General features: G+C 43.4%; 1 protein-coding gene across 1 annotated transcript; it reads left to right on the top strand.

Moving 5' to 3' along the window:
• The first annotated feature begins 12,913 nt into the window (after positions 1-12,913).
• CAPN8 (calpain 8) lies at positions 12,914-53,516 on the top strand. Its single transcript, XM_081904586.1, has 21 exons — positions 12,914-13,199; positions 18,511-18,580; positions 19,514-19,632; positions 20,012-20,145; positions 20,462-20,630; positions 21,463-21,546; positions 22,929-23,014; positions 26,010-26,084; positions 27,094-27,254; positions 30,231-30,406; positions 31,179-31,190; positions 34,295-34,506; positions 35,808-35,844; positions 36,252-36,317; positions 38,048-38,105; positions 38,766-38,830; positions 43,721-43,789; positions 45,698-45,776; positions 48,496-48,612; positions 49,684-49,742; positions 53,326-53,516. The coding sequence occupies exons 1-21, from the start codon at positions 12,963-12,965 to the stop codon at positions 53,347-53,349; spliced, it is 2,109 nt and encodes a 702-aa protein (XP_081760712.1). The 5' UTR covers positions 12,914-12,962; the 3' UTR covers positions 53,350-53,516.
• The last annotated feature ends 13,649 nt before the right edge of the window (positions 53,517-67,165 follow it).

Below are 67,165 nucleotides of genomic sequence, written 5' to 3'. Positions count from 1 at the left end.
TTCCCTCTGCCTCTCTCCTACCCTCGCCAATTGCTGGATCCTTGCGAAAATTATTATGACTGAATAATTGCCTAGGAAATCCTGAAACCTGAAGCGTGCTTGCTTGACAGTTAGGTCCATTGGGGAGGCAAAGCAAGTAGTTCTGACTTCAACAGAGAGAGAAAGTTTGGAATGGAATTCTTCTCATTCTGAAGTTTAACTCATGGGACCAAGTTTGCCCTTCAGGCGGAAATCCAGTTTTCCCCTTCTGTGTTCATACAGAGACATAATGTGCTGCCACTGGTCTTTAATTATTTATTTCCCCAGTATTTGGCATGTCAATTTTCAGGACTGAGACCTCCCTAGACAACTCACAGAAACAAGACAATTCCACCGTGATTACAATTTTAAAAAACACAATTTAAAAACTGTAGAACAGCTTCGCCATTCCACACTATTTCTTTGTTAATTTATCTTAGCACTGCAAACCTATCAGAAGTAAATCCCACTAAGTTCAATGGGACTTACTCCTACTATGTGGCAAGTACACACAAGAGCCTCATAACACCTCCAGAGGGCTACTGAGGTCAACATGGCACTGGATATTTACTGGATAATGCAGAGGACTCTTGTTTAAAGAGACTTATTCAATCTTAACTGGACCTCTGGATCCAGGATTCTTGGGCAGGAAAGATATAGGTACTTTAAATGCATGGTGTGTATGCGTGTTCAGTCTTTGATGAGAGACTTCATCAAAAGGTTTTTAGAAGTTCAAGGATCCCAAGGAATGATTTGAAGGCACACAAGACCATCACCTTGTTGAAGCTAAGCAGATCTGCTTAGTACAAGCCTGGTGACTGCCTAGGAACCATATATATGCACAATAAAAGAAATACGGGACATAAATGTAAATAAACAAATAAATAATGAAATTAGAAGGAGATCAACCCTATTTGGTCACTCTCAGATGACTCCAAAGTGTTGGTGAGGCAAGGCCTCCTCAGCAAGATTTATTCATTCTGTGTTTAATAGTTATTACTTTAATTATGCTTTCCAGAGAGGCAGTTGCAAAAGCGTTTGTTACCCCCTCTCCCCACTTCCTATTATTATTATTTATTAAATTTATATACCACAATTCACCTGAAGATCACAGGGTGGGCTACAATATAAAAACACAAAAATGCATAACATAGTAACAAACAAAAATAAATATCACCGCCCCACAGTTTAAAAGGCCATAGATTGTTTAATTAGCCAAAGGCCTGGGAGAAGAGGCATGTTTTTGCCTGGTGCCTAAAGATATGTAATGAAGGCACCAGGCGAGCCTCTCTGGGGACAGCATTTCATATTAAAAAAACCAAAAACTCCATATTTAAAAAATTCGAATAAGTATCTACATAACTACTGTGGTAGCCTCCTATGAGAGGTCTGTACCACCTCTGCTTAGCCTGCTAATGTTTGAACTGGCTTTAAATATTAAAATTGGGAGCTTCGGGAAAGGGCTGGAGGGGAGGGAAGTTTTAAAACAATTTACCCTAACCTCTTCCCCTTCACTTTTCTGAGTGACATCCATTTTTCCCTGCATAAAAGCTGTCATGCACAGGCCCAGTTTTGAAGCATGGTATGTAGGCTAATTACTGGCGAACTCAATATAACACATCAGAATGTCAAACCTTGTAAATAAAAAAGCATAACTAAACAAACAAAATGTAAAATATTTTCTAAAACCAGGAATGTAGGAAATTGCCTGAGAGCATACCTACCATTTACTTTTTCTCAGGCACACAAATTCCCACCAAGCCTAATTATTTTGTTTTCTTTTCTTTCTTCTCACTTCCTTTGATTTCAGCTGTTCCAAGTGTCCCTGCATACCAGCAAAAATCCCTATGTTAATCACCGTCCCAGTGCTGTCCCATGGAAATGTTAGGGTTATCTTGTTAATGGTTTGTTGTTGTGAGTTGCTGGAGCTGTCATTCTGCAGGTTTCTGCCTACTCCCTCAGATCTCTAAAGGTTAAATATTTGAGACTGCAATCCTAGGCCCCATGGGTAGCAGATATGGTGCCCTCCATGATCTCCTTTGCTGGACTATCATTCTCTTAACTCCTGACTCTTAATCTCCTAACCTGGAGAGTGCTACATTACCTAGCTCTGCTATACCTGGTAGTAAGCGTTCCTGAACTCAATATGGGGCATATTTCTGCGTGGACATGTACAGGATTGCATTATGGGTGAGCGCATGAAGAGTGTCATCATATGCCTCAATCATTAGGTTGCGCTGGACCGAGTTGCATTTGGTGGGGTCAGGAACTTCCCTTTGCTGTTTTGTTATTAAGGAAAACAATAACATTATTGTCTAGCTTCCTGACCGGAATATCCTCTAAGTCTAAGCAAACTGAGGGCAATCTGTGACCTGCATGCAGTCCTCAAAAGCTTTTTGTGTGTCTCACACAGGTGCCCATCGCCCTCTACTGACAAATCCCATTCCTGCCAAATCTTGCTGTCTCCCCAACATGTGAAGTCTTCTGCTCCAGCCTTGCCCAGAAGCTGCTTGACAGACTAGGAGGAATGAAACTGTGATGGGGAGGATGATGTAAGGGGAGCAGTTAACCAACCACATGCATGCATGAATACCCCCAACTCACCACTAGCTTCAACCACACTCAGTGGGCACACAGCACCCAATTGCTTGCCCACCCACAGTGACATGTGCTCCTTGAGGGCAAAAAGATTGCTTGCCCCTACTTTGAGCTTTGGAGGCTGAGTATATTGTGACTCTATAATGCATGTGTGCAAATCCACCTTTTGCAGACATTAATGTTTCATGGGATTCACCACCTGCCATTTCATACACCGCAGAAGGTGAGGTTTGTCTAATTTTTAAAGCCTTCTAAGTTGGTGGCCATCACTGCCTCTTGTGGGAGTTCCCTAGATGAACAGCATTTAATGAAGGAGTACTTTATGTCTGTCCTGAGTTTTCCAACATTCAGCTTCATAGTATGTCTCTGAGTTCTAATGTTATGCCATACATAATTTTATAAACTTCTGTTGTGACACCTCTTGCTTGCCTTTTCTCTAAACTAAAAAACCTCAAACACTGCAATCTTTCCCCACAGAGGAGTGGCTCAATCATCACGATCATTTTGGTTGCCCTTTTCCGAACCCTTTCCCACTCTACTATAACCTTTTTGAGGTGAGGCAACCAGAACTGCACAGAGTATTCTAAGTGCAGTCACTGCATAGATTTTTATAATGGCATTATGATATCAGCAGTTTTACTTTTGTTTCCAAATGTGTTTTATTTTCAAGCCCTTTCCAAATCATTGGTCCATCTACTGTACCTCAGTTCTGTCTGGGTGTCCTCCAGGTTTTTGGACCATAACCATTCTTGATTATTGGTTACTCTGGCTGGAGCTGATGGGAGTTGTAGTCCAAAGGCCTATGAAGGGGACCTCTTCTTCTCACTCCCACCAGAATCTTCCACCAGACATTTCCATATAATGTTTAAGGAAGTTTAAGAAGGTTGTACAGGCCAGGTTGTTTGTTTTGCATCTAAATCCTGTTCAGCTTTCCTAGACTAGAGCCTTTTCTGACATTAGAAAGAAGGCAGAAGTGTTTGTGCAGGAAAGTGACAGTGCTTGTTTGTGATGTCCAAAGCTTTTCTGTGACTTCGCCCAGCTAGCCTTTTCCGCTCATTTGCAGAATTAGGATTTCTCAAACCAGCAATTCCAAAGGAAATACAGTCCAGAGTTACGATGCTGGGCTTTTATTTGATGACAACTCACTCTGTGAAGCCACGAGAATCAGATCTCTTTTTCATTATTTCAGTCCCCCACTCTCCTCTTCATAAAAACTGCAGTTTCTCATCTGCCTGTAGTGCTATTCTGCAGCTTCTTTCTGCTGCTCTGGAACAGCCAGGCCCACTGTTCGGGTAAAACCTGGCAGCTGAAATTGCCAGGAATGTTGCAATCACATGGAAAAAATGACTTGGAAGAACCTCATGAGCACAAAAAATAACACTGGAATTCTGTGACCCCTCCCGTCTCTCCCACTTCACCGAGTTTGGCTCAAACTGCCAGAGGGTGTGGGCAACGCTTATGTGCTTGCTCCTCCACAGCTGCAGGGTTCAGTCTTGTTAGTAAAGCTGCAAAGCAGTTCTGCAAACACATTAAGAGAATCGGGCAAGCACTACAAACAGAGCTCTCTCTCTTTCTCTCTGTAAAACCTGGTAGTAATATCAGGGATGAATTTCAAATCCCTCCAGACCTTCTCCCCCAAATCTAACAGAAGCGGATCCGAAAAGTCGCTGCTGGGTGATTTATTTCTTTCCATCTATGAATCACTCCCTGTGAAACACCTCAAAGTTATTTAACAATAACAACATCGACAATGAAAACAATGTCATATATAAGGAATACAATTTCATACTTGAAAATGATTTCAAACTCTTGGAACTGTAGATCTGTGAGGGGAGAAGGGATCTTCTAACAAATCTCAGCATCCTTTACAAACGACAGTTCCCAGGATTTGGGGGGGGGGGGGGAGAAGCCATGATTGTTTTAAACAGTAAAATAGTGCTTTAACCAGTGCTTTTTTCTGGGGGGAATCAGGGCTACGCATACCCCTGAACATTTTGTGGATCTTTGTGTTTTTGTCCATTTACTGTATTCATTTTTCCTCATTTGAACTATAAAATGGTGATTTTCTCGAGTCAAAATGAGAGTACTCCTAAACATTTTTTAAAGGGGAGAAAAGCACTGGCCTTGACTATGGTAAAGGTAAAGGTACCCCTGACTGTTAGGTCTAGTTGCGAACGACTCTGGGGTTGCGGTGCTTATTGGCTTTACTGGCTGAAGGAGCTGGCGTTTGTCCGCAGACAGCTTTCGGGTCATGTGGCCAGCATGACTAAGCCGCTTCTGGCGAACCAAAGCAGCACATGGAAACACTGTTTACCTTCCCGCTGCAGCGGTACCTATTTATCTACTCGCACTTTGATGTGCTTTCAAACTTCTAGGTTGGCAGGAGCCGGGACTGAACAACAGGAGCTCACCCCGTTGCGGGTATTCAAACTGCTGACCTTCTGATCGGCAAGCCCTAGGCTCAGTGGTTTAGACCACAGCGCCACCCGTGTCCCTATTAACTGTATGGCAGGGAAGACTAAAGCATAATTTACCAATACAGCCAGCCCTATTATGTGCAGGGTAAGGTGACTTGTTTCAGGTGATACCATGAGGGGAGCAGGTGAACATAAAGGTAGGAAATGGTTGTTGGCATCCGTCTGTCTCTAGAGACAATGGGGTAGACCTCCAGAGAATCACAGCGCCTGCTGTGGCTGCAGAGCCCAGTAACTCATAACTGCCACTTCCCACAGTGTGTTTGCTGTGTTAGTAGCGCCGAACTGCCTCTCTGGGGTGCAAGCCTGGGCAGTGTGTATGGACGTCCTGAGCTGACCAGACAAGTTTGGCCTCACTAATATGGTCAAAAGGACAGCAGAGCAATGCATTTGGCACGAGATTGGCTGCAGGAGTTTCTGGAAGGAGGCATACAAGATGCCATCCAATCATCTATTTGTGTAGTGTTTACTTCTTAGCCTTCTCTTCTCCTGCAAATGTCCCACAAGGCAGCGGGCACAGATCTTTCCTCAGGGTTTACTCCTGAAGCCTTTCTCATGAATAAGTATATAATGCATTCAAAAATACATACACTGGGGAAACATTTGCATGAAAATGTTGATATTACTGAAAATAACATACAAAAATGTATTAGGGAAAATTTCCTATGAGCGTGTATAATAAGAGAGTTTTGCATTAAAATGCTGACAAATTTTCAATAGGACTTAAAATAAATATGCAGTCAGGTGTATGTGGGTGGGGGAGATATACAACACAATGAAACAAAACTACTAGAATATAATTAAATGAAAGAACAGAAATACCCAAGGTCAAAGAGAGAGAGTTACAAAATACCTTTTTCCTGTAATAGCCCTTTACTATCCATTATGCAAGTACTTTTTTTGATTTACAATTTGCTTTGGGCTGAGAATGAATACATACAACTGGTGTTCGTGATTGCAATGAAACACGTACAGGCAACTCCCAATTTACGCGTGTCCGATTGATGTGCGATTGCACTCACATGCATGGCGCAGAACCCAGAAGTGGCCTGAAAATGTCAATAAAATGTCACTAAAAGGGCGGAACGGGGCAGAACGCTTTACGTATGCCCCACCAAAGCACGTGGGCTTAGGCAGTGTAACTCCCGCACAAAATGAGGATTGCCTGTATAGCTGCTCTAAGTTAAGATTAGCATCTTCGTTGGTTTCCCATAACCCCTCATCCTTCTACTTTTCACCATTCCTCGTGTTTCTGCATTGAAACCAAAAGGAAACAGTTGATTTGAATGCAAGCCAGATTTCAGCCAGGCCTATTTTCTCCCATATCTAATGCCTCATGTTTTTGCAAAACTCTTTCCTTATTTTGATCATTTCCTAAAGCATCGTTTCTGTCCGCTCTTGTCATGTTGCACAGCCAGACTCCTGAGTGCTGCAAGCAAAGTGCAGAAGAGATGCTCTTGAAGCCTGGACATGCTAATCCGTTTGCTCCAGTCCCCTTTGTTCATCCTTAAACCGCAATCTGCTAATTTGCTGCCATCTCGCTTCTCAGTGTGCCTGCCCTGCTGAAGACACTTCCTTCAGTTCTGTGATGTTCTGCTCCCAGAAACTGCTGAAGCACAACTGCTGCCAATTTAATATTATGTTGCACTGACAGGAAATTTAAACCAATTGTTTGCATAGTTGTTGCTGAGTCGGGAAGTCCTTGGAGCCAACCTTGGCTCCTTCTCCTGCACAGAGTGCTTTTGAATATTCCATGCTGCATAAACAAATGTTTAAGAGCCATCTGTCCTTCATTTATACAGGGTGTGCCCATATGGCTCAGTCTGATATCAGCAGCGTGCTGGTGAATAGCTGCCCCCACCTAGCCATCCATACTGTTGTGCAATTGGTTATCCACTGTCCCTGGTCTTCTAGGGAAGGGGTAGAGAATCTGTGGCCCTCCAGATGTTGTTGGACGCCAGCTCGCATCAGCCTCAGCCATCACAGCCAATTATTGGGAATGATGGGATTTGTAGTTCAACTAATAGAACAGCCTTTCTCAGCTTTGGTTCCCCAGATGTTATTGGACTACAACACCCATCATACCTAGATAGCAGGACCAGTGATAATAGATAATGGGGGTTCTAGCCTAACAACATATGGGGACCCAAAGCTGAGAAAGACTGTTTTCTACAGGGTCACAGGTTTGCCACTCGTTTTCTAGGGGGCATAGCTGAAGCATTGCACCCGGATCCCTTATAGCTTTGAATCACATTGCACAAAAGGCCTATCAAGTGCTACTATTATAAATCAAAATTCTTGTTTAGAAAGGCCCTGGGAAGAAAAGAATCAGGAGGCTGCTGTGGATTACCCTGTTGGGTTATTGTGATGGCCTGGGATTCCGATTCAGAGGCTGAACCAGAGGAATCCCAGCCTGCACAGGAGTCCCCGCCTCCAGGGCCGGCTGAACTGGGGCAAGGCCTAGATTCTGAGGAGCCGACACCTGTGTCAGATCCTCAGGAGCAGGCACCAGGTGAAACCATTCTGGCCCCAGAGGTGCTTGAGGACTTAGTGTCTACAGGTGAGCCTCCTCCGGGGCCCACCTGAAAATAATTTTAAAAAGGGTGGTATTATTACAGTATTATTAAAAATGTTGTTGTTTTAAATTTTCGGTCCTGACCTTCCTTCTAAAAACAGTGGCAGATAGCAAAATGGTAAAAATGCAATTAAAATAAAGTAAAAGGGTGGCATTCAACTAAGATTTGCTTAGAGTAGACCATTGACATTAATGGCATGTTCATTACTTTCAGTGCATCCGTTCTGAGTAAAATGCAGTTGAATACCACCCAAAATGTCTAAACAGAGTCCCACACCCTGTCAGTTAATAATGTCAAGGCTGAAGTAGAACCCAGATTAAAACTGAGCTGAAGGTTCAGTCGATACACATTTAAGCCTTTGTCATGGGAGGAGTTACAGCTCATAGCTCTGGCTGGCAATTAGTTTTGATAGCAAGTCAGCTTGAGTAGGATGCTGCAGGATTGGCCAAGCTCTCCCCAAATTGCATTCTGGCCAATTCAGCCAGTACTCTCATCCCCACCCCTCATTTTCCTCTCTGCCTTCTGCATTGCTTGGAGTGCTTTCAGGGGGGAGAGCGAGAGACAGGAAGATGCAAGCAGGTGATGGAGGAAGCCTGACCCACCTCATGACTTGAAAGGTTAAACCTGACAGTCATTAACTGAGCCTTAATTCCCCTGACAACTCTTAATGAACATGAAAATTTCAATCCCTTGTCACAGATACCAAGCAGATCATCCACCCTTGATTGGGAATTAATTATCTCCTTCAAGCACTCCCTGTTGCCTCTAGGTGGTGCTTGTGCATCAATTTTCGTTTTTAATTGTTACTATTAGCAACAGTCCTTGAGAATACAGGTCAGAAGCAGGGAAGCTAAGGATCACGTCACATATGAACATTGGGCTTGCACACAGAAAAAACTCCATGTATGGGAAATTGTGTACACCGCCACTTGTGAATAGAATTTTGAGTATATAACTAGCTACAAATAATGGCCAGGAGGCCACTGTGTGCATTTGAGAAGCATTGTGCCTTTAGAGGCCTTCCAAATAACAGCTTTCTTTCTCAAAACGAAATAACACAAAGAGAAAATTCAGTTAAAAACTCTTTTCTGAATGTATTGATCTAGGCAGGATGTTCTGACCTGCAGGGGGAAATGAAAGCAAGGACTTAAACGAGAGCCTAGAGGAAAGTAAACACTGAGTGCTGGACTATGACTTGGATTCAAATCCCCACTCAGACATAAAGCTTTCTGGGTAATCTTGGATGATTCACTCTCTCAAGATGGAGCAGCCCAAGACATTTTGGCACCTGAGGTAAACCGCAAAGCGGTATCCCCACACACTATGGAAGAAGGAATGAGTGAAGATCGACACCAGGAACAAGTGTGGAATAAAGATCTACATCAAGAACAACCATGGGTGGGCTGAAGTGGTAATTAAAGACTGTTGTAGGGCAGAAAGGGGCCTGCTCTGAATCATGCTGAGAAGGTGCAGAGCCCAGGAGACCCCAGAGGGCAGCACCTGCCATTTCCTCCCTAGGACTGGGAGGAGACCAGCAGTGCCTCCTATTTGACAAGAGGCCACTGTAGAGGCAACATTGTGGGTGCTGCTTGAAGAAAAAGCAGCTTCTGGCCTCCAAGGAGCTCACCACAGTTGTTGTAGCCACCGCTGTAGCCCTGTGAATTCTGCCGCCTGAGGCGGTTGCCTCACCTTGCCTCACAGGTGGGCCAGCCCTGCTCTCAAACTAATACCACAGGGTGGTTGTAAGGAGAAGGATGGAGGACCTTTGGTCCTCCAGATGTTGTGGTTGGACTACAGTTCCCATCCTCTGGAGCGGATAGAAGTTGACAACGTACAGAGGGCCACAGTTTCCTCATCTCTGCTGCAATGTTAATCTTGGGTGGAGGGTATAGAGAGGAAGCCTTGCACAATGCCCTAAACAAACTGAAAAGACAGCTGGTTAAGACATGTTGAGAGGTACCCTGGCTGATAAAGTATGTTGAAAAGATAAGATCTCTGTCATTCCAACCCACATGGAGGTGAAAAATGCACCTCTTTCAGAAGCCTTTTTCCTTGGAAGCAGCTCCTTGGTGCAGTATTTACACTTCTTTACAGCCTATGTTCTTACAGCCTGCTTAAACTTCATTGGAAATGACAAATCTCCCTGCTTTCGACCAGTAACAGGCCTGTGATTTGCAGAGGATTTGATCACTGTGCTCGTATTTTGAGCCTGTAGGTGTGGGGAGAGAAAATGAGCTTTTAATGGTGGGAAACATCCCCATGAGATAAGGAAACACGGCAAAATCCAATAAAGCTCACAGAGACTATAAAAGCAATATGAACAGCAAGGAGTGGGCGTATGGTTTGGAGTGGGTATTCCGCTTAGGCACTGCTCAGAGTAATAATGTCTTTGTGCTCATAATGACAGAAACCATAACAAATTGGGATTATTAGGATCCCTTCAGAGGTTATGGAAAACACATGGGGGAGGGGAACCATGAACTCAGTGCTCCTGGTTGCTGGTCAAGTAGGAGGAAAATAAGCACTGAGGAAACCTCTAATGCTGCAGTCCTACACCTCATGGTGTAAGGTTGTTGAACTCCAGCTTCTGTTATCTTCAAACATTGGCCATGCTGCCTGGAGCTTATGGGAGCTAGGATTCCTCCAAAGTGGTGTTTCATTTTTGCAGGTGCATTTAGTGGTGGTTTTATACTGGACTGTCCATTCATCACCATTTTATTAGTTGTTCTGCAATGCTTCCCCAATTACGAGGTGGAGGGGCATGTTTGTGCTAGAGTGCATCAAAAGCATGATGAGTGTGTGTTTGTGTGTGTGCGCGCACACACACACACACATTTGTATTATGGAAAGTTAGAGGATTTAAGTAGCAAACTACAGGTTATGCACTGATTGAAAATGAAGCAGCCTGTCTGCCCTGAATCTTTTACAGGCACAAACAGCATTGCAAGCTGGATTGTGTATACCATCGTGAGCACAAATCAGCATGCATGCACAATACAAAGGATATATGGAGGGGTCCTTGTTGTCCAACATTGGGTGGGTCACAGGTGCCCCATCTCTGCTGAGTAAGTCCCATTGAACTCAATGGAGTTAACAGGCATGTACAGGATGGCACTGTATGGAATTAAGTAACTAAGATCCTTCCCCCAACCACCACCATCAACAAGGCCACCACAACATCTTCTTGCAACTGCCACTTTCATCAGTCTCTGGGCTGCTCAAAGGCAGATTTTTCCCAGAAGGCTGCTCTGTCTACTGAAGGCCACATGCATGCTTTTAAAGAAATCTGGACTTTCTTTTCTTTTTTTAAAGGTAAAGGTCCATTTGCAATTGAGTGCCCATACCAAAGACCTTGTTTTTAGAGCACTTCCTTCGAAAACTGAGGTTTGGGGCTTTGATAGTTCTATTGTTCTGTATGTTGTATAACTGGCAACGGTAGCAATTCAACAAATTGCTGGGAAAAGCTAATTGTGTGAATCATTTCTCAAGAGCATTATAGGATCATAATGCCAAGGTTGACTGTCTGAGAATTCAATTTCACAGACTTATTTCCTGCTTTTAACTTCAATCGTTAAGTGTGTTTTCCTCACAATACAGGATTTTGTTGAAGGTGAGTCTGAACAAGGTACATTTGGGCGTTTCAACAAGAGACTCAACCTTTGCAGGTTATTTGCTTCTCTCTGAGATGCAGTCCTGGAGATAAATATCCCAAGTCTTTGGGAGTGGGAGAGATTGTATCTGTGCCCATAAGGGCTGGGTGGAAAACTTAGACCAGGGTAGCCAACGTGGTGTCCTCCAGATGCAGCTAGTCTTCAACTCCCAGCTAGGCTAGGGGTCACAGATCTGAAAGGTGCTATGTTGACTATCCCTTAGATCTTCTCCTTTAGACAATGATCATCTAAAACCCTTAATGATTTAGGTTATCCAAAGGACAGCCTTTATCCATGCCAGCCTACCAATATTTTGAGTTCAGCTCTGGTTGTGTGCTGCCCACTGGTGTGATCAATTAGGTTGGCAAGTATGAATGACAGGGCCTTCTTAGCACTGACTCCACACTTGTAGAATTCTGTTCCAACTGAGGTATATGCAGCCTCATCACTACAGGCCTTCAGACAGACTCTAAATGCACATCTGTTTATAACCATGTTTTTTTTTTAAAAAGAAGTTATTGTGTTGCTGATCTGAATTGGTGCTAAAATAGTTCAAACTATCTGATTTAATTCTACTATTTCAGATTCCCTGAATGGGTGGACAAACTACCCCAAAGGAGCATGACATGTCCCCCACCAGAGGTACTACCTCTCCCTTAACACCCCTAACGCCCCAAGGATGTGTCAGACATGACTAAACCAGGTGAGGGTAGCCTATGGGTCTCAAACCCTTGGAGGGTTAGGGACTTCCCCTGCATGCAAAGACAGGCTCTGGCAGATGAAGCCAGTAGTAGGCTGAATGGTAAAGAAGGCGGTTTCTGCACGTGCTGTAGAGGGAAGTGAGGGGCAGGTGGGGCTCATCAGCCTGGGAAGGTAGCCCATGATCTAGGAGAAGGAAAACTCTGATCCTAAACCTCTGCTGCTTTGCAGGATATCTTTGGGAGAATAGAAGGCTAAGGAGTAAACCCTACACAGATCCAGCATGGAGTTCCTAAGATGGTTGAATGGTGTCTTGTGTGCCTCCTTCTGGCAACTCCTGCAGCTAAACTGGTGCGAAACATATTGCTCTGCTTTCCTTTGGACCACATCAGCAAGGCAGATGGGGGCGGGTCTTGTCATTTGGGCAGCCCATACACACTGCCCAGGCTTGCACCTTATTCTCCATGAATTGGTCTGATCTTCTTCTAAAGCCACCCAGGTTTGCCACCGTAACTCCTTCTTTGAGTGAGAACATTCCACAGTTTAACTATGTGCTTTGTGAAGGAGCACTTTCTATGGGCTGTCCTGAATCGTCCAGCAAGCTTTACTCCCCTTCACCTTGTCTGGCTTGTTTCCCTACCTGCAAAAGTTTCAGTTCTCCTATACTCATCTTAAAATTCAACACTTGACTAGAAAGCTAGTATCTGCTTCTCATACAAAGGGAGGATACTGAATAAATGCTACAGCCACTGGAATATTCCCTTTTTCTGCCTTTCGCTTCCATCGCCGTGACCCTTTCCCTCTTGTGTACATATTTACCTTTGAATGTTTCCTCCTTCTTCGAGGGTGTTGCACGGCGTAATGTGCTTGCTCATTCCACCCTCACCTGGCCACACTTCCCACCTTGCATTTAGGCTTTAAGACCTGCTGTGTCCTTCTGCCTCGCTATGGCAAATGTGGCGATTAAATTGGCCAGGGAGAAGGAAGCCCTGAAAGGCCTGGGCTCCAACCAGAATGCCGTGAAATACTTAAAACAGGATTTTGAAGCTCTGAAGAGGCAGTGCTTACAGTCTGGCACTCTCTTCAAAGACGAGGAATTCCCCGCCTGCCCTTCTGTTCTTGGCTATAGGGATCTGGGGCCTTATTCACCCAAAACTCAGGGCATTATCTGGAAACGACCTCCGGTAAGATTTTTACATTGTGTTCATAATCAGTCAGGTTCAGATAACATTTCATTCATCCAAGTGTCATCTTCAGACTCACAAGGATTGTAATAGTATGCAAAAAAGCAAAGCTACCGGCCTGCAAGAAGAAATCCAAATTATTATATAGTCATTTTACTTTGAACCCTAGATAGAGTTTGTTTTAATGTTTCTCTAGTGGCCATCACCTTGATCTTGCAGATGTAAACAAGAATAGAAATGCTGAAGTTTCTTCTCCAATGGTTTGTCCTTTCGGGACTGATAAGGTTGTCAACCAGAGCATCTAAACTCAGGGATGCTTTTGGAGTGGCAATATCTGGATTAAGGGACATTTAACATATTGCATGGAAATATAGTGGGTGAAAATTAGAGCCATTTATTATGTTCTTGAGATTGTGGTGGTCTGGAATAAGGGACATCTGGCAACATTCAGTGTTGAGAATGCCTGGAAACATATTCTTTGGGGATTTCCTTCTGCCAATTTCTGAGGTTTTAATAAGCTTAAACTTCGCTGTGCTATTAGAGATACTGTTTCAAAGGCACATTGATGGCACATTAACTGTCAAAACGGGGAGGGAAAACCTTTCTCTGTGTGTATCATTTTTGCAGGTTGTTAGATGTAATTCCATTCTGCTCTGTTTCTGCATTAGTCTTCAAATCCTCTGAAAATACTGTTTAAATATGTATTTAATGCATTTCCTCCTTGTTAAATTAGTATTTTCTCTCAAAATATTTATCCCCATTTTCTTTCAAAACATGTATTTAGACTGCAATCCTTTACCTATTTTATTGAGAGTAAGTCCCATTGAACTCATTGAGGCATCTTTCTGAGTGGTCTTATCATCTTGTCCCGCTGATTTCTCCCACCACCAGGGAAAGCCATACATTAGCACTCAGAGCAAATGACAATCGGGTTTTTTTGTGGATTGCCATTTGTTAAAGAGCTGGTTTTCCCCGGGAAAGGAGTGGCGCAAGGGGGCAACAGCTCAGACCCGAACTTTCTAGGCACGGGGCAAGCTTAAGTGTGGACAAGCCCTGTATCACAACTACTGAGAACTGCACCCCAACATTGGGAGGAATGCAAAATCTGGTGGACAGCAAAGTTCTGATCCCATTAGTCCACGAGCTGCAGATCAGGCCATTTTGTTTGCACATTTGCAAGACCGCATACTATTCCTATTTCAAAGCCAAATTGCAAAAGAAATGAAAGTAGCTTAAAAAACCAAACTCTCTTTAATAATACAGTGGTACCTCGGGTTACATACGCTTCAGGTTACATATGCTTCAGGTTACAGACTCCGCTAACCCAGAAATAGTGCTTCAGGTTAAGAACTTTGCTTCAGGATGAGAACAGAAATCGTGCTCTGGCGGCTTAAACGCAGCAGCAGCAGGAGGCCCCATTAGCTAAAGTGGTGCTTCGGTTAAGAACAGTTTCAGGTTACGTATGGACCTCTGGAACGAATTAAGTACTTAACCTGAGGTACCACTGTATTTACCTTTTTTTTTTTGCCAAGTACACCCCCCCCAATGTTCTTTTCAATCGCTTTCCTTTGACTTCAATTTCATTGTCTTTTCCTTCTCTTGACTCTCTCGCACAGTTTCATAGATCACATAAACATAGGAAGCTGCCTTTTACTGAGTCAGACCATCGATCCATCTTGCTCAGTATATACTAACTGGCAGTACTACATTTCAGATGAAGGAGAGTCACTGTTCTTCCTGGACCAATGCTGAGAATTGGGCCTGGGAACTTTTGCATGCAAAGCCACTGAGCCCTTCTTCTAAGTTTCCTTATGTGTGCACGGCAATGTGAAATGTCATGAGGTCTGGCTGAAAGCCATTCCTAATCTTCTCTTTCGTTTTGGAAGCATTTTCAGATAGTGCAGAGGTCTCTTGTCAACAGCAGGGTGGATGGAATGGGGCGCGTGTCTTCAGTTGCCTTCATAAAGTTTACTGTTCAGTGAAATTGCATATGCAGTTTTTACTACATTTTTTAATGAAACAATCAAGGAACAAACACCTCCTTAGAAAGGCTTTTACTCTCCAGGCACTTAAGAAAGATTTGAATGCAATGTGAATGAAGAACAACAGAACAATAAAAAACATGCGACTGTTTCTCAGGAAAGCAGTTGCAGCTTATTTTCAGTATTGTTGTGCGCCTCCCCAATCTCTGAGCTGTATGGGTTTCCAAGCATTTATCCAGACTTTGTGATTCCTTCTGGAAATGAGGCACAGTGGAAATGGGGGTGTCTTTGTGATACATAGGTTATTTACACATATATACAACCTGAGCCTACGATGGAGGGGTTCATGGCATGAACACCCCAAGACGGTCTTGTTTTTCTCACAGCTGCAGCCCTGCAGATGATGCTGACCACTGGGCTGTTATCAGCGTAATCAGTATTCTAATGCTGGTTCTTACTGTGTTATGTTGTATTTTAACTATAGTGGTACCTACAGTTACATACGCTTCAGGTTACAGACGCTTCAGGTTACAGACTCCGCTAACCCAGAAATATTGCTTCAGGTTAAGAACTTTGCTTCAGGATAAGAACAGAATTTGGGCTCCAGCAGCGTGGCAGCAGCAGGAGGCCCCTTTAGCTAAAGTGGTGCTTCAGGTTAAGAACAGCTTCAGGTTAAGAACGGACGTACGGAACGAATTAAGTACTTAACCTGAGGTACCACTGTACTATTGTTCTTAACTGCTTTGTTCTTACTACTTTGTATTTTATAACATTTTTTTTTTAATCACAAGCTGCCTTGAACCCCAACTTGGGATATAAATACATTAAAATAAACGAAAAAGAGCTGGGTGCTGTTACCCCGTGCTTCTGGGCTGCTTCCTCAGGTGTAAGGTCACAAATATAAGCCACACTTTAACTTTTCATGATTGGAATTTGGAAAAAAGAACTGCGGCTTATATTTGGGCCAATACAGTGGTACCTCAGGTTACAGACACTTCAGGTTACAGATGCTTCAGGTTACAGACTCCGCTAACCCAGAAAAAGTACCTCAGGTTAAGAACTTTGCTCCAGGATGAGAACAGAAATCATGCAACAGCGGCGTGGTGGCAGCAGGAGGCCCCATTAGCTAAAGTGGTGCTTCAGGTTAAGAACAGTTTCAGGTTCCGGAACGAATTAAGTTCTTAACCCGAGGTACCACTGTACAGTATTATTAAAATTTATGTACCACCCTTCATCTGAAGATCACAGGCTGGTTTACAGCATAAAGATACAAAATGAAAACACAAAATACCTCTCATAATAATAACAGCAACTCATCTCAAGATCTGATAGTGTGACTCAGAGAGTCTTCCAGTTACAGCTACATGGGAAATGAAAACTTCTCTCTCAAAAGCTGTGACACCTTGGCTTCTCCCTATTCCCAGAACAATCTACCACCTGCCGTCTTTCACCTACTTTTAGAACAGCATGCCATATGCCTGGATCAGAGCCAGTGTGGTGTAGTGGTTAAGATTACAAGATTAGTCTTGTAATCTGGGGAACCGGGTTCGCTTCCCCGCTCCTCCACATGCAGCTGCTGGGTGACCTTGGGCCAGTCACACTTCTTTGAGGTCTCTCAGCCCCACTCACCTCACAGAGTGTTTGTTGTGGGGGAGGAAGGGAAAGGAGATTGTTAGCCGCTTTGAGACTCCTGAAGGGGAGTGATAAAGCGGGATATCAAATCCAAACTCCTCTTCTTCTTCATCAAGAGGAAGTTTCTTTCTTTTCCTTTTCCTTTTAACAAACTCCTTTGGAGTGTCTGTGTGGATTTGACAGGAATTTCAACAGGTTGTTCGTGTTTGATTTTAGACCTGCTACTTTATATCCGCTCCTAAACATTTAGGTTTTTATGCAGCTTTTAGTGGTGCTGTTGGTAGTTTGTTTAATGGATTGCATTTTTATCAATTGTTTTGTGTTTTTAATTTTGTACATTGCTTCAAACTATTCCAGAAAAGAGAATACAGTGGTACCTCGGGTTAAGTACTTAATTCGTTCCGGAGGTCTGTTCTTAACCTGAAACTGTTCTTAACCTGAAGCACCACTTTAGCTAATGGGGCCTCCTGCTGCTGCCGTGCCGCCGGAGCACAATTTCTGTTCTCATCCTAAAGCAAAGTTCTTAACCCGAGGTACTCTTTCTGGGTTAGCGGAGTCTGTAACCTGAAGCGTATGTAACCCGAGGTACTACTGTAGTGGTGGTGACAGTCCTGGGAGCGAGGACCTTCAGAATTGTTGTGCAGAGAAATAGTCATTATTTTGCAACACTGCTGAGGATTCCAAATTTCAGTTTTGATATCATTTTTTAGAATAAGACAGAATGGCACATCGAAAGAAATATTTTCATGAGCCCTTTTTTCTTAAAAGTAAAATAATGAGAACTTGCGCACCTGCCTACAATTATGTGAACCATTATGCTGAATAGACAAAGAATGCAAGCTTATGCATGTTTCCTCAAATGTAATACCCCCTGTGTACAGTGGAGCTGACTCCTAGGTAAGTATGCATAGAATTGCAATTTTAAGAATGTGTGCTGATCATTATTTTTAACCTCAACAAATCAACCAGAGCTTAATTTTTCAATTATCTTGATGTTTTAAGCGGTGTCATCAATGATGCTCTGGTCTTTTTGTTAGAGTGGCTCAGCTGAATTCCTGATCTGGAACTTACGTAGAAATAATTGAGCTTTCCACCCCAATAATGAATCTGAAAGCATTACTGCAGAACAGTCTTAAAACTACTGTAGTTACAATTAAATATTACAAAGTAACAAAGTAACACATTGCACTCAAGTAGCACTCAATGCAGTTCAGTCCAATAACTTCTGTCTTTGAATCCAGATTCCATTAGGTTGGAAGCTCCTTCTCCCAACCAACATGCTATAGAAGCCAACTTCTAGGGGCTGTGGGGACTTCAGCCCCCACAATAAAATATTTGAGGGGGCCAGGTTGATGTGCATTGCCATTCAAATAGTGTGTGTGTCATGTGATTGCTTATGCAGAGCGGGGCTTACCTGGGCCCCCACAATATTTTATTCCAGTTGGTACCCCTGCAACACGCTGATTAGGTAGGTTCACATTTAAATGCAAAACCAGAATGGAATTTCTCCCCCAATCTTAGCAGAGGTAATTGTGATAACCATTTAGTGCATTTGAGCAGCACTGAATTTGTAGGAAGAGTTCAGTTTCAGTGGAAATCTGCAGGTGACGAAGATGCTAAAACATCACAAGTTAGGTACAGGATTTTGAGAAATGGTGTGCATGCAAATGTAATATTTAATTCATTTTTGTTTTCAGGAGCTGGTCCCCAACCCTCAGTTCATTGTGGGAGGAGCCACTCGTACAGATATTTGTCAAGGGGAACTGGGTAAGTAACTGAATAGCACTCCCCCTTGCTGTCTTCTGTGGTGTTAGGGGAAGGAGGGAACCATCACAAACACCAAACCATACATGTTTTAATTAGATGTACAAAGGTGAGTGCAAAGAAGAAGCTCCAGATAAGTCGAGCAAATAAATATCAAAGAAGCAATATGAATCCCGGATGTAAAACATGTCACTTGAACCCGAACTTTATTGCTTCTTTTGCACATGCCCCCCAATGACTAGTCTAGGAAGCTGAGGCATGTTTCACCCTCATTTTCATCTTCTGTGTCAGGTTTTTTCTTTTTTCATTCATTCAAAACTAGCACGCCCTGTCTAATTTAGAGGAATAAGAGACAGGCTGTCTCTAAGGGTTTCTTTCATTAAACTTTGTCTCTTTGTCAATAACAAAAATTAGTGGAAATATCAGCCTGGCAACTCTCAAGAGAACTTGAAAGACTCAGGATGCTTTCCATATATTGTACAAACAACCTGCTTTTTATTATAATAATAATAATAAAAAAAAAACAGAACACACCAGGAAAAGAAAAGCTTAGCCTTAAAAGCTTTGCCTTAAATGCAGAATCACATCCATAATCTTTCAGAATAACATGGTTTAAAGTGGATCTTCAAAGGCTGTTTGCCTCTGTACACATAGGTTAATACTCCTGCTAAAGCTTTCAAATGCCAAGGGCCCTTTTAAAAAACATTGTTTTACAGCGCATGCCATTTAAAACAAGTTTAAATTTCTGTATCCTTGCCACATGTACTTGTTGAATGCCTTAAAGTGTAACAAATCAGCAAGCCCATTTGAAACACAGGGCAAGTTCCTTATGGCAGTGACAGAAATGAGACGTTTCCATAATTTGACAGCAACGAAAGCATTAATAGGTTCATATGCTGCAATGTCCAATTCTCCCATTGAATCTGATTCTTCCAGGAGACTGCTGGCTTTTGGCAGCTATCGCATCTCTCACATTGGATCAAGAAATTTTAAACCGAGTTGTTCCCAAAGATCAGAGCTTCCAGAAGAACTACGCTGGGATTTTTCACTTCCAGGTATCTCTTCCATATTATTTATAGAGTAGGAGACACTTAAGCAAAAGTAGTCAACAATGTAAAACCAGAATCATGTCCTGGAAAAGGCAGAAGGACTTTGCCCATCATGTGGTTGCATACTTTTCTGTGTGTATAGTATAGGCAAGATATAAACCAAGCAGAAACTGTTTCTTCTCTCCAACCTCAGCCAGATATTCCAGCTCTCTGTATGACTTCACTCAGCAAACTTAAACGTTATTTGTACAAGGAAAGATAAAGCATTGTGTAAAAAGTGGTTAGCTATGCCTCATGATTTTATATGTTGAATCCAGCTTGAAGTGCCTTTGATGGCCTGATATTCAATACGTGAGCTTTCCCTCTCCCCCCCCTTTTTTGTCAGTTCTGGCAGTACGGAGAGTGGGTGGACGTTGTTGTGGATGACCGGCTCCCCACCAAAAACGGGCAGCTCCTTTTCCTGCACTCTGAAGAAGGCAGTGAGTTCTGGAGTGCCCTGTTGGAGAAGGCCTATGCCAAGTAAGCAAATGATTCTCAGATTTTGCTCAATGGAGGCAGCTGCCATGAGGCCTATCAGTCATAGTCTACCTTCTGTACAGTGTCTAATGCTACCAGTGAATTTTTCACTGGGTGAAATATAGGGCTGTAGCTCAGCTGATGGTAAGGTTTTAATCACTTGAATGTCAGTTTGCATTTCTTCATTTCCCCCCACTAATGTGCACATTCTTGTACACATATTTTGATTAGAGAGCCGCATTTCAAAATTTAGAGAAGTGCAAAGTTTCAAAAACAGAGAAGTGTGGATAGACAAATTTCTTCACCATCCATACTGCAGGCTGAATGGCTCATATGAGGCTCTTGCTGGAGGATCTACTGTAGAAGGTTTTGAAGATTTCACTGGTGGCATCTCTGAATCATATGATCTGAGAAAAGCTCCATCCGACCTGTATCAAATCATCCAGAAGGCCCTGCAAGCCGGTTCACTGCTGGGTTGCTCCATTGATGTGAGTTATTGGCATCATCATCATCGTTTTTCTGTGCTCCAACCTATGTTGTGGTGAAGTGACAGAACGCTAGCAGCAGATATTTGTGTTAGGAACTTGGAACAGCAATTGTCCCACTTTAGGGAAGCAGCATCGAGTCCTACAGCTAGAAAAATGCACTTGGTGTTTTGATAAAAAGTTGCATCCACACTTGGTCTTTAGTCAGGGGTTTGGAAAACAAGTCCCATGAGGAGAGAATGTTTAGCATGGAGATGACTGATGGGCTCACATAGAAGAGGACAAAGACTTGTTCTCTCTGTTGCTGGGTTGGTGAGGGGGCAGCAATCAGGACTAGATCTAAAGAGTTTAAGTTATAGGATGGTAGAGCCTGGCTGAATATGAGAAGAAATCTATCGATGGAAATAGAAGTTTGATAATGGAACCAATTATCTAAAGGGGCAGTGGGTTTTCCCTCGCTGGAGGCATTCAAGCAAAGGCCAGACAGACATCTGTTGTAGATGTTCCAGTATGTATATTTGATTTCCTGCACTGAGCAGGAAGTGGGACTAGATAGCCTACAAGGCCCCTTACAACTCTATGATTCAGAAGGAGCTCCAGGTGGAGTCAGTGTGCTAGCTTCCTGGCTGGTGTTGCTTACTGGGAAAGGCAAGTGCACTAGTGGGGCAGGTGTGTTTGCACTGTGCAAACCTCCACAGCTCCTTGCCCCTCCTGGTAAGCAGCAGAGACCCACCTCCTGGGAAGTTAGCAAAGTAGCTCTGCCCCACCCCAGCGAATCACTTCTAGGATTTTAAAGCACTGTGTTGTGTTTTTACAATAATTTTATACACCCTAGATAACCAGTGCAGCTGAAACAGAAGCAATCACAAGTCTGAAGCTGGTCAAAGGTCATGCTTACTCTCTTACTGGAGCGGAAGAGGTAAAAATATAGTGTCTGTGTGTGTGTGTGTGTGTGTGTGTGTGTGTCTGGCTCTGTGTGTGAGCTTTAACAAACTGAACTGTCATGAAATTAATACTGTTGCACAGCACCCCAAGTGTCTGAGCAGTGCGAGGTTCCAGGGTATTTGTTTTCTTTTGGAAAATGAGGCACAGTGGAGACTGAGGCATCTTTATGATATATGGTTTATTTACCTTTACCTTTACAACCTGAGTCTATGATGGAGGAGTTCACTCCGAGGTCTTGCTCCTTCCATAGATCCAAACAGACACCAGCTATGGCTCTCTGCCTGCCTGCAGCTTTTCTCCAGCTCTGGCTCATATAACTCCTCACTCTAACCTTTCTAAGCTCTGGGCTTATCTTCCAACTAACTCTGAGGAGTCTTAATTGCTCATCCCCTAGGCTATAACCTCATGAGGAATTTAGCTTTGCTTAATTAGCTTTCAACACTTGTTGATTCCAGGGGATTAGCATTGTCTAGCACACAGTTGAAGCCACACACAGATTGGGCTTAATCTGGCACCCAAATCTTAACATGCCAATAACTGATTAATTCTAACCTTTGGTTGATCTGGAGGTTATAGTGGTCTGGCACTCACAAACTCCTAACAATACTAAATGGCAGAAGTAGTTTGTGAAAGTTCACTCCTTTTAACCCTCCCTCTAAAAAACTTACAGCACACTTTAAGACTGAAGGTTGCAAAGCGGTTTCAAAAACAGAACATAACAATAAAACCCATAACTTATCAGTAGAAATGCAATGAAGGAGGAAAACCAGCATTTTAGGGCAGATCTTCTGGACAAAAGTTCCATCCACCCAGTGGATGAGCTGGCTACATTTAAGAACGGCCAGTTAATGGAACAGGTTTCTGGGGACTGTGTGGAAGTCCCTGGAGGTTTTTCAGAAAATTTGTGTCCGGGGAAAACTTGCTGTTTCAGGGATTGTACAGCGTGTCCCATAAAATCCAATTCATGAGTCCTTGAGTTTTGTGGTAGCATTAACAAACTTGCAATAAGCTGTGGCTTTTGCTTGCATTGCTTTTGTTCTGAATGAATTTATTCGTTTATTTATTATATTTATATACCACCTTTTCCTCCAAGTCACTTAAGCTGGGGCACACATGGATCTCCTCCCTCTCTCGATTTTATCCTCACAACAACCCTGTGAGGTAGGTGGGGCTGAGAGGTGATGACTGTGAGCTTCAGGGGCTGAGGAGAGATTTTAATCTAAGGTTCCACACTCTAACCATTACACCACCCTGGCTCTCAAAGGAGGTTTTCTAAACAGGACTGTCATCTAACAGGATGGCAACACTGAGGGGGATTATAAAGTCCTGATGTTCTGTTTGTGGTGCTTCCCACAGGTTAACTACCGTGGCCGTCCGGAGAAATTAGTCAGGTTGAGAAATCCATGGGGCGAAGTGGAGTGGACTGGGGCCTGGAGTGATAAGTACGGTATATTATTATCAGTATATATCAGTATTCACTGTTGCTATCAGTATGCAAATGATATGCAATTGATTCTGTTTCCCCCATTTGCATTATGCATCCTTTGCACTGAATGGGGTAGAATAATGTAAATGCCATGTTTCTTGTCTGGTTTTGCCACAGCAGACAGTGAGATGAATAATGTATTTTGGGGCAGAAGATGAACTGCAGCAGAATGGAAACAGCGCTGGTTGAGACAAACACAGGATGGGATGGAAAGCAATGCTTTCTTACATCCTTAGTCCCGGGTCATCTTCAGATTGTCACACCCCCACCCCACCCCCAATGCTTGTATAGTAACTCCTGAAATGCCATTTATTCATCTACATCAGTTATGGGGAATCTGTGGTTGTCCAGATCTTGCTGGATTCAAATCCCCATCAGTCCCAGACATCATGGCTAGTTCTGCTGGATGATAGGAGTTTTGGTCTGGAGGGCCACACGTCCCCTGTCCTTGATTTATTTATTTTTTGAATATGTAGCCCATCCTTCTCCAAGGAGTTCAGGAGATAATCCCATGTTAGTTCCATAGCAGCTCCATGAGGTAAATTAGAATGAGATATGGTGGTTGATCCAAAGTCACTCAGAGGGCTTCAAGGCAGGGAATTAAAACCCAAGTCTTCTTAGCACAATTACCACACACTAGCTGAATACTGCCCTCCACCTGTAAGATTCACACATTCTATAAGCATTTGTAGTGTGGGCATCTGACTGGGAAGATGTTCGTGTTGATTTTTTGAACGTTGCCCTGGAAATGAGTTGAAAAAAAAGGAGCCATCAATCTCTTTTACATTGTCACTGGCTCTGCTGTATAACATATGAAGTTCCTCTAAAATTACATCTGGCAAAGTTAATATATCAAATGACAGCCGAAAGGAAGAAAGTAATATTAATAAGTTAGGAGGGCTATCTATTAACTCACACCCATGGCTTTTCATGCCTGGATAGTAGAGCAGAAACATAGGAAAAAGAGTACTTCTAAGAGGATTATTAAGCCCGGCTGAACATGGGGCCGAGCTAGACACAACGGCTAGCTACACCTTTGCATTTTACGCCCATACTGAAATCATAGCTGTCAACTTTTACCTTTTCTTGCGAGGAATCCTATTCGGAATAAGGGAATTTCCCTAAAAAAAAAGAGGAAAAGTTGACAGCTATGACTGAAATAAATGTAAGCACCAGGTAAAGTGTGTGTGGGGGGGGTGGGGGGCTGATAATTATCAGGATTATTGGAAGAGTTTAACCCTTGCAGTGATCCCAATGACAATTGTTCCCCTGGAGCCACTTGTGTTGAGAGGTCACCCTATTTTGTATTCTAAAAAAATCTGCACATTAAATGCAGTTCTATACATGTGCAATTCTATATATGTATACTCAGAAGTTAGCCCCATTGAATTCAATAGGGTTTTCTTCCTGGTAGGCATGTACAGTATAGGATTGCACTCTTAACACCATATGCTTATTTATTTGAATGACTGATTGATTGATTTGTATACTGCTCTTGCTCCCATCCTTCATCGTTACAAAATATTTCATACCACCATTAAAAATCTAAACACAAACTTCCAGAGCTGCAGTCTTCGCATTTCCATCTGTTGGGTCCCTGGGGACTTAACTCCCAAAGGCCTGGGCAGATCAATAGGTCTTTAACTGGCATCTAAAGGCCAGCAGTGAGCAGGAGGAGACTTATTTCCCCAGGGAGAGACTTCCAGAGGTCAGCTCACCTGGCAAAGAAACAGTTCCTACTCTGAAACAGAATTAACTGTACGTTAAACCATCTCTGGAAGTTTATTTTCATTATTTACAGAAATGTAAAATGTTTTCCTTTGAGAGGCATGTGATCAGGATCTCCCTGGAGCAGTGGAGATTCCAAGAATATTTCTTTTCTTTTCAGCAGAGCGTTCCTTCTATCCCCAGAGTAAATAAGGAATTGTTTCTGCTTTATCCCCAACTCCAGATTTAATTTACTACTGTATCTCATGAATAATGCCATATCAGTAGATAAATAATCATATAAAAAACAGCCAAACAGCAGGCACATAAACAAGGATTAGATTTCAGGTATTAAACTCACATCAAAAAAGGCTCGGTTTTAAAAATAAATCGTACAATAAAAATGATTTAAGTCAGAAATTATAAAACGTTTAACACTTCTTTTCTATCACTTTATGTGACTTTTAATCCAGCAGCGTGGAACCTGTGGTTCCCTAGATGTTGTGAGATTCTAACTCCCATCAGCTCCAGCCAGCATGGTCGATGGCGAGGACCAATGGGAGTTGTAGCCAGTGCTTTTTTCCTGGCAGGTGATCACTCGTAGCCGAGTAAGATTGTCTTCCATGAACATGGTCTTAACAGTGAGTCCATAAGAGACTGTGGAGGCCATTTCTGAGCACGTCCTTCCACAGTGGGGACACAGGTTTCTGGGTGGGAGCTGTTGATGGTGAGGGTTTGCCAAACGTGCCTTCCTCTTAGCAGGTTTCTCCCTTTCGTCCTGAGTTCGAGTGTCTTCAAAGCCCATGACCCCTTTGGTAAAAGCTGTTCTCCAATTGGAGCGCTCTCAGGCCAGTTGTCAGTATTTATACTACAATTTATTTAGATTTGCCTTGAGAGAGTCTTTAAACCTCTTTTGTTGACCACCAGCATTATGCTTTCCATTTTCCATTTTCTGGCAGTACTCACTGGTATGCAGTACTGGCATCCCCCCGTTTCCACGGCTACAACGGGCCCTGTCTGGCCTTCTCACAGCCGTGGCAGCCCTCCTAGCCTCCTCTGGTTGCGTGACGTCATGCGTGCGCACCCCCACCTCTGAGTTGGGCAGAACCCAGCACCTGTAGTGGTGGCACCCTTGAGGTCCCTCAGGGCTCAGATAGGACTGCGTTCGTACACATATGCAACTATTTTATGCTTAATTTGTAGTGGCAAAATGTTTGGTTTGTAATGCTCTCCTATCCCTGCAGTGCTCCACAATGGAATTATATTGACCCCAAGCAGAAAGCAGCTCTGGATAAGCAGGCAGATGATGGTGAATTTTGGTAAGAACCTTTCAATCAATAGCAGAATGCAGATAAACATGCTGCAGTGCATGGGTGACACTAGATGTGGTGTTAAATGCATCACTTGTGCTGTGTCATTTGCCTTCTAAATGCTAACAGCGGATGAAGGAAGGCCAAATTTTTATCAGGACTTTGGCACATAAGGAGAGAGGTTTTCATGTTTTCCCTCCTCGCATAGTCCTGATGAAAATCTCCCCCTTGCAATAATAATTTATAATAATAATTTATTATTTATCCCCTGCCCATCTGGCTGGGCTTCCCCAGCCACTCTGGGCGGCTTCCAACAAAATATTAAAATGCCATAATACATCAATGATGCCTTGCGGCGACAATTGGCTAATAGCAGTTGTGGTGGTGAAGATTTTTGTTGGACTTGCATCGGGGGAAAAATGGGATGAACACCCACAACACACTCCTGGCAAAAAAACCTCATAGGAGCATAAGAAGCTGAGTCAGACAACTGCAGCTTAGCGGTAAAATAAAAACACTCTGCATGTGTTCAGAGACTGCTATGCAACATCTTCCTTCACTGGCAGCACAAATATATGTGTGGAGTAGACCAGGCTATTAGGCTGCTGTTCTTTACAGTCATTTGGCAGTGCAGTTGGCTCTTCTCTGTCATGACAACTGTTGGTAAGAGAGGGACTTTTATCATTTATTGCCCTGGGATCCCCAGCAACTTGGACCTGCCCCTTGAAATGTAATATGGGAAGCAGTTCCCAGTGTGGGAATGGCAAGTCCTAGACTCTAATTTGGTATGAGCTAAGGATAGCATGGCTGACTGGACTCAAGAAGACTAATCACTGAGAATTTGTAGGCCTTCCATTATTGATGGGGATTCCTAGAAGTTTCAGAGCTTTGTAACGCCAAATAATTCCCTCGTGCTATTGCTGCCTGCTGTCTCGGTAGAAGATAAATCAATGGCAAGTGGATAATGGCTTTCTTCCAGACTCACTAAGCACTCTCGTATGCTCTGCTCCTATGGCAGGATGTCCTTCTCAGATTTTCAAAGGAACTTCACAAGGCTTGAGATCTGCAACTTGACTCCTGACACCCTGACAAGCAGCCATGTCCACAAATGGGGTATGACTTTGTTCAACGGAAACTGGAGACGGGGCTCCACAGCCGGTGGGTGCCAAAATTACCCAGGTAATGTCACCGTGGAGAAACCAATCACTAGCCATAGCTATTGTTGATAGGGGAAGTTTTTGTACTGTAGGACTGCCTGCAGATTATTTCAGTGGTCTCACTATTTGAGCCAATGGGGGCAATTGTAGATCAGGCTCTTTCCCAAGTGCCTGTTGGAAGTGCAATAGCAGGGATCATTCAGTTTGCAACTTAAGAGTTATTTCTGTTGTTGGTGAGTCAGCTAACCGAGGTGATGGTGGTGGAGGAGGTGTTGCGTAGCAACCAGGCAGATTAGCATGATCTCTAGTGAGGTAGCACCTGCTGTGTAGTTCTGAGGGAGCTTTCCTCTGTATGTTTAGTTGTATGTCTCCCTGCTATGTACAAGGCCTGATGGGAGAAAGACAAAAGCTCTCTGATCTTGTCATCTCAAATTATACACTGTTTTCGTTCAGTTTCCCTCAGCAAAATGCTGTCTGGGTTTCTTGCATTGTGGCGGATATAGGTTAGATTCAAACCGAGCATGTGATAAATGATGCGCACATTTCCATCTGGTCAAAGTACAAGAGGTGGGACATTGCTGCTGTGCCGTCCTACATTCTGTGGCAGTGCGGCTGTTTGCGAAGATTGGGATGGAGCATGGCAGAGCATCTGCAAGGGTGGGGGCTGCACCCAGGTGGCGGCAGGCACACCTGTACCTGCCACTGCTGACTTCCTGCTCCCCACTGCTCACTGCCGCTCTGCTCCACTCCATCCTACTCCTGCTGAGATCCAATATTGCTGCTGCTGGGAAAACAGCATGGCAAGCACATCAAAATTCAAGTGTTAAACTCTGCTTTGCAGTGTTCATGTTATTATTTTCATTGCTTTTCATTTTTGTTTTCATACATTATTGTTGTGTGTGTGTGTGTGTGTTTTAAGTTCTAGTTATACATCTCATTCATTTTTCAGTATGGCACTGAAACTGTGATAAAAAGGACCAAACTGCAATATTTACCATAAAATTGCATATATTAATAGTCTAGAAATAACTGTTTTGTTTTTATGTGTCGAATGCTAAATTAATTCCTAAACCCATTGCTGTTTGGGGCTCCAGCCTGAATATGTAATTACAACGAATAGCAGTATGGCGTGCGTTAATTAAGCATTTAAAAAAATGTCTTCAAGTGGGAAAACATTTTTCTGCAGAATTAAAAAAACACGTGGTTTTACTTGTAAGAGCCATTCCTTGGTAGGTTCAGTGCTGTAATCTGGGTATAATAATGAAAGCATTCAAACTCAAACATTACAGATCACGGACAGTTGTTTGAATAGAAGCGATAACACATTTCACTGTGGGCTGGTGTCAGTGGAATGCCGCTTGGAAATGGTTTGGGAAAGAGCTGAAGAGAAGAGAAAAATATCAGCATGTTATAAAATCTCTCTTAACTGGGAAATTAATGGCTGCAGACATACTCAGACACCAACCATAACACAAACATGCCATAGTGGGCCTTAGGATCACCACTCCCCCCACTTCACATTATTTTGAAGCTGCTTTTTCTCCTTTCATTTTTGGAAACAAAACATCTTTTTCTGTTTTGTCTAAATGCAGGAAATGATTTGTGCAGACCATAATTAAGAAACTGGGATACCCTGGTTTGATACCCTGTTTCGTTACCTAACAATGGTTTGCACAAACCACCATCTTCTCCATGTGGACAAGACAGGAAACAGGTTTGTTTTAAACTGTGAGTGAAGGTTTCACCTCATATGTGTGTGATCAGGAAATAACGCTTGTTGGATTCCAAGAAGCTCTGTGAAAAAATAGACTGGAATGTCGCTTAAAAGAGAAGATAAAATAAGGATTGTTAAAGTGCAACATAAATTTAGGAAATGTGAGAAGTTGTGATAAATATGAAAATTGTCAGATAGGCTGATGGAAGTCTAAAAGAATGTATAAGTTAAATTGGATGTTTAATTATAAATGGAATGGTTATTGGAAATTTGAATAAAAATTAATTGAAAAAAGAAAGAAAGAAAGAAACTGGGATACCCTGGTTTGATACCCTGTTTCGTTACCTAACAATGGTTTGCACAAACCACAATCTTCTCCATGTGGACAAGACAGGAAACAGGTTTGTTTTAAACTGTGAGTGAAGGTTTCACCTCATATGTGAAGAAGGAAAGGCTGCACAATCCCAAGCCCCACCACGGTGTGTTTTCTTATCACAACAAGGTTATGGTTTGCTGTTATGTCTGAATGCAGTCTGTTCTCATTATATCACAGGGTATGTGTCATTCCGAGTTTTTGGGTCACCAGTCAAACCCAGTCATTTCTCAGTCTCAGTTATTTCTAGAGACGCTGAGGTTTTAGAGAAGAAAGTGAGAAAGAAAGGTGGCCACCTTAAAAAGTGGGAGTGAAAGAGACCCAGGATGCAATTTTGGGATAATTTTATTGATAGGATACATCTTCCTTAACATTTTGGTCTAAGATACGGGGAAGGGCCATAACTCATTAGAATTAAGCTTAGTACCTTTTAAGTCATTGTGTACTTAAAAGTAGTATGGGACCATGCAGAAGCATCAATGTAATGGCCTGAATATACTTGCAACTGAATAACTCATAACTGGGTTTTTAAATTTTAAAATATTCATTTTCAAGCCAAACCTGAGAGTTGTATCTTATATGAAATGGCCCAGTAACAGTCTCCTGAGGATAAATAACGGGTTTGTGTTAATGACTGCAGTCTCTTTGAGCTGGTCACCGCTCCCCCGAGGGAATGTCTCTTAGTAGCTTGATTCATTATAACTGCAATAAATATATAGCATACTTGGGCAGGGGTGGCAAAAGAAGCATAGAATATATAAATATAATGGGAAAGCCAGGCTGGAAGCCAAAGTACAGTTCATTCTTAAGGTCAATTCCCTGCAGCTCAACCTGGTTGCATTAGCAGCAAAGAAACCCCTCTCTCATTTCTCTGGCGATTCTTACATATATTTCTACCTTTGCCTTTACAGCAACATACTGGACCAACCCCCAGTTTAAAATTAGGCTGGATGAGCCAGATGACGACCACACAGGAAGTGGGAGTGAACCATGTTGCAGCATCCTGGTGGGCTTGATGCAGAAGAACCGTAGGAGGCAGAAGCGGATGGGGGAAGGGCTGCTCAGTATTGGCTACTCCCTTTATCAGGTATATTACTCATTGCTCCTTGATACTTTCTGCCCTGCTCCACTTTCCATCAACCTCAGACAGCATGGCCTGTGACTAGGTGAATGGGAGATGGAGTCCATCAACAGCTGGTGTGCCATCAGTTCTCCACACCTGCCTGAGTGCTGATCAATAACAGCATTGCTTCTCTCTGTGCATTTATTCTGTGGTGCCACAAAATAGCGGTGGAACACATGCTGTGCTCAAACAAGGTTCCAGATTCAACCCGCAGTAGCTGGTTGGAAATACTGCTCCTGGTCTGAATAAATAGCATTCAGCTACCTGGATAGATGCCTTGCCATAAAGCAGCTTTCTGCATTCAGCAAGATTCTTCAGAGTTCTGTCCTGAAAGCTCAGCTGTGAAATACCTTGAGAAGGCTCAAATCTTGTGAATGCAAAGCCAAAGCAGGCTGATGTACATGAATCCATCCCTGGTGGGGGAGACTAGTGCAGTGCACAGCCAGATTGTATAACAAAAATTCTCTTAAGATGCTCTGAAATTGGCATTGGCCTCAGATTACCAAACCAGGCAAAAATGACGGAATGTTTAAGTTGGAGCAGAGATATTGCTGAGAAAGGTTCATCTTTGGCTGAGTGTGCAGGAAAGAGTGGTCACCAGGCATAACAGACCAAGCTGTTCAAATCCATTAAATATTCTTTTGGTTGACTTTTCATCCAGCTGCTTGTGAAAAATATAGAGCCACCATCTTTCACCAGGCCTTTATGTCTCTTCCCCTTTATATGTCTCTTGCAGGTGCCAAAAGAGGTACATAAACTGTGCTGGAAATATGCATTCTCCAAAATAAAAAGATCATCTACTGCTTCTTGAAGGCTGATGTGCCCCAAATTGACAATTGCCCTGCTGACATATGAGGGACATTTGGTTTCTAAGGGTGTATGCTGACTATTTTTGGAAGGAAGGAAAGAAAACTTTTAACTTAAGGGCTTATTTGCGGGGAAAGTGGTCCTAAGATGGCAGTTCAGAGGTGTTTAATGTGGTTATCATCTCCCATTACATTGCTTCTTTGAAAGGAGGCTTTCCTGAATGTCAGATTTGTTGGTTCAGCACACCACACCTCAAGCATATGTGGACTGACCACGGGGGAGGGTTATATGTAACCCAAATAATTGCTCATAAAGGATTTATTTATTTAAGTTTGCTGGGTGTGGGGCAGGGGGAGAAAAGAACACTAAAGTTTAAAAACAAATAAATCGTGTGGTACAGAAATAGGGATTGGGAGAGAATTTCCACATTTTATCAGAATATTAGATGTCAAGGTCACTCAATTAAATTGGCTTGTCCTAGATCCAGGATGGATAAAAGAAGTACTTCCCAAACACACTTATGATGCTTAACTGCTGCAAGTGATGGCTATGAGTTTAGACCAGGCATAGGCAAACTCGGCCCTTCAGATGTTTTGGGACTACAGATCCCATCATTTCTGACCACTGGTCCTGTTAGCTAGGGATGATGGGAGTTGTAGTCCCAAAACATCTGGAGGGCCGAGTTTGCCTATGCCTGGTTTAGACAAAGAAAATAAAAAAGGAGGAGGCCTATCAGTGGCTATTAGCCATGGTGGTTGAATAGAACCCCCCCGCCGCCATTTTCCCTATGTCAGTATACCTCCAGATACCAGTTGCTGGAGGCAACCCCCCCCCCCGCCAGAGGGCTATTGCTTTTATTTTCTGTGCTTGTGGGTTTCTTGAAGGCACCTGGTTGGCCATTGTCAGAAACAGGATGGTAGGCTAGGTAGACATTTGGTCTGGTCCAGCAAGGAACTTCTTTTGGAGTGGTGGTTGTATAAAACCATGCATGCCACGCTGCTGCTGCTGCTGCTACGTGTGTGTGTGTGTGTGTGTGTGTGTGTGTGTGAGAGAGAGAGAGAGAGAGAGAGAGAGAGAGAGAGAGAGAGAGAGTTTAGAAGTAGTATTGCTTCCCCACACTTCCAGTTTGCTACTGTATTGCACAAACCACATCGCAGGAAGAGAAGCTTAGAGCTAAGTGAGCAAGTTAAGGGAAAGGTGACAGCCTCCTGCTGGAACCCAGATGCTCTAAACAAATTAAGCTGTTGCTTTCCACAACAATGCCTAAGAGTCACAGCAATGCATATTGTAAAGATATTCTAGGCTATAATTCTGCATCAGACCAGCATGGGAAGTTGCACCTGATTCCAGTTGCTAATGTATGTTTGCTGTTTGACATTTCTAGTTAAGAGATATATGCTATCAGTAGACAATGGAGTACACCCTGTTTCAAACAAACTCCACCTTGCCTTAATGAGTCACATTTTGAAATGCAAGCTCACGCTGCAAAGGCACTGTTTAAACATTTATTGTTTTGCTTTTGTGCTTTTGTTCAATTTAAGGCACCCAATTTCCTCTTATAACTCATGCAGAGCTTTGGAGCAGATTTGTATTATCAGTTATAATATAAAGATGCTTGTGTGTTGCAAGCTCAGATAGTAGATTAGCATTTGGTGGAAGGTGCAGAAGAAAATGAGCTGTGGAAAAGCTGCTTTCTTGAGATTTATACAAGCTGAAGGTACGTCTACACTCTGTGGAAAGCACCTCATATTTTTGATAAACTTAATATGCCAACTCATCAGTTTGTAGGGAAAACGTTGTAGGAAGAAGATTACGGAGATGGCAGGAGGATGGCAAGAGACTGGTGAAGCAGAGATTAAATCTCATTTAGAGAGCAACTGTGTGCCACATGCTAGTTATGGCTGTCTCAAAACAGCAGACCCAGTTATTTGAAACACTTAACTTTGTTCTGTGTGCACACCATAAATGAAAAGTGTATTTAAAGCACACAGCTTCCTTCAAAGAATCCTGGGTGTAGTTTAACCCTCATAGAGCTACAATTCCCAGCACCCTCAACAAACAACAGTTCCAAGGATTATTTGGGGGAAGCCTCATGCTGTAAAGGGACGCAGGTGGCGCTGTGGGTTAAAACACAGAGCCTAGGACTTGCCGATCAGAAGGTCGGTGGTTCGAATCCCTGCGAGGGGGTGAGCTCCTGTTGCTCGGTCCCAGCTCCTGCCAACCTAGCAGTTTGAAAGCACATCAAAGTGCAAGTAGATAAATAGGTACCACTCCAGCTGGAAGGTAAATGGCATTTCCGTGTGCTGCTCTGGTTCACCAGAAGCGGCTTAGTCACATGACCCGGAAGCTGTATGCTGGCTCCCTCGGCAATAAAGCGAGATAAGCGCGCAACCCCAGAGTCGATCACGACTGGACCTAATGGTCAGGGGTCCCTTTACCTTTGCCTTTACATGCTGTAAATGCCTTGCTGGATCACATCAGAGACTTATCTAGTTCAGTATCCTGTTCTCACAATGGCCAGCCAGATGCCTATGAGAAGCCCATAAGCAGGACATGAACACAGCAGCAGCATCTTCCTTGTGTTCCCTGGTAACTGACATTCTGAGCTCTAAATGCCTCTAGAACTGGAGGCAATATATAGTCATCCCAGTTAGTGGCCATTGATAGACCTCCTCCATAATTTGTCTAATTTATTGGTTTGTTTTAGTGTTTGTTTTATGCGTTTTGTGTTCTCATTTAGTATTTTTATGTTGTAAACCACCCTGTGATTTTCAGATGAAGGGCGGATACAAATTTAATAAATAACATAAACAAATAATAAATGAATAATCCTGTTTTTCTGTTGGTGGCCATCACAACATCCTAGCAGGTGAACCTTGGTGTCCAGCAAGGAATATGTGCAGGACAAAAGTTGAGAGGAGACCCAGTATGTTGACTGGGGAAAGGTTACCTGGTTTATGCTCCCACTTGGATGGAATTGTTTCTTGTGTCCTATGTCTTGCAAGCTGTTTTAACCTGATTTTTCATTCTCACTGTTCTCACTAGCTGGGAAATCAAACCGATGTTCATCTAAGCAGAGATTTCTTCTTGACGAACCGACCTGTCGCTCGCACCGACACATACGTCAACTTGCGTGAAGTCTCAAACCGCTTCCACCTAGCTCAGGGAGAATACCTCATTGTACCTTCTACATTTGAGCCTTTCAAAGATGGAGACTTCTGCCTTAGAGTCTTCACAGAGAAACAGGCTAAAGCTCAGTATGTATCTTTCACTCCAATGTGCCAAAAGGCATTGTCCCTTTGCACTCAGTGCATCAAAGCTGTGGCTTGATCAGGTGTCTAATCAGGCTTATATAGCTCATGACTCCCCCCTTTTTTGCTCTCTAAGTTCTCATTAGGGAGTAATGACTATTCAACCATGTTCCATTATACCTCTGCTGGCATAGTGACTGAAGTGATATAATAAAAGACGAATGAAAAGATAGCTGGGATGGATCTTGGAGTTTGGTGAAGAAAACTTTCAACTTATATGCATAGACATTTTGTTTGTTTGCTACCCTTGACCATAAAGTCCAGGGTGGATTACAGCATTAAACACCACATTAAAAACAGTTTAAAACAACTTGCAATCATAACAACAAACAGGTTACAAGAAAAGTGGTGTTGGTGAGAACACCTCCACTCACCGATTTCCCCATTCCTTTTCAAATCCCCTTTCCTTCACCAGAACCTATTTAGCATGTTTTTCTTTGGATGACAATCAAATCTACAATTAGTTTGAACATGTTCCTTTTGTGGACCAGGGTAGAAGTTAAGTCCATGTCAGATGGAAACAGCAAAAGCAAGTGTACACAATTTGGTTCTGGAGTATTAAGGTGAATGAACCATTTTGTCCCTAGCAGATAAAGGATCTTGCATGGTTACCTTAAGGCTGGGATATCCAGTGTGGTCCCCTTCAGATATTATTAGAATTCCATGAGTCTGTGTCTAATGATAATGGATGATGGGAGTTGTAGTCCAGCAATGTCTGGAGGGTGCTATGTGGGCTAGCCCTCATCTGCTCCCATACAGACAATCTCAGGCTTTAAGGTCTGCCTCAGGGCCGCCACTCTCTATACCTTCATCTTGGATCATCAGGCAAGTAAGCATGAGTGTCAGGGCCTTCTCAGTGGTGGTACTGCACCTCTGGAGTAACCTTCCACTGGAGATGCATCGGAATATCTCTTTACTGTCTTTTTAGAGAAACACAAAAACATTTCTGTTTCAACAGGGATTTAATGTTTGATCGTGTTACTGTTTTAAACTGTTCTTAAAACAAACAAAACTATTGTAAGATTGTTATCATTTTAAGTTGCGGCATTTTTAAGCTTTTATCTTAGTAGTTTTATTTTACTTAATTGTATTGGGTTGCAATTTATTTTAATGGGCCCATTCTAAGCATGACTAAACCAAGATTCAGCACACTGAAATTTTTGATGTAAGCTATTTCTGAGTGTTTCTATGATAAGAAGAGCAGGATATTTAATTATATTCTTATTCTTATTATTTTTTCCTCACAGGGAAATGGGTGATACTGTGGCTGCAAATCCATATGAGGTAAGCAAATCAAGTGGGGTCAAATTCACAGATTCAGCTTTGGGATACAGAGCCTTATTACTGCAAAAGCTGAGGACCTCTTTGCTGTAGCCCAGAAAGTGTTGTACGCTAAAGAAAATAGTTCTTTCTTTGCATCCATAAGGCTTAATTCGCTGACTTCTTTGCACAACTCGTTTCTGGAGAAGCAAAATTCTGCACCATAAAGCCTAAGATCAATCACAATGTTTGACAAACGTAGCAGAGATGACAGACTTCCGCTTAGCAAAAGCAACCTTTTAAGTTTCTGCGCTTACTGAGCCAGCTTCTCAGGTTTCTGTTCCTTTCAGAGCTTATTTTGACTCAGGAGCCCTTTGGAGGAAGCCTCAGACCTCGGTGTAAAATGTAACATTATTCATGATTTCTTTTAGCCTCATGTTGCAGGCAAGGACATAGACAGCGAGTTCAAGAGCCTGTTTCAAAAACTTTCTGGGGAGGTAAGAGGGTTTCTGTGCTATGATAAATATTCAGAATTAGGCAAATGCTTCAAAGATTTCCCAGTGCATTGGCTGCTTCTTTTTACTAACACAGTTGGCAGTAGACTCCTGGAGAGCCGCTTTTCTCCTTCTCAGTCTTTTTATTCCTGCACCATCACTTGATGGGGGAACTGACAGAGAGGAAACTGGTCCTTTAAGCCAGTGTTTCACAACCTTGGTTCCCCAGCTGTTTTCGGACTACAATTCCCACCATCCCTGACCAATGGTATTGCTAGCTAGGGATGATGGGAGTTGTAGTCCAAAACCAGCTGGAGACCCAAGGTTGGGAAACACTGCTTTAAGCATACCCCTCCCCAGGAAAGAGGAAGGACCTGAGAGAGGTGTTCTGGGCTGAGAAGCACAAAAGGCCTTATTTGAACTTTAGACGTCATTGGAACAAATTGGCCACTTGGAGCTCTCTCAGGTCCTGAAGTCTGATCTTATCTGTCCCCTGGCAACTTAATATGCTCCTGCTCAAGAACAGGACAATGAGGAAACAGCGCCTTGTAGACCCCAATTGCCTTCTTTTTAACCTATTCTACATATCAATGCGCCACAGAGGAAAATCGGGATGCGGGTCTTTTGGGGCCGCGCTCCTGCACGAGTCATGTGATTCACGGAAGAATGTGACCCTCCCCCCCAAACCCACATGTCTTCAGAGCCGTGCTCTTGTGGCACCCAGGTGACTTCCATGATAGCACGGTTCCCCCCAAAAGGCATCTTTTGGGGCTGTGCTCTTTCAGGAGCCAAAACAGGACATCTTGGAATCCAGGCAAAAGGCAGAGGGCCTTTTTGGTAGTGGCACCTGCCCTGTGGAATGTCCTCCCAACAGATGTCAAGGAAATAAACAACTATTTGACTTTTAGAAGACATTTGAAGGCAGCCCTGTTTAGGAAAGTTTTTAATGTTTAATGTTTTATTGTGTTTTTAATATCCTGTTGAAAGCCGCCCTGAGTGGCTGGGGATGCCCAGGGTATAAGTAATAAAATTATTAATATTATTATTATTATTCCAGGATGTCCCGCTTAAAGTAAGACAGTTGATAGACATGATTCTAAACACTGCCCTCCGAATCCAGTAGCTGTAACGTGCATATAGGACATCACTGTGGATACCAATCTACAGTAAGCCAGGGCCTTGTCCCATTTACTTCTATGGGAGAGAGAGCCCTTCCCTGGAATGGGAGTGTGCTTATGGAGCTATTCTGACATTTGAAGAGAATAGGGTTACCAGCCCTATATACAAGGGATGCGGAACTTGGGGTCCTCCAGATGTTGCTAGATTCTGACCCCCATCAGCCCCAGACAGCATGGTCACTGGCCAAAGATGATGGGATTTATAGTCCAGCAACATTTGGAGTGCCACAAGTTCACCATCTCTACTATATACTATGCACCAGCTTCATTGTGTAGTTACATTCCTTATCAACAGTGTGAGCATCCCTTTGTCTTCTTTGAGCTCTGTTTACTTCTTGTGGGAGCCTTTGTCCCTGGCCTTTTATCATTAACTAACACACCCAACAGCTATCATCCACTAAAAATAAATTTAAATTGAATTTGGAGAGTTGGGGCAGAGAAGTCTCTCTTGGTTTTTGTTTGACATTAGATCTAGGATAGAGGCTAGGTTTAGCCAGAAGGGAAGGGTTTGGTTGCCACAGTTGTTAAATCTTGGATTTGACTCCTTTTCTGCAGAACAGTGAAATGACTGCTGATGAACTTCAGACTGTTCTGAACAGAGTTGTGTCAAAGAGTAAGTTGCAGTCACGGCTTCATAATTGTGGGGGGAGACTCAAATATACACTCAAATACGTATATCCAGAATTATATTCAAAACCAGTCTGAATAATTCCTAACCGTAGCTGCCATTATGCTTTTCTTAAATTGCTTGTTATTGTTGCAACTGATTGCTATACAACTTTCAGAATGATAGCTATATTATTTTGCGTAATAAAGCCAGAAATACAAAAAAATAATAATGCATATTTCTGCAGTTCCTCGGAGTATTCATGAGAATTTTGCATTTATTTAAGTTCATTTCTACTACGAAATCCAGGGTTGTGGTGTGGATTTAGGTGAAGCATTGATCCAGCTTAGATTAGTTTGTGCATGTTTATATTTTCTTTTTGAAAATGTTTTAAAGAAAGTTGTTGTTTTTTTGGGGGGGCACCACAAAGAGAACTGATTTGACACAGAATCAGCTCTTGCCTTGTAATCACATCTTTCTGCTGATGTTCTTGTGAAATAGCACTAGAATCTTCCCTCTGTGAGATGTTCAGCTGTCTTCAAAATGATCTAGCATATTTTTCCTTAACTGCAAAGGCTAACCATGCACAAAGATAACTCCCTAGTGTTTCCAGGGAATGCAGATAAATATTTGTCTAACATATTTTTTGCCTTTTTCATTGTATAGGAAGAGACATTAACAGTGATGGATTCAGCATAAACACCTGCAGGGAGATGATCAGCCTCTTAGATGTATCCTTTAAATGTCACTCTTCTCTACTGGATTTCCCTTGTGAACCTTTTGACTAGATAAGGCAGGGCTTAACGTGTCTCATTTTCCTGGCACATCTGTCTTCACTTGCTGTAGGCATAAAGTGCAGAGTGTCGATCTAAACAGCTTAGTATAGCAAAGTTATTAACCCTTTGTTTCTGGTTGCGTGCTTGGTTTCCCATTGTATTGTGTTTAAGTTCTGCTGGGATGTATGAGAATTTGTCAACGATCCCTGCCTGGATTTAGCCGTGGTTGTGTTGTTATGAACCACCTGGCTGCGATTCTAGTCCGATCATCAGATCATAGGTTGCTCTCCTTTTATACACAAGGAAGGTGTACAATGAGATTTGGAGAGCTGTGGGGAGAGTGGGCCAAATGGTTAAACCGGCCCCTCCTATCCACATGGCTCGGCAAATATGGAGGAAATAAAAGCTGGAGGAACTGCCAATCTTCACAGCATGCCCTTTTCTCATAGGAGAGTAATTAACAATGCAAATGATTTAACATGCTAGAATGAATTTAATATAGCTGTGTAGCCAGGTGGCTGGCAGAGAGCCACAGGCAGGGCTGGTAGAGAAGACAAGCTGTAATCTAGAGGGATGAGCTGTGCTGCTTCAGCAGAAAGTCTGCATAGGGAAAATAATGGTCGAACTGGACTCAGGTGCACCCCTGGGCCTTCAGAACCGTGCGCTTAGAAAGAAGCCTTTGGTATCTCAGTCTCCACACCTACATGATGGCTGAAGTCCTCTGTTCTATTTTATTTGTCTTCTTCTGTGCTGGTCTACACTTGCAGCTGAATGTGGGGAAAGGGAGTAAAGACAGGAGAATAGACTCATCCCACTTCAAGTTGCAGATGGGAGAAAAGCAGTGCTCCTTTCCTTCCTCAAAACAAACAAACAAATGCCACAGAAACCTCCAAAGTAGGAAACTGGCACGGCAGAGAGAGGGGCCTGTTCTATTCCGTGTGGCAGCCTCTGCAATGCAGGGGTTCTGACCCCAGACAAAAGTTAAGGTTTCAGCACACAGAACAAGGTGAGGCAAAGTGGGGTAAGGTCTAGGTCAGGCAGTGGCATGCAGTGAAATTTTTCGTAGGGGAGTAGTTAGGGCCAGATGTTCCAGCTTGCAAGGGCATGTGGGGGTGAAGGCTGCCACCGGGATTTCCTGATGTTGCATGCGTGAGCATCAAGCCTCCCTAAGCTGGACAGAAGCTTCCTGGGCTTTGTGAAGAAGGCGCTAGGGTTTAATACTTAAAAACTCTTAATTTACCAGGAAAATTTAGGGGACTAGCCTAGTTCCTCAAGTCCACTGACTGCACACCACTGAGGTCAGGTGTGGTGAACCACTAGTCTTCCAGATGTTTCTGAACCCCAAAGTTTCCCACACCTGGTTTAGATTTCGGTGAGGCAAGATGAGGCCAGAATTTAGTGGTGCCATATCTAGTTCAGGCTGGAGAGTCCATAAGATCAGAACTTGAATGTTGTTGCCTATTTCAGGCTCAAAATGAGGTTTAAAGAGGAGCTGCTACTCTAGCTCCACCTTCAGTGAAAGGAGCCTCCTCACTCAAGGGGCCCAGCCTATTTTACAGTCATCACTCTCATAGAGTGAGGGGCAAATTGAGCTTCTGAGTATGAGTTCTCAGAGTCAGAGGTGCGCAGTGTGACCTTCTTCAGCCAGAGAGCCAGTGTGGTGTAGTGGTTAAGAGTGGTGGGCTTGTAATCCGGGGAACCGGGTTCGCGTCTCTGCTCCTCCACATGCAGCTGCTGGGTGACCTTGGGCTAGTCACACTTCTCTGAAGTCGCTCAGCCCCACTCACCTCACAGAGTGTTTGTTGTGGTGGAGGAAGGGAAAGGAGAATGTTAGCCGCTTTGAGACTCTTTCGGGTAGTGATAAAGCGGGATATCAAATCCAAACTCCTCTTCTACCATGGAATCCTCTTGTGTTAGGGCTTCCAGGATGGTATAAGCATCAGGCTCTGACTCTGAAGGCAGTTCCCTCTCCTACTCTGAATCCCTAGCCTGACCCTCCAAAGATGAGGATTCTTGCATTAGCATAGGGTCACCAAGGGGTCCCCCCAGGGAGTTTTCTCATTCAGAAATAGGTAACCTCCACCTACAGCCTCAAGTGGTATGGTTTATTCTGCACTAGGGTTTCTACTACATCAGTCAATGCCTGTGGAGACCAAGCCTCAGACTCTCCTTTTGTCAAGCCCTTCCCCTCCTCAATCCCTTCTCACTCCTTACACTCTGCACAAACAGCCTATTGTCTTCTCCTTCATATTTTTCTCTGGCCTTCATTTCATTCTGTTCTGCCTGCATATCTCCCATTATCTGTTCATCTAGGCATGAACTCTCTCCACTTTCAAATCTCTCTTTAAATTTCTTTCATGCCAGAGACAGAGAGTGGATTTTAATAACTACTGAAAGTGGTTAAGATGGTGGGGGACCTTTTGCCCTCTGGTTTGAAAACACATTTCTTTGTCGCTTGTGGTCTTCTCTGGAACAACACAAGTACCTCTCACTAGAGCAAATAATGGGGTGACTGTACACACCAAAGTCAAACATGCTTTTCTTGTACATTTTCTCTACATTTGGAAACAGTAATTCAAGAAACAAATAAAATCTTTCCTCAGGCACCCTGGCCTCACTTTATCTGCTCTTCCACTGTCTCTGACTCCCCTCCCTATCTCTGTTTGATGTACATTATAACCCTCTGGCCACTGTGATCAGATCATGCCCCTAGCAGAACTGCCTTGTGGGTAAGAAGGACCATGGGCAGTTGTATGGATAAAGGTAAAGGTAAAGAGACCCCTGACCATTAGGTCCAGTCGTGACCGACTCTGGGGTTGTGGTGCTCATCTTACTTTATTGGCCTAGGGAGCCGGCGTACAGCTTCCGGGTCATGTGGCCAGCATGACTAAGCCACTTCTGGGGAACCAGAGCAGCGCACGGAAACGCCGTTTACCTTCCCGCCGCAGCGGTACCTATTTATCTACTTGGACTTTTATGTGCTTTCGAACTGCTAGGTTGGCAGGAGCAGGGACCAAGCAACAGGAGCTCACCCCGTTGCAAGGATTTGAACCGCCAACCTTCTGATCAGCAAGTCCTAGGTTCTGTGGTTTAACCCACGGTGCCACCCCCATCCCATTGTATGGATACCTCATCTCTAAACAGAGAAAACTAGCTTCATGGCTAGGTTGTGAGAATGAGCACGGGGACCACAAAGTTCTTTGCGCAATTAAAGAGTTGTAGACTTAAGAAACATTTCTCTGGAGTAATGGAGTGCTTCATCACTTACCTCTGCTGCCAGCCTCCCTTCGCTCATAGTGACGTGAGGCAGAAGCCTGCTTTTAGCAAGATGGCTGTGAGGTCAGTTCTTTGCTCTAATGATGGTTCTAAGAGGCAATGGGTCATTAGCTGGCTTCTGTGATGCCAGAACTGGACACAATGTTTTGCTTATTATGCCAGATCGTTCAACGCAATTTCTTTCAGCAAAAAGGGAAAAGAGAGCTGAGGTGCTTGGGACAGACCTGCCACTTCTGTCTAGAAGGTCACGGATACCAGATGCAACTCAGCTTTGCTGCAATCACTGGGGTCTGGATTGTACCTATGTAGCCTGCTCCTGTGCAAGCTGACTCATAAATAAGCATACATGCAGAACTGGCACCTTTTTACAAGTGCCATATCATGTTCATTTTGTACTTGCAAGGAATTGATCTCTCAGTGTGACAGCACAAAAGCTCTGGAACTCCCTGCAGGTCGCTATCTTGTTTTCAGCACCTGCAAAACTTTTTTTTATTTAAGCAAGTCTGAGTAGATGCAGAATTTTGACAGGCATTTTAATGTGCAGGTTTATTTTATTATGTGTTTTGGGGTGGAGAAAGTCTGGCCCATCGGATATAGTTAGTCTCCAACTCCCATCAGCCCCAGCAAACAGAATTAGGCAGAAAGAGAGTTGGGAGTTGAACAGCATCTGAAGGGCCACAGCTTCCTCATCTGTGGTTTTACTTACATTTTGATTTATTTATTTTTTGGGATGTTGATTTAATCAGTATTTTAAATGTCTATTTCATACAAACCACTTGGAGGTCTTGACAATTAAGTGGCATATAAATATATTGTTAAATATAAATAAATAAATGTCTTACTCACGGGTAAGTGTGCATATAATCACAGCCTAACAGTGGAGGACTTGGACTTTAAAATTTCAGCGGTGCCTTGTGTGGTGCCAAAATTTGGTGTCCAACCCCACCTTCAGTTGTCCATCATTGTTGTGGTACCCCCTGCGGTGCCCTCTCAGCTGAACCGGTCACACTCCCTATAATCCGCCTCTGAGCCCAATTTGTATTTCAGCAGTAAATATTCTGGGAGCACCTGATATTGTGGCAATGTTAAAGTTAAGAAGGTGTGGTCCTTATCTGTGCTTTGATGAGATAACAGGAGGAGTTGCAGAGGAGTTGCTGATAAGTCATTGTGTTCTTTCTAAAGGAAGAATGCAGCAGAATTGTAGCAAATAGAACTTAGGCTGCTTGAAATGTGTGCAGGTTTTTAAAACAAAAGTATTTCCTAAAAAGGACTTCAAGCAGGTGGCTACTTCTTGTAGTCCAAAGCATGGTCTATGTGGCCCTACAAAAATATAATAAATCACTCTGTAAAAGAGAGCACAGGAATCTTCATCATACCCTTATCTAAGCAAACCGAAAACAGCAGGTGTGCCTCCTCTGGGTGGGTTGAAAGTGCAGGTTCATGCATCAGGTAAAGTGGCACATTTTAATGAGTCATTCATTTTTATCTAGGCCAGAAGTCCTTACTGGCTAAGAGAGGTGGGGGGAAAGAGTTATTTGCTTCCACAGATTAGACCTTAACTTTCTGCAGAACCATGGAACTGGTACGTTGGATCTTTTGGAATTCAAGATACTTTGGATGAAGATTCAGAAATATCTGGTAAAACAGCTCTTTTCTAAATGTATTCTTTCTCTTTGATCCATAAATGGATGAGAAATTGAGCCCTGAATGCCAGAAATACAGTTGTTGGGGGGTTTGGGGGGGGGAAGTATGGAATGTACATGTAATGGTCCCAAGGGTAGGAAATAGTCTTGTATCCCATGGACAGCTAAGGATGTGGGTGGTGCTGTGGGTTAAACCACAGAGCCTAGGACTTGCTGATCAGAAGGTCGGCGGTTCGAATCCCTGCAACGAGGTGAGCTCCCGTTGTTCGGTCCCAGCTCCTGCCCACCTAGCAGTTCGAAAGCATGCCAGTGCAAGTAGATAAATAGGTACCGCTCCGGCGGGAAGGTAAATTGTGTTTCCGTGCGCTGCTCTGGCTCGCCAGAAGTGGCTTAGTCATACTGGCCACATGACCCGGAAACTGTACGCCGGCTCCCTTGGCCAATAAAGTTAGATGAGCGCCGCAACCCCAGAGTCGGTCACGACTGGACCTAATGGTCAGGGTCCCTTTACCTTTTACCCATGGACAGCTACCCATATTTTTAAATGCCTCCTCCCTAATTAAGCTACTAGCATGGGCATCCACTGGCATTTTTATGGGTGTTTTTATGTGAAAAATGAAAAACACTAAAAGCATAGAGCAGGCTAGTTTTTCGTAAAGAGTGAGAAGAATCGGCTCTGTACATTTTGCCTTGTATCTCGGGTTCTACAAACGCTAAAAAGCTAAAGGTCACATCCGCACTATACATTTAAAACATGACTAAGGATTCATGGGGTATCTTGGGAATTGTAGTTTTTTTAAAGATGCTGGGAATTGTAGCTGTGTGAGTTTAGCACCCTTAATGAACTACAGTCATGTGACCCGGTTTCTTTTTTTTAATGGAAGCTGGGAGTCATGGGAATAACAATAATATTAATAATTTTATTTGTACCCTGCCCATCTGACTGACTTGCCCCAGCCACTTTGAGCGGCTTCCAACATATATAAAACATAACAAAAACCTCCCTATACAGGGCTGCCTTCAAGTGTCTTCTAAAGACTGTATAGTTACATATCTCCTTGATGGGAAGGCATTCCACAGGACAGGTGCCACTACCGAGAAGGCCCCCTGCCTGGTTCTCTGTGTCTGCAGGCTACCTCACTTGTCAGAGGCAGATTGCCTCTGAAAACCAGTTGCTGGCCAACAAAAGTAAGGGAAATGCTGTTGCCTCTGGGTTCGAAATGCACACTTCCTTCCCCTAGGCCTCTGATTGGTCACTCTGAGAAGAGGATACTGGACTCAATTAGGCCTTGGGCCTAATTCCTCACATCCTTAATAATTGAGAGTAGGATGGGAGAATGCTAAATGTCTTCCCACTGTTAGTTTGGCACCTGCCACACACATGAAAATGACATGAAAATTATGCTACTTATATGCAACTATATTTCCTATCGGGCCCCCGGTACTCAACATTTTGATTACTTTTGCAGTAGTGGATGAAAGTGTGAAAGAACAACTGTGGCAGAACTTCCTACTGAGTTACAGGCCAGAATAGCTTCTAATTACACAGCTAGAGCTGGATAAGAAGCCATTTGGCACCGAGAACTGTCTGTTGTTCTTTTAAAGTATTAATCTCAATAGAGTTTTATATTACAGCCTTTGCCAGAGGAAGGGGGTTATTTCTCAAAGGCCCGTTTGCCATGTGGGTGGGCAAGTTGCCAGCCCTGTGGGAGCCATTTCCCAGGGCACACAGCTTGCCATTAGTTAATTGAATTCCTCCCTCTCCTTCAGTCATTAACGCTTTCAGAGAGAGGAGGCTCCCTTGCCAGGCGTGAGCAGCAGTGAATATCCTAGCCAAACTGATAGGTCTTCTAAAATTAGCCTAAAACGACAACCAACAGCCTTCCCTATTTCTTTGGCTTAGGAAATCTATAAGAAAGTGGATACTGACTTTTCCGGGACCATAGATGCACATGAAATGAGAAATGCTCTCACGGAAGCAGGTCAGTATCCAAAATGTAGCGATGCGGGAGAAATCCAACTTTTTTTTGAATTGGAACAAGAAGCCACCTAATGTGCATTTCTTGAATCATTATATGGTGCAGAAAACAGTTCTCCTGTGAACTTTGCACTTCTCTGAATTTTGCAATGCAGTCATCGAACCAATCACTGGGTACAAAATGCATATTTTCAGCGGAAATGTGCGTAAATATGCATACCTTAATGAAAACAACATAGAAAGGTGTATTATATTAGGGGAAATTGCTTGCAAAAATGTGTATACAGTCATACCTTGGATTACAGACGCTTCAGGTTGTGTTTTTTCGGGTTACGGACCGCCGAAACCTGGAAGTACCGGAATGGGTTACTTCCGTGTTTTGGCGGTCACACATGCACCGAAGCGCTAAATTGTGCTTTGTGCATACACAGAAGCGCCAAATCACAACCTGCGCGTGCGCAGACACACCGCTGCGGATTGCGAATGTGCATCCCGCATGGATCACGTTCGCAACCCAAGTGTCCACTGTATTAGTCAAAACTATGTACAAGAATGTAGTAGCACCCAGGGTGGGGCAAGTTTTCCACCCCCTGGTGGGCTGGGCAGCTGAGGTGTGGGTGCACCTCAGCCTCCTTGCCCATTGCGTCCATCTACCTGTCCACTAGTCCAACCCACCTGCCACTGTTCCTCAGCTGCCAGGGCACTGTGCATGTCGTGGGCCCCCCTGATTGCTCTCCCTCAAAAATGTGTGCCTGGGGCCACCCCCCTGCCCCACATACTACGACTCTGCAAGTAGGTGTATATGCGGAGAAATTTGCATTAACATGCATTTCCATGATTTTGTTTTTTTAAAGACTCAAATAGGGGAATTTGGAGAAATAAATTTAAGATGGGAAACAGAAAAATTGAAACTGACTGATTTGTCCATCCCTACTGTGTGCCAGTGGTCTTTTGTGTGACCTCTAAGGTACCCAATCCTCCATGTCAAGGAATCTTTTACATCTGCCATAGAGCTCAAGTGTATTGCAAATGATTCTGGGACATGTTCTTAGATGCCCATTCATATGAGGCACAGACTGGGCTTGTTGGGCCTCATAATTACCCTGCTTGAATTGAGAATATGACTCAGAACATCCCCAGCAGCAGACTCATGCAGCTGTGCTTCGACAGAGATGGCGGACAGCGTGCTGGTGACGGCGAGTCTATATTACAGGGAAACTTTCAGGAATTAGGGCCTTGCAACAAAATGTTGCCACATGGAATGCTTCTGTTTGGCACTCCTGACACTCTATTCCACCCCCATTCTTTTCCTTGATTCTCTCTCCAGCCATTGGTCACCTTTCTATGCACCCTGCGCATGCTCAGCCCTCATTGGACCCCACTTGGGATATTTCCCCTCCGTTTCTTGGTTTTTGGAAGGGGGAGAAGACATGCAGGTGCCAATCCCAGCTACGTTAAATTTTTTCTCTATTGATCTCTATGGGCACCTCTCATTTAAGTCCCTGAGGACATATGAAAATGTGAACCATTGCGTGGCCTATCTAAACAGCGGCATAGCTGTCTCTACCTTTTTTTATGTCCAGCTGTTTCTTCCTCCACCCTCTTTTCCCAGCCACAACATTGCCAGCGCAAAGACTGCAGTGGTTTCTGCAGGGGTGAGAAGGAGGCATCAGATCACCCTCTCCAAGGTTGTACTTCTCCCTGGGCCCTTGGAGAGGAACATTCCATATTTCATGTGACAACTGGGGCACCCTCCCATGGCCCATAGTGGGACCAGTGTCTCTTCTCATGCAGGTCATATGCATCAGCTTCACTTGGCTCCAATCCTCCCTTCTCCCCTCACAATACCCTCTGCAAACTGAGGATAATATTTCAAGCATTTGATAAAGTGGACTGTAGTCTACAAAAGCTTATGCTACAAAGCATCTATTAATCTTTAAAGTGCCACAAGGATCTTTGTTGTTTCTATAGTGGGTGGATGGGGATCATCTGGTCTTGGGGGGGGGGCAGATTATCGCCACAATATGGGGAATTGCTGACTTTCCAGCAAATGTGTTCCTCCATTCTGGCCAGCAAACTGTGACTTCAGCCTCGGCTTAAATGAAGCTTTAGGAAATGGATAGGAAGTATATCCTGTGCACGAAACTGACTCCCTGCAATGGATTTCGTTTGGCTGGAACCCCAGGAGTGCATTAAGGCTTCACTAATTAGGTGCTTCTCTTCTGAATATAGGTCAAGGGAATTCCCGTGAATTGGCATTAAAATGTGTCATTTTAGAAAACATTATGAGGGAGTGTTAGGTCTTGAGAACAATGGGGACTGGAAAGGAAAACATAATAATAGACCAACAAACCTGCCAGGATGGAATTGCTAATAATACTTCATCACTGTCTGTCTGTAGCTGTTTTGTTGTTGTTTGTTGTTATTCATTTCATCTCTATACTGCTTTATATTTTAAAGAAAAAGATCTCAAAGCGGTTTACAACACATCTAAACATTGTATAAAACAATCCAGAATGAAACAAATGCAAGCTTTAAGGAAAATATTTCAGTTCCTTCCCCAAGTGAAATTTTGCTTCTGCCACATTTATTTACCTACTTAATTTATATAGCTGCCCCATAGCAGAAGTACTATAAACCGCACCAAACAGGTGCAATGAAACAGCGGTGTAGATCGACACCAAACATTGTGTTACTCATGCCTGGCTTTCCTTTCCACATAGGCTTCACTCTTAACAACAAAATCCAGCACAGTATAGCTCTCCGTTATGCTGGCAGCAAGATGACCATTGACTTTGATGGCTTCGTGGCCTGCATGATTCGCCTAGAGACTCTCTTCAGTAAGTCTTCCTGAAGTAAAAGGAGGTAGAGTGATAGAAAATACTCTGGAATGTCTCCCTTACCGCCACCCCGGCTTTTCTCTAACAAGCAAAAGAGCTATCTCTATTTTTAACCTGAGCACAAACAACTGTGTGTCAAGGAAAAAAGGGACCAAAATGTCTGTAATTTGCCAAATTAGATAAGTAACCAACTACTCCCAAGCTAGTGTAAGATCCCAAAGCTTGTCAGACTCTGCTTTTGACAAAACAAATACAGGGACTCAGATGCAGAAGACATTCTATCCCCCACAAGGTCTAATAGGATCTGCCAAAGGGATTGATTTGCAAACCTCACCCAGTGTGTGACTGCCATCTTGCTATGCAGAGAATGGTGTAGCTGCCCAAATATGCCAGTTTAGATGCTTTCCAGACAAGGATTGCACAAGAATATACAATGACCAGATCTTAATTGCATTCCTCTCCATGCCCCATCTAGTGTTTCTGCTACAGGGAAACCACTTTTCCAATCTCATTTTCATTCAAGATAGTGCAGGTGCTCCATTGTGAATGGAATAGGCAATGTGACTGTGAGAATCCATAGGCATCTGCTGGATGCTATCTGTGACATCCCCAGTGACCAGCAGCTCAATTCTTCCAACTTTCATGCCTTTGCTGTTTTGCCATTTTATAAGTATTTAAAATACTTTTTAAAAAACACAAAAAAACCAGTCTTTGGAAGCTGAGCAGTCGCTTATATACCACCACAGCTGGAAGTAAGTACTAAGTCAACCCTTTAAAGTCACCAACACCATAGGAAGATGTCTGATACCAGACCACTGGCCCATCTAGCTTAGTGTTGTCTACACTGACTGGCAGTGGACCTCCAGGGTTTCAGGGAGGACATTTTCTCTACTACCTGAGGATAGTAGAGATTCAGTCTGGGATCTGGGACAAAGCAAACCCTTTGCACTGAAGTAACCTGATTTGAAGAAGCCAGGTTCTCAGAATTATGCCCCATCCCCAGGTTTTGTATTTCTCATGTACCAAATGCTACTGTTTAACTATAACACCTGCTCTTTTTTTGCCACTCAGAAATGTTTCAGATGCTAGACAAGGATAAGCACGGAGTTGTCCAGCTCTCTCTGGCTGAGGTAATGATGATTGAATTAAGCTTCTGCACAGTTGCATTATGACAGATTGGTGGTAATAAGATGCCCGAATAAAAGCACCACTGCTTTTAAATCACACCTGTTTATTATTATTTCTAGTAGTACTGATGCAGTTAGGATACCTGTTAAAACCACAGCTCGGCATGTTAAGATGGAGAGCACATCTTAGTGGACAAGCTCACACATTATAATTCACTGACTGGAATATATTTGGATGCATGAGGTAGGATCCTGGGTAGTCTTTAGCCCCAGTAGATAGTAAGATCAAGGTGGCAATAAAGAGCCAAGTTCTAGCCCTTTTAAGCATGCATTCATCTGCTTTCTGCTTTGGGAGCAATGTGTGCTCTCATTGCCACTCAACTGACAGGCGCTAACAGCACACATTCATATACTTTGTACTAATGAAGCAAGCCTCATTGAAGGGACACTTCCACCACCAGCCAGCTGATTGGAGCTGGGAGTGCACCTTCAGTGGAGATCATTGTAACAACCCACCAGCTGATTGGCAGTCACACCAATCCCTTTGAAAGTGGATGGGTTACATGAAGTCAGGTGATTGACAGGGGGTCTGTCCCACCCACCTGGCAAAGTTGGGGCTGTACTGGTCGGCTCCATCTGCTAGCTCAAAGATAGGGAATCTTCTTCTGCATTCCCTTGGGGATAATTTGCCCGGGCTTCATGTAATTGGTGGGCAGGCCCCAAACCATAAATGGACAGAACAACTATTTTCTTCCGTTTTTTTGTCTCTCCCTTTTCCTTTCTACCCAACGGGCTGCCAGAGTTGGGACATCCTTGCCAGAGCCCAGAACTGATTGTTTGCAAGAGTTTTCTCCTCTTATCCTTCCATTGCTTGATCTGTTCCAGCTTCTCCATCTCCTACACTCCTTTCTCTCTCCAGTTCCCTCTTTCCTGGCTTGAAATGAGGTCAAAGGCTGCAGGTTGCCCACACCTGTACTGGCCTAGGACCCTCATACCTACGGACCGCCTCTCCCGGTATGCTCCACGAAGGACCTTAAGGTCCATAAATAGCAACACCCTAGATGTCCCGGGCCCTAAGGAAGTTAGATTAGCCTCAACCAGAGCCAGGGCCTTTTCAACTCTGGCTCCGGCCTGGTGGAATGCTCTGTCTCATGAGACCAGGGCCCTGCGGGATCTGATTTCTTTCCGCAGGGCCTGTAAGATAGAGTTGTTCCGCCTGGCCTTTGGCTTAGAATCAATTTTATTCCCTCCCCCTCTTTCTTTTTTCCTTTCTCTTCCTGTGAAGAAGCTGCATTTTAATGTTTTAATGTTGTAATTTAATCTTTTTTTAAAGTTGTATTTTAATCAACTTGTTTTTATTATTGGTTGTTAGCCGCTCTGTGCCCGGTCTTGGCTGGGGAGGGCAGGGTATAAATTATTATTATTATTATTATTATTATTATTATTATTATTATACAAGTCAGGTGCTGTAAACAAGGATGAGTAGGTGAGCAATGGTCGCAGCAAAAGCGATGAGAGTCTGGAATGGGATTCTCTGGCTTCAGCAGCTGACAAAACCCAAAACTGGAGGCCTTCATAAGCTTCAGCATGAATTTCTGCTTTCTTCTGAGCAAAAATGGCTAGAATTGGGCACCGAGTTTTTAAAGCCAAAAACAATAATGCTGTCAGAGCTGGTATTGTCAAATTCATCAGGAAAACGTAGGCTATATATGGACAGCAATCCATTTTGTCACATAGGGAGCAGGATATAAATATATTTCTGTTATGATCACTCTGTGTTCATCTTTGTTATCCACCTTCAAAGGGAATGAGACAAAACAACTGAAAACGTGCATGTGGGAAGCAGTTCTTGCCCAGAATGAGGTGAAAATAAGTGACCTGATAGGTCTTAGCAATGATCTAGATGTTATGAGTGATGATTCTTTCCCCCCCTTATTTTGGCTAGAATACAAAAGATGTCAGGGCCTGCTGTAGTCAGAGAAAGGAACCTTGCTGTGAAACTATAATGAAAGCCACATGCATCAGAGATGTTAGGAGCATTCAGTTTTATTTAATGGCATTTGGGAAGCAGACTCTGACCTACCTTTTCTTCTGTCAGCCAGCAAGAAATTTGATGTGTTTTCATGCGATATGTCTCCTACCCAGCTCCCAATCTAGTGGGATTATTCACCCTAGGTGAAATGCCAGCAACTGTCACTGTTCTGTAGCTCAGAAATTTCCAGGCTTGCTAATCTATTTTGGACCCTCACTGCCACTGCCACCCCGTTCCTGTAATTTCCTGGGTCTGCGGGTGTGCAGAAGGTTGATTCTGGCCAGAAAAATGTAGAATGAGGCTTTGGGTGACCCTTCCAAGTGCCGTGCATCTGGTGTGGCAGGGCATGCGCACCATGCACTTCAAGTGAGTAACATGAAGCTTGGGGGAATTGTGGAAAAGATCTAAGCTACACTGGCAGGAGGCTGAATCACATGGGTCTCTAGGTACCAATGAGGCCTGTTACATGCCTCCCAATATGGACTCAACTGCTCAGATGATCATAGGAACATAAGAAGTTCCCATATATCAAACCAGACCTGTTCCATCTAGCTCAATGTTGTCTCCATTGACTGATGGCAGTTTCCCCAGGGTTTTGGACAGAGGGATTTACCTGCCCTACCTGGAGATCCTAGGGATTGAACTTGGGCCCTTCTGTATGCAAAGCATTGTGTTCTAATGGAGGCTGATTCATCGGGGCAAATGGGGAAATGCCCCCCCACCTCAGTTTGTCTGTAGCCAGCCCACTTCTGCCTGCCTTCTTACTTAAAATCAGTCTAGGGCAGGGCTGGAGTAAGGTTTTTTGAGGCCCTAAGATACTGAAGGTAATGGGGCCCTTTATATGTCTAGCTGTCCTTTGTCAACAACAAATTGTCATTGTTTTTTGTGTTGAATATATGCTATATGGTAATTTTAGGGAGCAGGCTAGCAGGCAGGGTCCATTACTTACATCATAGGAGCCTACACAACACAAAACACTGTTGTTTTATGTAGGTTTTATTTTATTTGTTTTTTATCTTATATTTTGAAAATCTACATCCAGGTTTTTTCCTTTAATTTTTTGGGGGCCCCCCAAGAGAGTGGGGCCCTAAGCTATAGCTTGTTTAGCTTATACGTAAATCTGGCACTGGTCTAGGGGCTGGCACTGGGTGTCAGCTTCTTCTTCCTTAGTCTGAGTTTTGCCATTACAGAACTCAGTAGGGAGGAAGACAGGGTGAAAACCAGAATTAGTTTGCTGTGCTTGTCATTTGCTCTTACTCCACCTGCTGTCTCCCTGCCTTACACATCACCACCAGTCTCGATGGCCACCAGTGAGTATTCATCGGCTTTGTCCCTGAGCAATGACCTTTCCACAGATTAAGTGGTACAGCCAAAATGGTTCCCTTCAGAATCAGGACTACTGACTCTTGTTTGCAGACTCTTAGATCCCATGATGCAGCAGCAGCAGCTGCTCTACCAAGATGGAACCATAGAAAACTTTGGTGAAGCTTTGAACATGTCCAAACAGATGCCCTAAGTAAGTTCTAACAGTTATGTTCTCTCTTTCTCTTCCAGTGGCTGTGCTGCACATTGGTTTAAGACGGCATTTTGCAAGTCATTTGAGAGCTCCACAACTAGCACTTCTACAGATAAGCTCCTACAAAGCAGTTGAAAGATATGAAGAAGGAAATCAATTTCTGCGCCTGGCAATACTTTTTAACGTAAACAGGTCATTCAGAAAAATAAACACGTCTATTTGGAAACAATGAACTGCTTTCATTCCCTCTGTTTCTGATGTTCAGATTGTGGGTGCTGTTGCTTAGGTAGCCAAAATGGCTGCACACTCACACAAGAGGGAGTTAGCCTAATGAACAGAAGGGCTGACTTACGATAAGTAACTGAATACATGCACGTGACCCATTTAAGGAACCCCTATCCCCGCAGCGGGGTGCGCTCCCGTTGCTCGTTCCCAGCGCCTGCCAACCTAACAGTTCGAAAGCACCCCCAGGTGCAAGTAGATAAATAGGGACCGCTTACTGGCGGGAAGGTAAACGGCGTTTCCGTGTGCTGCGCTGGCTCACCAGATGCAGCTTTGTCACGCTGGCCACGTGACCCGGAAGTGTCTCCGGACAGCGCTGGCCCCTGGCCTCTTAAGTGAGATGGGCGCACAACCCCAGAGTCTGTCAAGACTGGCCCGTACGGGCAGGGGTACCTTTACCTTTACCTTTACCTTTATCATAAGACCTGAGTCTGAAATTACCTTACTTCTCCACAGCTTGGGAAAGTTTGTAGAAGTAAAAAGAATCTTTTGGGGATAAGCTCTAATTCCGCCCCCCCAAACCCCCCACACATCTCAATGAGGATTGAGTATATGCAACACATCAGGCTCTAACTTTTGGGCTGCAGGTCCCATTTGAAACGAAAGTATCATCATATTGTAGGATTCTCAAGCTTCAAAACAGTGATTTGATTCCAAATACATAGCATAGAAGGATGTAAACAAATGTGAGTTCAGTCAGGCTCCTTTCTTTCTGTCAGAACAGTCAGAAACTTGCATCTTGCAAGGCTCTTCTTTACAGTTCATGCATTCCATACTTTTGTTTGTAGGTTCTGATATTACAACTGACCCCTTTTTGAGACATGACTCTACATGTTCTCAAAAGGTGAAAAAATGCAGCATCTATATCAAGCAGCTCTGAGACAGGCCATAGAGACAAAGGCAGAAAGCAAAATGGGGCAGTGAGAGATGAACTTGCCGTTCATGCAAGGCAGGAGTGGCTGGAGAAAAACTTTGCAGAAAAAAACCCTAGACATTCAGGAGGGACTGACAATGGCCAGATGGTGGTCTGCTTCTTGGCACCAGCACCCTCAGAAGCAACAGACACCAAGTCTTGGAGCTTTGAACAGCCCACAAACTCTGGACAAGTGTGTGGTCTCCAGCTCCATACAGCAAAATCATTTTGCTTCCTAGAGTGCCCTCTAGCCTGTTAGTCCAGTAGAAGGACTGGGATGGACCAGCTCAACCTCATATTGGGGTCTTCTGCAATCCTGACCAGAATCAAGGAACAGATCCATCCTATGCACCACATATGGATAGCTCCTTTTAGAACAGGAAATTAAAAGTTATATATGGAAGTGTTGCACTGTAGGAAGGATGCATGACTTGACTCTCCCAGCTTCACTTCTCCTTCTCGGTTGATTAAAAAATTGCTGCAAGTTCACACTGTTTGTTTCCTTCATTTGTTGAGGAATGAGGACATTGTCATGCCTCCTTTCATCATAAATATTTCAGGGCACTATGCACATCAAATTTCCTTAACAACATAAAGTGCAATAAAATACAATCAGCACAAAAGCATCAATCACAGGGAAATAATAAAAGTGATACACCATTTGGATCAGATTCTCAAGCTTTCATTTAGTTATTGGACTTTGGTTCAACATTATTGCTAACCCATTAAACAGCCTGGTGCGCTCTGTTTTACTTACATATTCACAATCTTACATTCTCAATCATCCCTTTGCTCCCTTGTCCCCTTCCATCTTAAAAATAAATATGACTGAAAAACCCAATCAGGATGCGGTGGATCTTCCTCAAAGGGACTGTGCAATCAGCTTGTTTGATTTGTGGCTGTTGTATTTGGGTAAGGATGACGTAACGGGAAAGATGATAAAATGTGACAGCAAATCTGCAAGCAAATATGGGCTGGTGCAATTTAATCAAAATAAACGAGAACTTGTTCAATGCGAATCTGATAATTAAATGCAGAGGAGGCGGTGCAAGAACAAGCACAGGGAGTTTAATCATACATCAACATTGCTGACAGGTCAGGACAGTGCTCCTCCAGCACACCTGAGAGTGGCAAAGCTAGCTTAGGAGGCCAAGCTATGCAGCACAAACAACTCTGTCCTCCACACCTTACCCACACCCCCAGCACCTGCCTCCTGGTGCAGCTGCCTCACTTTGCCTAATGCACACAGGGTACGCTGTAAACGGTGATATCAGAAGGAAATGAGACAGAATCTACCTGATTTCTGCTTGCCCAAACAATAAGTGACCAAAAACATAGCTAACCTTCAAAATTTCCTCTTCTCTAAATTTGCAATGCAGTTTTCCAACCAAATAATGCTTACAAAAATGCATATATCAGGGGAAAGTGTGCATAAAGGTGATTTTGGTGAAAATAACACACAGAAATACACCGTATTGCATATGAAAATATAGATATTAGGCAAGATTGCATACAAATATTTGTAGAGACTAGGGTGATGTCTGCTCTTTCTAGGAACTCTTCTCATTGGGAGACTTTTATGGGTGTGCTGAGAGTTTGTTTGGATGCAGGGTAAGAACCTAGAGGCTGAGAGGGAGGGTGTGTCAGAAGGAAAATGAATTGATACTGATTGTTATATATTAGTAATTGTGTTTTAATGTAACATATTTCTATGCTGTGTATTTTTGTAATATTTTAGGTTGTTGCTTCTTTTTCGTACACTGCTTAGAGATGTTTTTTTTAACATATTAAGAGGTATAGAAATTAAATAATCCACAATCAATCCATCCAATCTGCAGCCTGACGCTGACTGACTCAAGCTATTGACCTTCAGGTTACTCCCTGCCTGTCTGGCTTTGTGTGCCTTGGATAAACAGTTTTGCCTGATTAAGAGAGGACACTGGCATACGGCTGAGTTGGATTTCATGATGACTGGGTGATAATCGCACTGCCCCAAGCACCTTATCATTGTTACTGCCACAAAGCAGGTATACAGTAGTACCTTGGGTTACAGACGGTTCAGGTTACAGACTCCATTAACCCAGAAATAGTATTTTGGGTTAAGAACTTTACCTCAGGATGAAAACAGAAATCGTGCTCTGGCGGCGCAGCGGAGGCAGCGGGAGGCCGCATTAGCTAAAGTGGTACCTCAGGTTAAGAATAGTTTCAGGTTAAGAACGGACCTCCAGAGCGAATTAAGTTCTTAACCCGAGGAACCACTGTACAGGGTTAATGGGACTAAGTGTCTGTTTTAGGCTGAGAAAACCGCAACGCCTTCACAACTTAAATCCAGGAATGTGTCATCGGCGGATGAGAGGAGCTCAACTCCAAAGGGGCCTGCAATTCCCTGATCAAGCCCTGTTTACCCCAGGAGTCTAATGATCTCCTTCCAGCTTTGCGCCAGCTCCAGGAATTTCCTTGCCTCCCCCCTCCCCAACTCTGTAGCATAGTGAGCCACCAGCAGGCAGTTCCGCATTCTTTTTCTCCCTACACCTGCTGTTTGTAAAAGCTTATTCTCAGTCATGAAGGCAGCTCATAGCAGGTGTGAGAAGAGTCAAGCACATGCAAAATGGATGTTCCTATTCCTTTTCTCTTCATCAGGCAAGATATCCTAATTGCATTATTGCTTACACCCATCTCAGTAGCATCCTCTCCCCCACCTATTCCGGCAGAGCATCATGTTGTACTCCATCGTCCTTTATCTTTGGAAGACAGGCCCTTCTGGAGGAAGCACGGCTCCCTTTGTTTGTGCTTTGAGCACAGAACTCAGGTAGCTTGTGTCAGACAGCCTCTGAAAAGCAAGGACTCTTCATGGCATCTGCTTTCCCTTTCCTCTCGAGGCTGCATCTGCGAGAAGCTGATTGAGGCTGGCGTGCGTCTCTTCATCACACTACGAACTGAACAAGTCAGTGCTCATCAATCCCTCTTCTCTTTATAGTATTAATAACTTGCTTCCCCAAATGCCCTGCAAGCCACTTCAACACGACACGCAACAGAATGGGACAAGCTTGGGTGAAGGAGCCAAGGATCTCCTAGGCCAGAGGTGGGGAACTTTATGCCTGAGGGCCAAATGTGGTTGTAGAAAACTCTGCTGTTTGCATATCTGAAACGTGGCCTACTGTACAAAGGTAAGAAGCGCATCCATTGCCCAACTCACTTTTGCCTCTGGCGATGCCCACTACTCCAGCCTCCAGTGAGAGCTGGACCATAAAGAAGGCTGATCGCTGAAGAATTGATGCTTTTGAATTCTGGTGCTGGAGGAGACTCTTGAGAGTCCCACGGACTGCAAGAAGATCAAACCTATCCCTTCTTAAGGAAATCAGCCCTGAGTGCTCACTGGAAGGACACATCCTGAAGCTGAGGCTCCAGTAGTTTGTCCACCTCATGAGAAGAGAAGACTCTCTGGAAAAGAACCTGATGTTGGAAAGATGGAGGGCACAAGGAGAAGGGGACGACAGAGGACGAGATGGTTGGACAGTGTTCTCGAAGCTACGAACATGAGTTTGACCAAACTGCGGGAGGCAGTGGGAGACAGGAGTGCCTGGCGTGCTCTGATCCATGGGGTCACGAAGAGTCGGACACGACTAAATGACTAAACAACAACAACACCCACCACTGGCATGTGGCTCCCAGAAGGTTGCCTTTGAGGCTTTAAAGCCCTCAGGCTTTAAAAAGGACTCCACCTCTTGATTCTTCTTCTAGGATTGGGCAGGGAACTACCAGCCGGGGGATTCAGCTGGGCCCCCAAGATCTTCCTACAGCCCATACTCTACTCATTATTATGCCACTTATGGCAACTTAGCCAATACAAGATGGTCTCTGTTTTCTGTTGCTCCAGAGGGTAGGACTGAACCTGTTGGTTCAAATTACAAGACGGGATTTCGACTAAACCATTGTAGGAACTTCCTGGTGGTACAACCATTGATAGTAAAACCAAACTGCTTTGGAAGAGAGTGGACTCTCCTTCCCTAGAGGTTTAAAAGCAGAGGTTGGCTGGCCACCAGCCTGGGATGCTATAGCAGCCGATTTCCTGCAGTGGCAGCAAGTTGGACTAGACCTTTGAGGTACCTCCCAACCGTATGATTGTAAGGTAAACAGCATGATCAACAAAGGCTTTAGCATTAAGTTCTCCCTTGGTGACCTCAATTGCTCTCCTTTGGTGGTAGTGTTAACTCTCTGTTGTTATTTCCTTAGTGGGATTTTAAGAGCCCTGGGTCTCCATGTTGCTGCATCACAAAGGAGTGAGTCAGAAGGCAGAACCAATGCGGCAGGCCTTCCTTTCAGCCTTACTTTATTCAAAATAATGGTTAGTAGTGGCTCACCAAGTACTTGAGAATTTGGCCTAATTTTTAAGGATACATAATAGCTAGGTATTCCTTTGAATTTCTATTTGATTCTTCTCTCCAGTATCTCTTTGCTAGCTTCTCATTGGTTCAGTCCAACATAATACAGGATTATCTGCTTGAGTGAGGTCTTCTGGCTGTTGCATGCCTCACTAAAGCACATAATTATACATTGTCAAAAACTAAGGCATGATTCTGGGATTGCGCAAATGTTGCACTGGCATTACAAGCAGAAAAACCAGCATGACTGTTTAGGATAAGGGATTATCCTAGGGATGAAAGAGTTGGTGATGAGACACAAGGTTAACTCGCCATGCTGTGGTAAGGCCTTAAAGCGCGCGCGCGCGCACACACACACCTTTAGATTCCACTGTTTTGGTTCATTATTGTGTAGTCCATATGACAGCAGTACTCTTAAACTGCTAATCTGATTCTTCAATGTGTATGTAGCCTTGTCCAAAAATTCACCCACTGAGGAATCAGGTTAGCAGTTTGAGAGCACTTCTGAGTAGCTATAGCCCAGAGTATTCTTGCTCATCTTAGACTGATGCTACCTGTGCCCTTTTCTGGAGAAAGCGAATCTGGCCACTGTCACTCATACCTAGATCGGGGGTCAGCAACCTTTTCCAGCCACTGTCCCTCAGACCATGTGGTGGGCTGGACTATATTTTTTTTTGGGGGGGGAATGAACAAATTCCTGTGCCCCACAAATACCCCAGAGATGCATTTTAAATAAAAGCACACATTCTACTCATGTAAAAACACCAGACAGGCCCCACAAATAACCCAGAGATGCATTTTAAATCAAAGGATACATTCTACTCATGTAAAAACATGCTGATTCTGGGACCGTCTGCAGGCCGGATTGAGAAGGCGGCTGGGCTGGATCCAGCCCCCAGGCCTTAGGTTGCCTACGCCTGCCTTAGATACACCCAGAACAAATTACTGCAATGCACTCTTCATGGGCCTCCATTTCAAATGTTTTGAAAATGCTTGAAAATTCAGCTGGGGCAAAATGAAGCTATGAGAGTTCTAAGCAGATTAAGTCTTTTAGATTACTTGACCACTGCTGCACCAGCTTAGTTGGTTTATGTTCATTTCTAAGTCCATATCAAAGTGTTGGTTATTACCTTCAAAGCCATAAATTAGCCACCTCCAACCTGGTGTCCTCCTGATGTTTTGAAGTTCAACTTTGGTAAACAAGTCCCCATCCCTTGTGCAGAGGAAGCTGCAACCCATCGTGGCTTCCTGTAGTATGTTTCTGTAGCGCACATTGGGTGGATAAATGCTTCAACCTCCCACAGTATGGCACATGAATGGGTATCTGTTCTGTGTTTGATGTATAGCTGCTAAATCTGTAATGTGTGAATCATCTCTGCCCCATCTTGAGGTCCTTTGAAATTGTAGTTATGACACAACAACTAGAGGGCAAATCAGCCAGAGAGAGATCTCTCTCTCTACTCTGCTTGCTTTACTTATTCCATTTTCAAGAATTAATTCCTTATCTGCAGCAATTGGAGAGAATAGGGTGGTACACTGGCAACAGAGCTGTTCGTAGGGGATTAAAGATATGGCAACAAGCTGTGCACAGTGTTGCTCACAGCACATTCCCTTTTGGTTATTATTTAATTACACATAATACTTGCATTCTACTTCTTTGCAGCTCTTAATTTTCAGGGGAGCCAAGCAAGAGTGATTAGAATTAAAGCTTGGGGATTATTCAGGCGAGAGTGTTATGCTGTGCTTTTATTTAGCTTTACATAATTGTGCACCAGCCCTGAAGCCACTCATTGAATTTTTACACATGCCCTCACTAGAGGGCGGTGATAACAATTCGGTTCAACCAAGTGGACCAGCTGTTACGCTCTATGTCTTGTAGGGTGAATACAAGCACAGGGCCGTTCAGATATTGCACTGTTCATGAGGTGACACATTTTGGCTGCTCAGAGAGAATCAAAGTGTCAATGCAAATGGAGGAGATTGATGGGGAAATATCTGTTTTAGAAGGAACCGGACTAGAGTAGATTAAGCCAAGAAAAGGAGATGAAAAGAGAAGAACTTGAGGAAATGATAAAGTACCAGCTTTCACTTTAATTTGTAAACACCATCCATCAAAGTATCTTTGAGCAGGTGTCCCAGGGAGATGTGCCCAAGAAACAGAACATGGGCACACCATTTAAATTAATAGTGTGAATTCAGGAAGCCTGAATATTTAATTAAGCAGTTGCTTTCCTAAAATGCAGTTTTCAAAAGCAGCTGGTTTCCTTGGGCATTAACTCTTGCCTTCCTTGCTGAATTGTTAGCATTCGGCTGAAATTCTAGCCATGCTTATGCCAAAAAATGTCCCAGGTAAGTGGGGATAGGTAAATTGGGATATGCATGCATGATAACTCACCTCGGGGATAAAAAAGTAAAACAACAACAACAGCATCTTAGTTTGCTTTCCTCATTTTTCATCAGTGGCACCAGTGCTATTTTTCTACAAAAAAGGTGCCGAAACTCACCACGAACACCTCCCTTGTTCTCTTATAATGGCAATGGCGCCCACCTGAGAGGTGCCAGAACTGAAGTCCATTGACTTCCTGATGAAAAAATGCCCTGAGTAGAACTAATTTTATTTGGAGCTTGCTCCTGAGCACAACAGAAGCCCAAACACAGAGGTTTAGTGCTTGCCACATGCACCTCATATAGGCACAGCTTAACCCTCATATCTGAAGAAGTGTGCATGCACACGAAAGCTCATACCAAGAACTGACTTAGTTGGTCTTTAAGGTGCTACTAGAAGGAATCCCCCCCCCCTCATATACTTGTTTTTTTGCTTATTTTTATTTGCATATTCTTGGTAAATTTTCTGTTTTGATTACACTACTTAAAGATTTTTGGATCAACTGGGTTATACACCTTCTCCAATAAAATAAAATAAATACCTAACACTCTGAATTCCAGATGTACCTGCTGTAACAGTTTTTATTCAACTCCTTTCTGCCCTAGACACCCAGGTGCATCTTGCATTGGAGTAAAACACTCGGTTCAAGCCAATTTAAGAATGCATTTCTTTGCACAAAAGCTAATTTTGCACCACTAGATTCAATGGGTGATATCCAACATTGGTCATACTCAGACCTACTGCATCAGTAGGCACATGTGCTTGGAAAACCCGCACCCTTGTTTATCATAGTGGTAATTGCTCCTGTGCACAACACAGAGAGGACTGTGCTGGCAATCAGTTGGTATGGGCTATTATTTTAAGTCCATAGCAGCAGTAGCTATTGGCACTCTGGGCATTCCAAAATAAACACAAACTGTAGGGGGGAAACAGCTGTGAAGATGAAGACATTCCTGTGTGTCCTAACTAAGATTCCTGTCTGGATTAACTACGTAAGACTGAACTGTAGGTGGGTTCCCACAAGGCAAGACACAGTGATAACAGCACAAACCTTTATTGAACTAAGAGAACTGGACAACAGAGGCAAAGCAACTGCTTATATACATTTATGAAGGCCTAGGCCACTTCCACTCCCAATATGATTGGTTGTTTAAACTTCCAAGCTGCCAATCATGTCTCAGAGTTTAAGGGCCAATGGCAGAGGCCCAAATACTGAAATGTTCTGTGATTGGATATCATGTATTGAATCAGAACACAGGGGCTCAGAATCCTTAGTCTCAGACTCAAGCTCAGGTAAACAGACCGCTGAATACATAACAAAGACCTTGCTGGATCAGGCCAAATGCCCATCTATTCCAGCATCCTCTTCTCACAGAGGCTAAGCAGATGCCTATGGGAAATCCACAAGCAGGAAAACATTCTCCTCTCTTGGGACCCCAAGCAACTGGTACTCAGAGGCATGCTGCCTTTGATACTCGAGGTAAACTAGCCATTAATGGCTAGCAGCCAGTGCAATGGACCTGTCCTCCTGGCAGCAGCACTGCTACCATATACTGGGACAGTGTGGGGCAGGGACAGGAAAGTGCTGCCACAACAGCAGAGTCCATCTGATATTCTTGTCAGCATGGCCACACTGCTCCAACCTCTTTGCTGCCCTGCCTCAACCCCACACCATCCCGGTGAATGGTATCAACACTGCTGCCAGGAGGCCAGCTCTGCGGCGCCCCCACCTCTGCTGGCTGCTCTTTGATGTCTAGCTGTCAGGCTTCAGGGAATCCGACCCCGTTCCCTCACGGCTGGCAGTCAGAAATGGGAAAACAAGACGTTCTTACCGTGGTCTTTTATTAAATATTCACAGAGAGAGACGCATGATGCCGTCTCTCTTAGATAATGGCATTGCTCCAAGTAAAGTCGCACCCCCTCCATCTCTCCTACTCTATGTCATCCCTGTGCTGACTGATCTGAGCTTTCTGCCTCTGAGCTTTCACTTCTACTACTCTCAATGCACGCCTGGTCCCAGGAGGAGGGGTGGTGGTCGGGAATGCTTTCCAAGGGCACTGAGTCTGTTAGTGCTTCTTCTTCCTGCTCCTCCTCTCCCAATATATCCCAGCTTCTCCCCTCTGCAGCCTCTGAACTATGACCTTCTGCAAAACACTGTTGTAAATCTATACTGTCCTCCTCTTCTCGGGAAGGTTCAGGATGAGGGGGCACGCAGCCCCCACCATTCCTCCTCAGTCCAGTCCCCGACACTAGTAGCCATTCGTAGAGCTATCTTCAATGAATTTATCCAATCCCCCTTTAAAGTGATTCTAGTTGGTGACCAGGGACGCAGGTGGCGCTGTGGGTTACACCACAGAACCTAGGACTTACTGATCAAAAGCTCGGCAGTTCAAATCCCCGCGACGGGGTGAGCTCCTGTTGCTCAGTCCCAGCTCCTGCCAACCTAGCAGTTCGAAAGCACATCAAAGTGCAAGTAAATAAATAGGTACCACTCCAGCGGGAAGGTAAACGGCGTTTCTGTGCGCTGCTCTGGTTTGCCAGAAGCGGCTTAGTCATGCTGGCCACATGACCCGGAAGCTGTATGCCAGCTCCCTTGGCCAATAAAGCGAATTGAGCACTGCAACCCCAGAGTCGTTCGTGACTGGACTTAACTATCAGGGGTGCGTTACCTGTTTAGTTGGTGACCACTGCTACATTGAAGGCACCAATCCTCTACACACATTCCGGGAAACAAGCTCCATTTTACAGAGGAACATATGAACCTAAGAGGAGCATGCTGGATCAGTAAAATGGCCCATCTAGTCCAGCATCCTAGTCTCGCAGCAGCTAACCAGATGCCTGCAAGCTGGGCATGAGCACAACAGCATCCTGCTCACCTGTGATTCTCAGCAATTGGGATTCAGAAGCAGGATGTCTCTGACAGTGGCAGCAATACACAGCCATGATGGATGCAGCCATTGATAGTTTTGTCCTTCACGAATTCGTCTAATCCTCTTTTAAAGCAACCCAAGCTGGTTCCATCACTGCCTTCTGTGGGAGTGAGTTCCATACTTGAATGATAGGCAGCGTGAGGAAGTGCTTTCTTTTACCTGCCCTGAATGTTCCAACAGCAATTATACTAAATAAACTGCACAGATCTTTTCTTCTGAATATACCTTACATAGCATAGGATTGGGTTTCTCATTTAGTTAAACATTGACAAACCATTTCTTAACAAAAGTTTCTGAAGGATACACAAGAAAATTACAAGAAAACAAAATCTGTGGTAGAAATGAACGTATGCAGAGCAATTTAAAAATATGCCTTTAGAAAACATTAAATTACACCAATTCAGTATATTTTACAATATACTGAATTGGTGTAATTTAATGTTTTCAAGGCATGCTTTTAAATTGCTCTGTATTTATACCATAGATTTTGTTTTCTGGTATTTTACAGCTGAGTCTTACTTCTGGGAAGGCCCACTTGAAAATGTAAGCTTTCAGTAGCATCCTAAAAGCAAGAATGATAGGCATATGCCCATTTTCAATCAGAAAATGACTCCAGAGAGCTGATTCTACTGACTATAAAGGCATAGGATTGGGGTTTAGCAGTGCAATCCTATATGTGCATAGTGAGAAGTTAGTCCCATCGTAAGTCCCAGTTAAGTGAGGATAGGCCTTGAATTACTAATCCTATTAACGAAGGCTATTTTTATTTTCCAAGAAGAGCTGCATCTTGGCTATATACCTTTTCAGGAATTCATAGGTCTGGTCCAAACTCACATTCATTTCTGCTGCTTTGAGTCCAACCGATGCTGCCAAGAATAGATTGTGAGGTTAGAAAGCAATTCTCAGTTGAGTGCATGTCTTGCATTCTTGGATATCTGCTGCATCAAAGTGCAAAATGAGAAGTGGTAACTGATGGCGGGGGCGGGGGGAGGGAGTGAAGGAGATGGCAGACAAGATTGCATTGTAGTATGACTTCAGCATCTACTTCCTAAATGTTCTATTAATTGATTTCCTTAATTATACCACAATGCCCTTGCTAATTACAAGGAAAATCACTCTAGTCTATTAAAAGGTCTTTATCTGTGATATGTATTACCACATACCTTTTAGTAGTAGATATTGCTGGCTCTATCCTAATACCATCCACACTGTGGTTTTTCAAAATTCTATCAGAAAGATATGTGGATGGAAAACTTGATTCAAGCAGTGCTGCTATGAATAGCAACAGAGACGCAGACACCTTCCTCCATATGCCTAGAACTGGCCCAAGCCGGCCCAAGCTAAAGTCCAGTCCGATATTAATTTTAATGCGTATTATGTATACTTCCATGAACTTTCCTAGGCAAGAGCCTACAGAGTGGATGGTTCATCCCAGGGTGATTCCTCGCAGCAAATCCCAACTTTTGCCCACGTGTTTATAGAATGCACAAAGCACTGCCCTTAGGTGTGTCCTGTTGGGTTACCCTGGAATAAATTTTGATGTTTCAAAGTTTCCTCTGTCTGATCACTTGTTTTTCATAAGCACATTTTTTAAATCAAGCTCCCTTTCAAAATGGTTGACTCCATGATTCTCCTTTAGCATCCATCACAATGTAGCTGCTGCCCATTTATTTTTATTTTTTTATAATATTTTATTAAATTTTCAAATACATAGTAAACAATGTACATAGAAGATCCCTTCACCAAGAAATAATACACAAAAAGCCAGAACAAATACCCCAAAAATCAGTATAGAAAGAAGGAAATAAAAAGTAGGGAAAAAAAGAAAAACCAACCATTCAATACAATTTTTTTATATAACTAACTGGACTTCCTCACATCTCCTTTACCCTGCATTATTTATAATAAAAATATCAGCAAATTATTACCTTGTTTCATACCTTATTTTGTACTTTCCCAATATTATATTTCTAAATTAAAATTTTTTTTCCCAATTACTCATACCTTAAATTTAAACATAGTGTTACCTTAAATTTCGACCTTTTCTTACTTATAACTTAATTTTCTATTTTACAAAATCTATTTGCTGGAGCTGATGTTTTCTAAATCGTGCAGATATTTAACATTCATACAACTTATATTGTTTTTGTAAATAGTCCTTAAACTTCTTCCAGTCCTCTTCCATTGTTTCTTCTCCCAAGTCTCGGATTCTGCCAGTCATTTCAGCCAATTCCATATAGTCCATCAATTGCGTCTGCCACTCTTCCAGTGTGGGCAAGTCTTGTGTCTTCCAATACTTTGCAATAAGTATTCTTGCTGCTGTTGTCGCATACATAAAGAAACTTCTGTCCTTCTTTAACACTTTCTGACCGACAATGCCCAAGAGGAAGGCCTCTGGTTTCTTAGCAAAGGTATATTTAAATACCTTTTTTTAGTTCATTATAGATCATTTCCCAGAAGACCCTCACTTTTGGGCATGTCCACCAGAGGTGAAAGAATGTCCCCTCAGCCTCTCTACATTTCCAACATTTATTATCAGACAGATGATATATTTTTGCAAGCTTGACTGGGGTCATGTACCACCTGTATATCATTTTCATAATATTCTCCTTTCAAAATGGTTGACTCCATGATTCTCCTTTAGCATCCATCACAATGTAGCTGCTGCCCATTTAGAGATGCCTGGGTGGTCTAATCCAATGCTTATTTTTCTGGGAGTACTTAAGGGTACGCAGTACCGGCATCTTTTTTTCCTAGAAGAAAAGCACTGGTCTCAATTGAGTTTTTGATTTCCTGGTTTTCTTTGGAATTCATCTGTGTACTGCATGCTTAGTTAATCAGCAATTTTAAATCGTGCATATTTAAATGAATGAACATATACAAATGAGGAACACCCTGGGGCAGTTGGAGAGGAGGCCATTCATTTTTCCATTTTGGAAATTTCAAGCCACTTAAATTCATCTCTGCTTTGATAATATCAAGGTA

Source organism: Podarcis melisellensis (genome assembly GCF_964234715.1).
Source record: "Podarcis melisellensis genome assembly, chromosome: 3".
Lineage (NCBI taxonomy): Eukaryota > Metazoa > Chordata > Lepidosauria > Squamata > Lacertidae > Podarcis > Podarcis melisellensis.
This window is presented reverse-complemented; position numbering and strand designations above follow the sequence as displayed.

Coding starts and splice junctions, on each gene's coding strand:
- CAPN8 (XM_081904586.1), top strand. CDS start 12,963: ATGGCAAATGTGGCGATTAAATTGGCCAGGGAGAAGGAAGCCCTGAAA. Junction 20,146..20,461: donor TTGGAGAAGGCCTATGCCAA/GTAAGCAAATGA, acceptor TCCATACTGCAG/GCTGAATGGCTCATATGAGG. Junction 20,631..21,462: donor TGCTGGGTTGCTCCATTGAT/GTGAGTTATTGG, acceptor TATACACCCTAG/ATAACCAGTGCAGCTGAAAC.